We start from the raw sequence: 72,089 nt of genomic DNA, 5'->3' as shown, positions 1-72,089 counted from the left end.
GGAGCGAAGGGATGCCAACTCAGCCTGCATCCGAACACAGCAGTTGCAGTCCCTATCCATGCTAAAAACTGTTGTGCAAAGAACGTCTGAACTAATCTACAGAGAGCGCAAACAAATCGATACAAAATTTAAACGGTTGCCTAGTAAATGCAGTAATGCTGCTACTTGCGCACTGCTGACACACTGCTCGGCGGCGGAAGGAGAACTACGCGATTTTACACTATTCAGGTACTAAAACGCGATGCTACAACTCTCAAATACTATAATACGCCCGAAATTATGAATTAACCAATGCAAGTACCAAAAACACGCAAAGAAATTAAGAATTAAACTATGTAACAAATGAGTGAGCTAGGAGTATACGACTTGCTGCTGTAGCTGCTTATCCAACGGCGACAGGGAGCACACTGACTATGACCAACCGACACTGGCCGTTCAAAACAAAAACAGAAGACAAACGACTACGCGATTTTACACTATTCAGGTACTAAAACGCGATGCTACAACTCTCAAATACTATAATACGCCCGAAATTTATGAATTAACCAATGCAAGTACCAAAAACACGCAAAGAAATTAAGAATTAAACTATGTAACAAATGAGTGAGCTAGGAGTATACGACTTGCTGCTGCAGCTGCTTATCCAACGGCGGCAGGGAGATAAGGAAAGGAGATAAGGAAAGGACAAAACACACTTTATTGTCTGTAATAAATCATACAGTCACCGTTGATCTTTAGTTTACAGTTGCCATTACCGACTTTGGCCCATATAAACAGGTACTCATCAGCATTTAATTTCTTCTTCCTTCTCGTAGTCAAAACAAATGGCATGCTTGGAACAAGCGTACCATAAGGCTGTTTAGCCAACAGTCCTGTGGTCTCTGCTATACTCCATGTTTTCCAAGCCAATATGTTAGCATCTGGAAAAGCCTCAAGGCCACCATAATCTGCTTGGTTGCCCCATACAACAGCCAGTGTGAGCCACGTACTACCTCCAAACACAGCCTGGACATCACAAGTGAAGTTCAGATGCAGTCCACGAAAAACATTTGGACCTCCAATCAATTGCAGCTTATTAAACTGCCCAGCCAAGTCAATATCAATCGCCTTCAAACTGCGATATACAGGTACGCTGCACCGCCAGCGACGACGCCATGCACGTCGCAGAGGCATTGCTGTGGCACGTTAACACAAGTGAACGTAGCAATCCAACGCCCAGCGACCCCTGCCAGACCAAAAGTTATTATTAGCTGCACCTTTTCAATAAAATCATGCTTCAATTGTGTTAACAAGTCCTCCTCTATCTGATGTACGCAATCTTTGGTCATTTTGCACACCTGCTCTTCACTAAAAGATTCAGTATCCTTATTCCCTGAGAATATTAAATCAAAGGCCTCTTTAATTCCAGAGTTTCCTACATTCAATCCCCCAGCTTTCTAGCAACTCTACATTTTTCTTCCTTCCATGTCTCTGGTATCAACTGCTGATGCAACATTGCAAAATTAACTCAGTCATCACCATCATTATCACACTCATCTTTCCCCATCCATTTAGCTCCTCAAACATAGCTATCTGTGATTCATCATTATACACTATGGAATTTTGGATTTCATCAACATCCTCACCTTCCTCAAAAATGGTTCAAATGGCTCTGAGCACTATGGGACTCAACTGCTGTGGTTATCAGTCCCCTAGAACTTAGAACTACTTAAACCTAACCAACCTAAGGACATCACACACATCCATGCCCGAGGCAGGATTCGAACCTGCGACCATAGCAGTCCCACGGTTCCGGACTGCGCGCCTAGAACCGCGAGACCACCGCGGCCGGCTCACCTTCCTCACTAATTGTATAATTATCCACCGTATTATAATCAGCTGTACCATTTTTTTCCATGACAAATACACATTCATCATCCAGTGATTTAACATAATTATCCATATTAACTATTTCCTGATAAGCTTGTTTGAACACCTCACTTTCCCTATATAAATCCCTGACTTTGCTGGTATAATCGTCCTTGCTAATCTCCCAATCGTCAGGTACCCACTTCGGAAAGCATTTTTCCCTGGGGCTATTCCATCATCAGAATCAAAATCACTCTTTGCCTTCTTCTCCCATGCTTTCTTGAAAAAATGTGTCTGCCAGCTTCTTCACTCATACCATTAGCAACAGACACAAACTTAGTTGAATCAACAGAATCCCTCACAGTTTCAACCACAATATCAACACCTGCAGCTTCATTCTACAGATTGAAAACGTCACCTACAATTGCTACTCGTTCATCAGTTACAGAAACTACAGCGCTGCTCACTGGTACACATCCTATCATTACTGGAGTGAGTGCCTCCACATAGATTAACAATACATTCTGCAACCTTGTGCCACATATCAACATTGTTACCCATGACAACATCTGATACAGGATCTATTGCCTGCTCACTATTTCATATATTCACATTGCTTGAGCACATATCTTACTGTGTATCTCCATCTACAACAATATTTGATTCATGCACCGTTGCCTCCTCGTAATTTATAAATCTTGCCACTGGTGAAAGTTCCATTGCATTCAATGAATTGCTATTTCTGCTGTCATTCAAATACACACTCTCAACATCGCAGCATACATTTTCTCTCACACGTTGCACAGCTGATACATTTCCATTACTTAACATAATTGCGAAACCAATACTATTTTCATCATTTCCCGCACGTTTTGGTCCCTTTTATTCAACAAACCGCAAACATTTATTTCTCCCTCCTGATTCCTACATTTCCTGTTATTTTTACTTCTAAAGGCCTTCCTTTTATCATACTGATTAAACCAGCCTCCAAACATCTCATCATTAACCATAATTGTCCCTACTCCACAAATCCTTTCTTCCCTCACTTGTTTATTTTCACCATGATCAACAAGCCCGCTGTTAGTTTACCTATAATTTTTATTCCATGCTTTACCTTTACTTGCTCCACTGTCTTTGCTTTCATTAAAATACCTCCCATTATTTTGCCTAAAACTATTAAAAGATCCACCATTATTTCTCCCACAATTATTTTCCTATCTCATGGACCTATTTCCTGCATGGTTTATTGTCCCAAATTGGACCCTCTTTGGAACAAATCTCAGTTTAAAGAATTTTGTCCCTGTGGTCCACCGGCCGTTGTGGCCGTGCTGTTCTAGGCGCTTTAGTCTGGAACTGTGTGACCGCTACGGTCGCAGCTTAAAATCCCGCCTCGGGCCTGGATGTGTGTGATGTCATTAGGTCAGTTAGGTTTAAGTAGTTCTAAGTTCTAGGGGAGTGATGCCCACAGATGTTAAGTCCCATAGTGCTCAGAGCCATTTGAACCATTTGAACCCTGTGGTCCCCTTGCATTATTCTCTCCTCTCCCATCTCTCTGTTCTTGCATTGGCCTTTGATCACTCATGTTTCCATTTCCCCATGCACCTCTCTGGTACCTGACATCATCATTAAATCTTTTCCTGTTATCCCTCCAAGTTCCATTATGAATTCTCTCTCTCTTTTCTCTCCATTTACGATTCTGATTACCTTCTGTGCTTGAATTATGGTTGTTACTCCAACTCACATTATTTCTTCTTTCTCCATTATTCCTCTGATTATTCCCTGAATTATTACCCCCTGAGTTTGGCTTATAGCAGATTGCCTGTTCCATTCTCTCAGTAAAATCCAAGAAATTTTCTATAGATGTGGTTGGACAATGTATCAGTTCCCATTGTACATTTTCGGGTAACCTCCTTAGAATATAAATCTCAGTCAAAATTCCCTATGTCCTACGCAAATGTACCAACTGTCTTAACTCCTCCTGACAAACTTCTCTCATAGTTTGCCTACCTCTTCTGTAAACTGACCCATTCAAAAAATTATTCGGTAATCTGCATTGTTTTGCTTTGCTCCAATGCCTATTTAGAAACATCTGTTCATATATACTATATGATTTAAATTGCTCACTACATTGATTTGCCCTTGTCTCAGCAGAACCCTCCAACAATCTTTTTACCAGCTTAATTTTTCTGTTGTCACTCATACCAACAATAAAACAATCCTTGCATACTGCCAGAAAATCTGCAACAAGTTACCTGCTTTCCCCTGAAAAAGTCTTACCACTTGGTACTTGTACCATACGCCACCCCATACTTCCATTAGCCTCACATAATTCTATATTACTTAACCTACTGTTAACTTTGTCAATTAATACATTACTCTTTACAATAACAGCAGGTACATTTTCAATTTCCTTTCTTAGGTTGCTAGCTGTCCCTGCCAGTTTACCTAATAATTAAGTTCTGGTTTTATCACAACTAGCAACAATCTTCTGATCCACACCAATCAGAGCTTGCCTTGTCTCATCATTCCTTGTGTCACACAACTGCATGCCTGAATCAATTCTACCCCTTAATTCAAAAACACCTGCATCAATCTTAGCATTCAAATTACCTTCTACCTCCTCAAATTTTTCTGATTAATTCACTAATTGATTGTTTAATTCTCTTATTGTTGCCCCGAAGGATCTTTCCATATACCCCATATCAGCTTTTAATTCAGTCTTGAAATCCTCCAATCAGTTTTTAATTCAGTTCTGAATTCCCTCATTTGGCTCATTTATGATCTAAGCATAGCTACTACACTAGCTTCTGCTTCTTCTCCCTGTCTGTGTGGGCTCTGAGGCTCACTCTCACACCATGTAGACTCACCATCACTAGCTGACTTCTTTATCAGCATCTCACTACATTCGTACTCCATGGCTAAACTGTTTGTGTGATAGAGAAACGAACAATTAATGAGCCTGCTACCAACACATAGCTTTGTTGAGACTGCTGCTGCATGACGAATTCTGTCTGATGCTGTCAGTTTCCGTGCGGTGAGATGCGGTTCAGTGTGAAATGGCTTGCAGGTGGGCGGCGGAAACAGCCCCAGCTCTGGAGTGTGGCGGCGAAGTCGGCGTGCCGATGTTTGGCGGCCAGCGGCACTTCAGTTCCCACTTTGGTGGTCGACGTCAGACTCAGCGTACTGCCCGGCGATCGGCAACACATTTCTTCCAATCTTCTACTCTTTCTAACACTATCCTGCTCTGCCTACCGAGCCTGTTGAAGTAAGACAATCCCGGAGTAGAAACCCACATTACGACTGTACTGGGTCTACACAATGAAGTCTGAACAGTTTGGCTTGAGCCTACACGTGCTATGGCACGAAAAAATATATATTTGTTACACTCGGCTTAATTGAGTGGCCCAGATATGTTGCTGGTCTCAATGTTTGGCTACGTTTTTCGCCATAGGGTGCCAGCTTACACCCGTCGTAATCTCAATTTTTAAGCTGAAATAAAATATCACAAAACAATGCAGGCAGGTGTTGGGATGAAATTAAAGAAACAAAAATATTGAGTCACTCACGTTGATTTATATTTTGAACAAGTGAACTAAACACTTAAAATGCAGTGTGACGGACTTTTAAGTAAGGGTGGTCTGTAACAACTGATTCTCCAGCACTTCACTATAAAATTCATATGTCGCGATTACGGCACTCCAGAGTCTGTTCACAATTCACAAAATACACTCTCGTCTGCTGCACTAAACCACTATATTGCGCTCCACTTGATGGCTTTCGAACATGGCTACCAACCCACTACTACCTCCAGATGCGTGGCATGTTCGGCTCTTAGTGTCACTCAGAACCAACTCCCTATCATCGAAGATGGTTGCCCCATCCACCCATGAAACGACTGTCTAACTCAAAACAATATTTGACAAAAATTACAAATATTCTAAAACTATACACAAAAACATATAGGACATATTGAAAAATAAATAAATTTTCTGGCAATAACAACTGAAAGGCTAATATTATTATATCTGCCACCGTTTTTTCACAAAAAATGATCATGTGGTGTGATTTTGTTTTTCCCGGATTTTTTATTCTAAACATAAATAAACAAATAATTACTCATCTACCTCTTTAAGTGAGCAAGATGTATGAGACAGGCGAAACACCCTCAGACTTCAAGAAGAATATAATTCCAATCCCAAAGAAAACAGGTGATGACAGATGTGAAAATTACAGAACTATCAGTTTAATAAGTCACAGATGCAAAATACTAACGCGAATTCTTTACAGACGAATGGAAAAACTGGTAGAAACTGACCGGTTGGTAGGACATGTTCTGAGGCATCAAGGGATCACAAATTTAGCATTGGAGGGCAGCGTGGAGGGTAAAAATCGTAGAGGGAGACCAAGAGATGAATGCACTGAGCAGATTCAGAAGGATGTAGGTTACAGTAAGTACTGGGAGATGAAGAAGCTCATACAGGGTAGAGTAGCATGGAGAGCTGCATCAAACCAGTCTCAGGACTGAAGACCACAGCAACAACAACAACCTCTTAAAACTTTAGATTGCAATCGCTGGTTTCGTCTCTTTAAATTTATTTATTACCAGAAACCCTGTTTCGCTCTATCGAATACCTCTTCTGACCTCATTCAAAAATGGTACACACTGCTATGATTGCTTGATGCAGCTCTACTAGCCGCATCCGTAAACAGTTTGTTTTTATTAATTGGTCAAAGCATTGTCGAGATATTAACTTTCGAACTTTCGTAAATTTACAATTTAATAACTTTTGAACTATTATTTATTTTTGTTGCGCGTCTAGTTAATTTAGCTTTACATATTTTTCTGTCCATGAGTCCCAACTCGCACTTTCGTGTCACTCTTAATTTTGTTTTTACCCACTTTTCTCTGGAATATATGTTTCTTCAAGCGCGCAGACACGGCCATACGCGCCCCAGCCAAGCGCTCGGGTTTTTCCAAGGCCGCGTACACGCTAAGCACTCGCCACGGCCCCGTACCAACCGCCTGCCACGTGCTCTGCGGCTGGAAACTGCCGCTCTAATCTCACCCTCACACCTTGTACGGTCACAATCTCAAGTTGCTGGAATATGTCTGAGACTGCCAGGTTGTCATCATCATTAGATTTTCCGATGTCTGCACACTTTCACTGACAGAACCTCCAAGCATGTCATATTTTACGAAGTCAAGACTAATTTACATGTGGAGTAATGACAGTCACCTTGTCAACTCACCAACATTGCCCCATCGATTGGTGTCGGGGGAGGGGATAGTGCCAGTTACCTTGTAAATGACCAACATTGTCCTCACCTAATAGCATCAAGGGATAACGGCAGTCTCCATAATTTTGCTGTAGCATGATGACGTGTGTTGTAGGAACTGGTCGAAAGTAGTCCGACTTATTTGGTACTTTTCAACACTATTCAGAACTAGCTAAGTGATGTAATGCAGGTAGAGCTAAGACGCGTATGTATACTTATCTGGGCTGTAGGGTGAGATTTCAGTTCAGAGTGCATGCGTGTGTCACCTATGTTGATTACTTTGCATTATCAGCATAAGATGACAAATGTTTTGAATTGTAAATCAGAGTTAATACCCTGGCATATAGTAGCTATACTGTTTGGGCGATGTCGCTGTATTGTTTGGATGATTCTGAAGGCAAAGCAACTACTGTTTCTTACTTGTATGAATGTGTATTACTGCTGTTCAGTATGCTACTTCATTGAAGTATCACGTAGCTTCCAATGTGTAACAGCGGAAGATGACAGACGTTTTGAATAGCAAGATGAAGTTAACGTCGTAGCATAAGATCAATATACTGTTTCAGTGAACGTATTGTTGGCGATGTTTTTACCAATTTGTATGTACGAAAAACATTGTTTAATTTGGTGATTCTCGTTGAAAAGTGCTCTTTAAGTTGTACCTTCGATTACATGTAGGGGTCATGTGTATTTTGGAATGTAACAGAATCAATTTTCACAAATTGTAATGACCTTGATTTCTGCTATTAACACATGGTGCAAAGATGGTGCTATGCATGTTAACACTGGCAATGATCGAGCCATGCATATTGTATTCAGTAATGCAGACAATTTAGATGTGGACACATTTAATTAGAAGGTTCAACAATGAAGCTCAGATCATCTATCAGTAATGCTTACAATACGAGTTTTATGAGTAATACAGATATGGAAGCCATGTGGAATTTTAATTAAAGCTTAAAGCACAATTAAATTACTATAGTAGTGCAATATGCTATTAGTGCTTGAAATATTCCATAATTTGAGAAACAATTTCATCTGGCTGAAAAATTCGAATTTTTTTTCGTGATCAGATTTCTGTAATTTTCCCTGTGTATTACTGAAAGCGTGTGTGTGTATGTGTGTGTGTGGGTGTGGGTGTGTAATTTTGTACTCTAAATCGTTACTTATTATGAAATATACTTTTATTTCTTTGTAATATATCTTTTTCGAGATATGATTTCATAGCTCTGTCTTGTTGCACAATCATGCTTGGGTATTTTTCATCTACTGTATGTCACTCTCTATGGTCATGTTGTGATAACGTAAACTACGCATAAATTTTTCTTCTCTATTACAAACATATGAGTTTAAGTGCTACATCGCCGTAAAAAGAAAGCCATCAAAAGACTTCCTTACTTCCTTGCTATAACTTTGTGTTTTAGCAATGTTGCGTCTATATGAATGTTCACATCACGTATTTTGATAAGATTTTGGCGTTATTTAGAAGTTTATTATTGAAAATATAATGTGTACACATTTTTGCAGAGACTTGTCAGCACATTTCTGATTGATATACATTGCAGCATTCCTCTAAAAGTTTTTCTGAACTCTAAATGTTTTTTTGAATGTAAGTCTAAAATCAAGACCAAACGCAAATAAAAAGGTGTATTTGACTGTTAATAATATCGATTATATTTTAGTGTAGAAGATGATGCAGTATCTTTGTCTGTCTTGAAACGGTGCTTCTTAAGGTGAAGAACTGCTGAAAAACTTGTAAAACCATGATGTGATGTCAGTTCATTCTATGAACCACCAAGAAAGTATCCTCAGACTTAAATGACACACGCTATACGTGTTTTAGATGTGGAGATGCCAGTGTAACACTGAAAGGCACATACAATTTAGATGTGAAAATATCTAATTTTAGGCTGCATAGTGTCTTTCACCAAATGTAGTTCTAAATAATGGAATTAATTATATTCTTCTAATAGGTGGCAGTAATCCAGACTTCCTTTTTATGTGCTTACCTGTTTAGCATAACATTTCACCTAGGACACTTCTTCTGCAGCTAAGCTAAGTCCAATTGGTTTTAGTACAGCTTCCAAAATACGCCTAAACGTGATGTTTACCTGTCTGTTTAGCATGTTATTTCTTAGTCACATGTGATCATGCATGATAACAGCTTTGGGGCACTTAATTTAAAAGTTGAAAATGATGATTTAGTAACAAGTTTTGATAGATATGTCTGTGTGTGGGGAGGGGGGAGGGGGGGAGGGGGGCTGGTAGGTGGGTTTGTTATTTTTGCTGATTTATTTTAGGTGTAGAAATACTACCAGATACACACTTCACATAGTTTTTGAAATACGTATTTTTAACAGATATCAAGAAAATTCAGAAATAATTTTGGGCACAGGCGAGAGGGCTGTACTGGGGATACATTGTGATTTCATTTTAATGCCCACTGAAATACTACGGTGTGACCGAGTGTTTCATTTTAATACTGCGCTGTTATTTTCTGGACATGGGTGGGGTAGGAGGAGGCGATGGGAAGGACGCGGCTTGTCATTTGATGACGATGAGATCATTGATAAGGCAATGGGGCTCGTCACCAACTTCAGTCGTTATTCATTACCGCAGTAAGTAGGCAAGACGTACTAACACCAGCACTCGAATTCAGTGGTATCGCTAAGTTCAACACTGCATATACTACTGCTATGCACTTGCTGCCTGTAGTCAATTGGTAACGTGAGAGAGAAATCGCGTGGTGCCCGCTGGTCACCAAAGATCGTGAGAAAAGTACCGACATCTCTCTGCACCGGCATCCAACTGGTTAGAAAGTGTTTTCTACATGACTCGTTCATAGATACACATCTTAACTGCTCAGATTTAAATACCTCATCTCCCCGCCAAGACTGGCTTACTGTCTTACAAATCGATTTCGGCGCGGCCAAATGTAGGCCGGATCAGAAACTCCTTATGGTCCATTTGAAAGTTAATTTTATCTTTGAACGCATCCTAAAGACGCTGACATCTTGTCTATAGTGCGCAAGGAAATTTGCTCCTGCTCAAATTACACTTACAGAAAATAGTACACGAATCGAGGAACTATACCTAATGCTCCACCAATTAATAAAGTCAACTTCGATGTGATGTAAAAAGGAAAAAATAAAAACGAAATAATGAAATCAAATCACTGAATCAATGCTCAACAAACTGAGCAGGAACTTTTGAGTCTTCTCTCGCCAGCACGGCAAAAAGTTTCTGAGAATCATTATACGAACGTTTACTCCAAACGTCCAAAACAGTGCCCTTCGACGACTGAGAGTGATACTGGGGAAGGGCTTCAGCTACGCTTATTGGCTCGTTATAACAGACAATTTAGCGCTTCATTTGACAGAGAACCTTTGCGTTCCTTTGTAGCGGATACACTCCGTGCTCTGACTTCGTGATATTCTTCGTAGAACTTACTACATGTGTGAATCAGTATAACTTTATATAAAAAGACTCCACAATAGGTGTCGTAGTTAATAACTGTAACAACACGGAGTAGATTAATCATTTGCGAGAAGACTTCCTTTATGTTCATGTTTATGAAGTTATAAAGAATACGTTGTATCAGATTAGTTTCTCAGTAGAGACTTCTGTTCCGAAGAAATGCATGGAACGAAAGAAATTGGATAGCTACATTTTGTGCTAGCACGCCTGTATTGGAGAAGCAACGCCTAAACTATAAACATGAGTTCAAGTAGATAATACATTTCTCCTAAGCATGTCAAGATTCAGTTTTACTAGTTTTTTTCGGAGGATTGCACATTTGGATACGTAGACATATTGATCAATTGGTAAAATAATATTGTTAAGGACAGTAACTGAAAAAATACGGAATTTTATAGTACCGAGAGAGTGCTATGGAGGTAGTCCGGCGAGAATTCAGAATTCTTATTCTTTCAGAAGAGAAATTTGTTTCTAACAGTGCCAATACCCGTTTAAAGTGGGAGAATCCTGTGCATTATACGAAACTCTCTTCCTCTCTCAGCGACTTTTTTAATGTTTGTGATCAGGTAATAGTACCGTGGAGATTATCCGGGCGGTTGGGTGGGTAGGTAACTACCTGAGGCCATGACTCCGCGTTTGACACGCCACGTGGTCACTTCTGCTTCTGCTAGCTACGAAAACTGTTCGACTACATGGTGTTGACAAGAAACAGTCATGTTTCTATCCTTGCTTAGCGTGAACATTCCCTGTGACTTTTAGTACCATTTTTTCGCAGAACATAACTATCTTTGCTTTTTTTTCATGCCTTCCACCTCCGCCAAGGTTCTGTGGTGGCAGTAGTCTTGTTCCCGACGCGACCATAGTCTATTAAAATTTCTTCTACAGTCGACGACGCCAAGAAGTCTTTCGATTTACGCTGCAATGACGTGCAACGGGTCATCGAATGTCTGACCTGTAGATTATTTGGTGTCTAAAGAACAAAAGTGGGAACCCAGAACACCAGAAAGATAAGAAATGAGCTTCCTGAATGAGGGCATAGCAAATTCAAATCATCAATAAACCGTAAAGGTATATGAGATGCATACAAACACAGGTTCACTCACAAAAAACACCCTACACTCCCCAACTCAAACAGGTAGGATTCAGGACATCATTAGCAGCTCACACAATTACCTACGGAGTACTACGGGCTGCCGACAACATGCTCTGCACCTGGAAACATCTACCGCAGAATCTATTATTGTATGATTATGTCGTGTGGAATTTGTTAAACCTCGGCGTTGTCCTAACTAGTAAGTCACATTGGCACCAAAATGGAAAAAATCACACCATTTGTAAACTGGGCCAATGTCGTGTTTCACTTGGCACCAAAACATCCAATTCTACTCACAGGTGGTGTGCAAAAATATGGAAGTACCAAAAACATAACACAGTATATCCATAATACCGTGTAGGAACACCGTCGGCATTCACAACAGCTGTCAGTCGTTTCGAAATTGATGAATGCCGGTACTGTACGGTTTTGAAGGGAATCTTATACCATTCTTCATACAATATAATGACAAGCTCGAGATAGGATCATAGGGGTGTACACGTATCACGCACTCTTCTCTCCACGCACTCTTCTCTCCCGGGCGCTAATGACCATAGCAGTTTTGCGCCCTAAAACCAAAACAAACCAAAACTCTTCTCTCCAATGATGCATTATTTCATCCCATTACCTTCCCGATAAATTCAAGGCTTTTAAGACTTCCATCCACCATACCTAACACTCTTTCTCTTTGTTACAGACATTATCTTAAACTGATCCACACTTTAAAAGAAGGGCCATTGATTATAAAAACTGAAAATTTTGTCCAGATATTTTGTAATTCCGTCGGATCGCCCAACTATTACACGTTTCTGTACACAACGGCTTCGTCAATGAACAGTCCTACAGTACTGCCGATGTTGATAAATCGTACATGTATACTGAGAGCATTAGAGGTCCTATTAAGTCTCCTCGGGAGAAAACCGATGTTACACTGATATACTTGTATTTATTGAAGTTTCTCAGACTAACTGAAGATGTGCTAAAGAAATCCACAAATACAATCCAAGAAAAAAAAAGGGAAAAGAAAGACGAGCTACCACGAAGGAATTATCCGAATGGGAATGAAATCGATAGATGTGATGTGCATGTACAGACAAACAGATGATTACTATTACAGAAAAATTGGACGATTTGTTCAAAAGAAAGAGCTTCACACATTCAAGAAGTGAATAACACGTTGGTCCAACTCTGACCATTATGCAAGTAATTATTCGACTTGCCATTGATTGACAGAGTTGTTGGACGTCCTCCAGTGGGACATAGTGCCAGATTCTGTCCAGTTGGTGCGTTAGATCGTCAAAATCCCGAGCTGGTTGTAGGACTCTGCTAATAATGCTACGAACATTATTCTCAGCTGGGGAGGGATTCGGTGGCCTTGCTAGCCAATTTAGGATATGACACGCATGAAGACAAAAAGTAGTAACTCACGACGTGTGTGGGTGGTCATTATCTTGCTGAAATTTGATCGGAGGATGGATTGACGCGATGGGATAACATTTCATACTGTCGACATACTGCTCTGCTGTAAGAGTGCCACAGATGACAACCAAAGGCGCCCTGCTGCGAAATGGAGTAACACCCCAGACCACCACTCATATTTGCTGGGCTTTACGGCCGGCGACAGTTAGGCTGCTACCCCACCACTGTCCGGGGCGTCCCAAGACACGTCTTCTGCCTGGAATCTCGTTGACTGGAGTAGAGTTGTCTTCAGTGATGAGACCCGCTTCGAACTGAGTTCCGATGACGGGCAAAGATGTGTCTGACACTTCCTGGCAGATTAAAACTGTGTGCCCGACCGAGACTCGAACTCGGGACCTTTGCCTTTCGCGGCCAAGTGCTGTACCATCTTTTTTTTTATTTATTTATTGATTTTCAATAAAGATCACTCTGTGAAAAGGAACATGTAGATCATTTTATCGTATTGTATCGTATCGTATCGTATAGTATTGAGTGGTGAGAGAAGCGTGAGGTTCATTATCAGCTGTCAAATGTGCACACCGGCTGCACCCGGCACATCCCAACTGCGTGGGGGGTCAAGGAAGACTGCCTGAAGATAATTGGCAAAGGTTTTCCGATAGTGTGACCATCTATGAACCTCATTGTGGGCTTGCTGCAAGAAATACCAAAAGTCAAGTCGCGACTTGGTAGCATCCCCATAGAGGTACGCTATCGTCCAACCTTTGATCCAGATGATCGACTGTGATTTAGTCGCCGGAAAGTAGTCACTCTCCGGATGTAAGAAGGAAGCAGGGGTAATATGTTGCGGGGTCACACGGAGGTTGCAAGCCACCATCTGTCTTCCTAGGAGCCAGACGTCCTCCACCGCGATACAAGTTAAACGGTGATGGTCGTCATCCACTTGGTGACATTTCGGGCATAGTGGAGTGTCCACTAGTCCAATTGCATGGAGCCGTTGGTTGGTGTTGAACTTGCCACAGGCGACAGAGAACCACAGTGCCCGAACGAAGGTAGGAAGGAATTTTTGGTGCACATGTCTCCAAATCTTCGGCCAATGCAACCTGGGGTGTTTGAGTTCAATGACATTACGAGTTATCCGTCGTAGCAGCCAAACATAAAAATCCTTCGCGCATGGCGGTCTCGTGCGTGGAAGCTTTTCTCTGGTATAACTAAGTTCCACGATAAATGTTGAAACATGCGCAAAATGTGGCGTAATGTTGCCCACCGCCACCGGAGGTGTGAGGGACGCTGGAACCAGGAGATCGAGTAGGCGGGATGTAAGGGAATCACGTCCGCTACGCCATTGCTTGTACATCGTGGCTAGAAGGAGCGCCGTCGCTCGGCAGTGAACATTCGTAAGTCCGAGTCCCCCCTTGTCCGTAGGGAGAGTGAGCGTTTCGTATCGCACCTTGAGGGGCGATCCAATCATCACAAAATAGCCTAGTGCCGATTGAAGTCGACGTCCGAGCGTGAGTGGTAGGGGCAGGATCTGCGAAATATGCACCATTCGAGAAACCACATAAGTGTTCAGATACTCGACTCGCTGCAAAGGATCAAGGCGCCGTAGGAGATGTTGTCGGACCATGGTACGTGTGGTCTGTAAAATTCGTCGGTAGTTAACTGCCGCAGTATGTTTTACAGATGAGGTAAAGTCTAAGCCGAGATAGCGGAATCGTTGCACATAAGGAAACGGACTAACTTCTTCCGGCGTAAGGCCCCTTCCAACCGGCATTGCCGCCGATTTGTTCATGTTCACAGCACTACCCGCCGTCACACTGTGGCCCAACAACAGTTCAAGAACCGTCTTCACCTCTTCCTCAGAACGAACGAGCAGCAGGAGGTCGTCCGCATAGGCACGACATTTGAAGGTGTAGTCCCGTAGTTCCATCCCAGAAAGAGAATTTGTTAGCCTCCCAATTAATGGTTCCAACGCTATCGCGAACAGCAGCATCGAAAGAGGGCAGCCCTGGCGAATGGAGCGTCGAATTTGAATGGGTCCTGCTATACGCCCATTAACCTGTACCAAGGACTGTGCGCCCCCCATAAAACCTTCTAATGAGACCAGTAAAACGGTCTGGAAAACCCATTTGTTCCAGTACAGCATACAGATAGTTGTGGCGCACCTTATCAAAAGCACTGTCAAAATCAACCGCCACCATCGCCGCTTTAAGCCGGCACTCCTCCGCCAGCGCTATCACATCACGGCATTCGCCAGTAGCTGTTTGCACATTCACCGATCCACCCGGTGTCGTCTGTTCTGGAGAGACAACGCTACGAATTAACATACGACATCGGGACGCTAGCAACCGTGCAAAGATCTTATAGTCGGCATTAAGCAGGGTGATGGGGCGATAATGTGTGACCGTAATTCCCGGCTTCGGTTTATGTACTGGTACTAGGAGGCCTTCCATAAAAGCCGGTGGAATAGGCGCATCGGAATTTAACATCTCGTTGTACATTTCCGTCCATCGCGGTGCCATTTCGTTGCGAAATTCTCGATAGAATTCAGCAGGAAGCCCATCAATGCCTGGGGACCGATTCAACGCACCTTGTGCGATCGCATCATGTACTTCCTCACAGCTAATGGCTTCCAGTAAGGTTCCCGCGGCTTCCACCGTCAGTGTACGGTAGACGGACGTGGCTATGCGGTCGAGGTCATCGACAGAGGCTGCTTCTTTCCGATAGATGTGTTGGTAATGGTCGACGAAGGCAGAGACAATGTCCGCTTGACGCGTCACTCTTCGGTCTTCGCGGGTAATTAATTCCCGTACCAAAACTCGTCGTCGGTGCTTTCGTTCATTCACGACGTGGTGCATGGAAGGAATCTCGTGCCTTATCGTATCGTGACATCTGGCGCGCACCATGGTTCCCCGAAGATGTTTCCGAGCTAAAGCCACTAGTTTAGCTTTTATCCTTTTGCGTTCGATCCAGATGTCCTGTCCCGGCGGACCATCATCCAGGTCGCGCAGTGCTGCAAAATAAAAGTCGGTGGTATGGCGGCGCCATTCTGCCATCTCCCTGCTATACGAGATGAACGTACGGCGAAGCGCCGGTTTAGCACAAGTCAGCCACCAATCAAGCATCGTCGTATACCTTCCAACCCTTCGCTCGCACATCGTCCATATCTCAAGGATTCGTTGACGGCATTCAGGATCATGTAGATGTTGAATGTTTAGTTTCCACGGGGCCTTACTGTTCCACACCTCTCTACGGGGAAGAAGCACCGTACAGATGTAAGCGTTGTGATCGGAAAATGCCAATGGCCAGCGTTCCGTGTCCTGGACATCATTTGCATGAGCCCGTGAGATATAAATGCGATCTAATCTGCTCGCCGAATGACTTTTCACATAGGTGTATCCCGGTGCAGCTCCATGTCGTAATTCCCACGTGTCACTAAGTACAAGATCGTTGACAACGATTCGCAACTCCTGGCTGATGTTTGCTTGCGGCCATTGGTCTTTCTGGCTGAGAACACAGTTGAAATCTCCACCAACTATTAAACATTCATAACGTCCATGGAATAGTGGAGCAATGTCTTCTGCATAAAATCGCGCCCTTTCCCGCCGCCGATTGTTTCCCGACGGTGCATAAAGATTGATGATGCGTGTCCCAAACGTCGTGAAAGCCATTCCCCTGGCCGACGGAAGATAACACACGTTTTCCACTGGGAAGCCATCTCGCACGTAAACTGCCACCCCACTCCCATTGTGATCTCCATGTGACGAATAGGCCCGGTAGCCTGCGATGGATGGGAGTGCAGCTATGTGGACTTCCTGCAGCAAAGCAATATCCACATCAGATGCCCAAATCGTTTCCTTCAGTAGGTGTATTTTTGCCGGTGAACGCACGTCATTGATATTTAATGTCGCAATACGGTTCGCATGGCGTTGAATCCCACTCTGTCGAGGCGCAACAACATCTCCCTGCATCGGCGCTGGGGGCTGAGTTAGAAGACGTTCTCTCGCCCCTCTCCCTTCACCGTCAGCAATTATTAGGCCGTCTTCGTGAGTGGCGGCTGCCTCTGTATGACGTCCGGCGCCTCCTCAATATCTTCATACCACATCTTTTCAGGTTGTGATATATTCGTGTCCATAGCCACAGTATCTGCCAACTGGCTGTGATTTCTCTTCATCATCACCACGTCCCGGTACCATCAATGTGACAGACCGCTGTGGGTCTGATCGAACAGTTCCCAGTGCCTCATCCTGTTTCGTAGAGGCTGTTGTGTCGTCTTGGTCCAGAGGCACATCGTCGTCGGAGCAAGGGGAGTCATCCCGAGGAGATGTCGTGCGACGCCGCCGTTTCATCCTTTTCGGGGAACGTTGTTTGCGTGATCTTCCGTCCGTGTCCTCAGATTGTAGGGAATCACGGCTGCCCGACGGAAAAGCATCCGTAGGAACCGGAAGTGTTTCGAGTCCTATCGTTGAACGGCGGGAGTTCGGTCGAAACTAATGGTGTCGTCTCAGAGTGTGTTCCAGATGGAACAGCATCCGTAGTGGCTGGAACTGCTTCTTGTACTATCGGTGTGCTTGTTAGGAGATCGGTCTCATGTGATGTTGTCGCCGTTGATGGTATGCTCGATGGAGCAGCATCCTCTGTCATCCCGACGTCTGCGACAAGGTTTTGGAGAGTGCCATCTTGATCTTCCACCGGGGCTGTGTCCTTTCGGTCATCAGCGGACGCAGTGAGGGCTTTGGCATAGGTGATCGGTAGTACTGTCATCGCCGGCGACGGCTCCCGCACATCTGAAGGCAGTTGCCTAATCCACCGTTGCATACAGTTCGACCTGAGGTGTCCCTCCTGGCCACAGCCAGAACATGTACGTGGTTGACCATCGTAAATCACCACCGCCCGACAACCACAAATTGTCAGATAGGACGGTACATGCTTCTGAAGATCAATGGTGATCTGTCGCACTCCGTTAAGAACGGGGTACGTGGCGAATTGTGTCCAGCGTTCTGCCGTGTGACCATGTACCGTGCCGTATGGCTTAAAAGCCTCGAGAACTTCTTCAGCCGGGAGCTCAAATGGCAGCTCAAAAACACGTATAGTCCGTACACCAAGACCAGCATGGTCTACAGTTACCGTACCGACATTCCCGTCACTATGGCAAAATCGGAGACCTGCTTTTGTCGCCTGTAGAATTCTCTCACACGCCGCGTCATTTACCATCTTAACATACACCGTGGGACTAACGATGGACAGGTGAATTCCGACAATATCGTTTGGCGGTATCTTGACTTCCTCTCGAATGAATCGTTCCACTGCTAAAGCCTTTGGTCGTTCGTAATCTTTGCAGAAATTGAATCGTAGTGTAGTTTTCCTGTACTTGTTCGCCATGATCGTTGTTACTAGCCCGCGCGCAGACTAAGTCCACAAGTAAACAAACACTCGCACACGCCGCACAGGCGGAAGTATCGGACCTCCACTTCGCACGGCCGCTAGCACCAAACTGCACCATCTGAGCTACCGAAGCACGACTCATGCCCGGTCCTCACAGCTTTACTTCTGCCAGTATATCGTCTCCTACCTTCCAAACTTTACAGAAGCTCTCCTGCGAACCTCCTGAAAGAAAGGATACTGCGGAGACATGGCTTAGCCACAGCCTGGGGGAGGTTTCCAGAATGAGATTTTCATTCTGTAGCCGAGTGTGCGCTGATATGAAACTTCCTGGCACATTGTCTCCGCAGTATCCTTTCTTTCAGGAGTGCTAGTTCTGTAAGGTTCGCAGGAGAGCTTCTATAAAGTTTGGATGGTAGGAGACGAGATACTGGCATAAGTAAAGCTGTGAGGACCGGGCGTGAGTCGGGCTTCGGTAGCTCAGAGGGTACAACACTTGCCCGTGAAAGGCAAAGGTCTCTAGTTCGAGTCTCGGTCGGGCACACAGTTTTAATCTGCCAGGAAGTTTCATAACAGCGCACACTCAGCTGCAGAGTGATAATCTCATTCTGGAAAGATGTGTCTGACTGTCGCCTGTCACATGGCACGGCAACCAGAAGCTATGGTCCGAGGTGTCATTTCGTTACATAGCAGGATCCCTAACGTTGTCATCTGTAACACCCCTACAGAACAATGGTGGCCTGTTTTGTTGTCCTTCATGCCAAGCTACCCAGGGCTTACAATTCAGGTACACGGGAACAGTTTCTACTGCTTATATTCATGTTCATCAAACCCTTTCTTGTTAGAACATTATAGGCAGGACCCTTCAATCAGCTCGGAATTTTGACCATCTAACGCACCAATTGAACAGAATTTGGCATGATATCCCTCAAAAGGAAGTCCATTGCCGAATAACTGCTTATATAAGGTCCAGAGGTGAGTTGGTCAGTTTCTTAAGTTCTTTCTTTTGAATAAATCATCCAGTTTTTCGGAAATTGTGATCATTTGTTCGTCTGTGGACACACAGCACATCTACCGATTTCCATATCCCCCCCTTCTTTTTTTGAAATGTGTACTGAGAACACTACGTGTGCTCTTACGTTTCCTTGGAACTAAACCGATAATAGTCTGCTTGTATAGTTACTATGAAACTCACATCTACATCTACGATATAATTCATCAGAGGTTGAAAATACAGAAAATACAGCTACAGTTTTAGGGGTCTTTTGTTTAGAACCGACCGGTTTCGGGCTCTTATACACAGATATACAATAAAATTCACAATTAAGGACCTAACAGAGGGTTCATCGAACCACCAACAGATTTTTTCTCTACCGTACCATTTTCGAAAGGTGCGGAGGAAACGAGTACTTAAACCTTCCCTTGCGATCTCTGGTTTCTCTCTTTTTAATTGCAGTGATCATTACTTACTACGTAGGTGGCTGCCAGTAAAATATTTTTACATTCGGAGAGAAAGTTGTTGATTGAAATTGCGTGAAAAGATCCTTCTGCAACAAAAACTGCCTTTGTTTTAATAACTGGCACTCCATCTTGCGTATCATATACGTTGACAGTCTCCCACCTACTTTGTGATGACATAAAAAGAGCCGGGCTTCTGTGATCTTTTTCGAGGGCCTCCGTCAATTGTACCTGAGTGGATCCCACATCTCACAGCAATACCTCAGAAGAGGACGGACAAGCGTAAACCGGCACTCTCATTAGTTGCACTACTGCGTCTTCTAATTGTAAGTGCTGTGCCAGTAAAACATATTCTCTGGGTAGCCTTTCTCATAGCGTTATGTATGTGATCCTCCTAATTTTAAGTTTTCGTGACTGTGAACGCTAAGTATTTAATTGAATTCAAAGCCTTTAGATATATGATATTTATCGTGTAACCACACTTTTTATTATTTAGAGCAAACTGCCCGCATCTCGTGGTCGTGCGGTAGCGTTCCCGCTTCCCACGCCCGGGTTCCCGGGTTCGATACCCGGCGGGGTCAGGGATTTTCTCTGCCTCGTGATGGCTGGGTGTTGTGTGCTGTCCTTAGGTTAGTTAGGTTTAAGTAGTTCTAAGTTCTTGGGGACTTATGGCCACAGCAGTTGAGTCCCATAGTGCTCAGAGCCATTTGAACCATTTTTTAGAGCAAACTGCTGTTTGTCGCACCACATTCATGTTTTGTGCAAAAAATTTTGCATTTGATCACGTGATGACTTTACAAGACGGCAAATGACAGCATAGACAGTCTACGACAGCTGCTCGTATTGACATATAAATATTTTATATAGATCAGAAATAGCAGAGGGCCTATAAAACTTCCTTTGAGAAAGCCAGATATTACTTTTGCTTGACACGATGACTTTTCCTCAGTTAATAAAATATTCGACCTTTCTGACAAGAATGACGAATTTAGTCGCGCAACTGAAGTGATACTCCGTAGCCACACAAGTTGATGAGATGTCATTAGTGAGCTGTGTCAAAAGCGTTCCAAAAGATTAGAAATAAGGAATCAATTTGAGATCCTCTATCGATAGCACTCACTATTTCATGTGAATAAAGAGCCTCTTGTGTTCCACAACAACGATATTTTCTAAATCTGTAGTGACTATTTGACAATGGATCGTTTCCTTCGAGGTAATTAATTGGAATCGAACACAGTATATGTTCGAAAATCCTACTGAAAACCGACTTTAGTGATCTGGGTCTTTAATCCAACGGGTTTCTCTTGTTTCCTTTACTGAGTACTGGTGTGACCTGTGAAACTTTTCAGTCTACGGGTACGGGCCTTTCACTGGGCGAGAGATTGTGTATGATCGCTAACTACAGAGCTTTTCCATAAGCATAGTGAGAAAGAATGGATGTGAACTTCAAGGCAGTATTATTGAAATGGAAGAGGACGTAGGTGAAAATGAGATGGGATATACTGCGAGAAGAATTTGACAGAGCACCGACAGACGTAATTGAAGACTAGGCCCCAGGTATAGACGACACTCCATAACTACTGATAGCCATGAGGGAGAGAGCTATAACAAAACTCTTCCATCTGCTGAGCAAGATGTGTGAGACAGGTGAAGTACCCTCAGACTTCAACAACAAATGTAATAATTCCAATTGTAAATCATGGTGACAAAATACTAACACGAATTCCTGACAGAAGAATGGAAAAACTGGTAGAAGCAGGCCTCTGGGAAGACCAGTTAGGATTCTGGAGAAGTTTAGCAGCAGCGAGGCGATACTGACCCTTCGATTTTTCTTAAAAGATAGATTGAGGAAAGTTAGAACTACTTTTATAGCATTTGTAGATTTAGAGCAAGCTTCTGAGAATGACGACTGAAATACTGTCTTTCAAATTCTGTACGTATCTGGAGTAAAAAATTGGCAGCGGAAGGCTCTACAATTCGTACGGAAACCAGACGCTAGTCATAAGAGCCGAGGGGCATGACAGTGAACTAGTGATTGGGAAGGAAGTAGACAGTGTTGTAGCATATGTCCGTTGTTACTCTATCTACACATTAAGCAAGCAGTAAAGGAAAAAAATTGGAGTAGGAATTAAAGTTCAGGGAGAAGAAATAAAAAGTTAGAGTTTTGCCTATGACATTGTTATTATGTCAGAGACAGAAAAGGACTTGAAAGAGCAATTGAATGCAAGGGACAGTGTCTTCAAAGGAAGATATAGGATGTACATCAACTATATGGGCAGAAAAACAGCTGACGATGACCGAAGTACAGAGAACATAAAATGCAGAAAATCGAATGTAGATATAAGAGTTTGGAAGACTTTTCTGAAAGTATTTGTATGGAGTGTAGCCACGTTTCGAAGTGAAACGAGGACGACAAATAGTTTAGACGAGAAGAGAATAGACGTTTTTGAAATGAAGTGCTATAGACAAATGTTTAAGACTAGGAGGGGACATCAAGTAACTAATGAGGAGGTACTGAATAGAAATTGGGAGAAAAGAAATTTGTGGCACAATCAAATTAGAAGAAGGGCTCAGCACATTCTGAGACATCAAGGAATCACCAGTTTAGAATTAGAGGGAAATATGGGGGGGAATCGTAGAAGCTGACCAAGAGATGAACACATTTGGTAGGTTGAGAGGGATGTAAGTTGAGTAGTTATTCGGAGATGGAAAGGCTTGTGTAGGATAAAGTAGCATGGAGAGCTGCAGCTAAGCTCTCTTCGGACTGAAGACCATAACAACAGCAACAACAACGACGACGATGGCTCTGAAAGGAACCGAACTTATATACAGTCTGGGCCGAAGGACTTGTCTATATTAGCTGATTTAAGCTGCTTTGGTGCGCTCAGGATGACTATTAAGAAGTACTTCTTAAATACTCATGTTGGCAGTTGTTCTTGACTTCAGATCCGTGATATTTATGTCATTTTCTCTGGTAAAGGTGCAGCTGAAAAACGTGTTTAGTAGCTCCGCTTTAGTGGCATTGTCATTGTTAACATTATCAGATATTTAAACTTACCTTTCTGAGACTGAGGTAGAAGCGTCGTTTTTTGGTCAATGGGGGTTAATATAAGGTGTTAAGAAATCCTCTTATCTTTTGTAATAATTTTACAGAATATTAGCTTCAATTTGCTTTAGATCACACTATTTACGACACCATTCAATTTGTTACGCCTGAGGACGTTGTAATTTCGCCTTGTCTGCCTGCCAGCCGTTGCTGGCGCCGTTTCGCAGGTGAGGGAGTCTGCGTTGCTAACGACTCGGTTCTGGACGGAGCAGAGAGGAGGCAACATCTGAAATGAGAAGGGGCTCGGCAGTGCGCAGGCGGTCTCTGGGCCGGAAACTGATCCGCTTTCATCCAACCAGAGGTCAGGGGCCTTCATTAACGGAACCGCCCCCACAGTTCTCGGACAAAAGGGCCCGTTTCTTCTCGGTCACAGGGGAAGTTTGTGTAGCAAATCATCAGGATGAAAGCATTTTCCGTTGCGAAAAAGTCTGTGCTGAAATAATTTCACCTTTTGTTTCCAGAATCCCACAGACTTTGAAATTCAGTGACGTTTATTGTAATGAGAAGTAGACGTACTTGCGGAAAAAAGACACCATCGCATCTGACAAGGAAATTCAATTCCTCCTTTGACAAAGAACGTTCATACGCGCCTATTTTTAATGTCTTACTGTTCTTCAGTTACGAACAATATATTTCCTCTTGTTAAAATTAGCTAACAAATGGCACACGTCTGCCAAAAGATATAACACAATTCCAGTTCACATGTCTGGTAACATTTTCCAGCTTGTTGGTTAAGTGGATTTTTAAAATCTGATTGGTAATATATTAAAACATAATAGTTATGATTATTAAACGGAAATGATGTTGCAAACATTCTTTTGTTTTCATACAGCAAGCGCAACATAAACTTCTACAAACTCGAAAAGAAATGTTTTATTAATAAACATCAGTCATCAGGTTGCATTTATTTTGTACTCAGCCTTTACGTATACAGTGATAACTCTGTACAAACTGTTCATAAATTTGAGATTTTCAGTGACGGCCTTATTAAGTTATCAGGCTTGAGGGATGATATGCTAATAAATACATGAAAAAACATATGTGTCCGAATGTAAAATGTATTTCAACCCTGTCAAGTACCTCCATTATACGAAAATATAAAAAAAGCGTCATCTTCGTTATGTCCAGTTTTGGTTTAGACACCCTTGCTTGGTCCAGTTTCGAGCAGACTGCAGCTGGTCTCTCCGTCTCTTTTTAGGATTCCCATCATTTCTTTTCCTTTGAGGTCAGGTGGTTGTAGCCTGTCACCGTTAGAAGGCATTTCGACCCACATGTCAATACGACCTTTTCTGCTTATTTTGCTCTCGTCGTACTGACATGAGAGTCGAAATGATATCTGACGATGATATTTGACGGTGTCGGTTTCAGTGACTGTAAGGAGACATGAGAACATTTCATGTAACTGGAGATGTTCTGTTTTGTCTGCACTACATCAACTGAGTGTACCTCCCCTGGAACATACTTCGGCGATACGTACGTATGACGTCTTTTAGTTCTTGTCCTTTCAGGAATCGTTCCCTTTAGTTTGTCCCAATTTAACAAAATTACTCTTTATAAACAGGGCATAAGAATTGCGTTTGCCAACTTTTGCGTGTTTATGCGATATAAGAGAATCACTTTTTCATATGATTCAAATGTCAGAAGTGCTCCGTTTCTACGCTGGGTGTCCGGGTATGTTTTGACGCCAGTGACGTACGGAGATGGTATTCGAACAGACGGATTATTGTTTTTCAGAATTTATCTCATCCCTACTGATTTATTTTTGTGGTGGGAGACGGAATGCTTGGTGTACGAGACAGATAGTCCAAAAGGGTCAGTTGCCTATTTCGCTGAAGCTGAAGCTGTAGCGCGGAAGAAAATCAAAGGTGTCAGGGTGATTATAATTAAAGTTAAACTTTCAAAACGGTGTAGAAATAACACCACTGGTCAGAATGACGTCCCATTTGCAACGGAATATTATCGGAGAAGAGGGGAAAACGTGTGTGGCAGAAGAAAAAACAGTGCGAAAATTGATCAATAGATGGCGCTGTAGGTGTCAGAATACGTAAATGAAAGCACCTGTCATGCCCACGACCGGTTGAAGTTGGTATAAACACACCGGGTACACAGCCTTTCCTCCTATCGCGTCTGCGACGTTCGCCACGACTCAATGCAGCATCCCGCTCTGCTCGTAAAGCTATATTACAGGAATGATAACTGTACACACGTCGCTCTGCAGAAGTTCCGGACACTGAAGGGTCTGACAACAGGCGTTGGTCCGATGACTGCCGTGCGTCTGAAGAAAATAATTCGGAAATTCTATAAGAAGGTTTCTTTTGGTGTGCAACCTAATAGAGGGAGGGAACGAACTGATTCGACAACAGTGGAATCAGTGGCCACAGCAAATCAGGACGAAATTCCAGAATGAGATTTTCACTCTGCAGCGGAGTGTGCGCTGATATGAAATTTCCTGGCGGAATAAAACTGTGTGCCCGACCGAGACTCGAACTCGGGACCTTTGCCTTTCGCGGGCAAGTGCTCTACCAACTGAGCTACCGAAGCACGACTCACGCCCGGTTCTCACAGCTTTACTTCTGCCAGTACCACGTCTCCTACCTTCCAAACTTTACAGAAGCTCTCCTGCGAACCATGCAGAACTAGCTCTCCTGAAAGAAAGGATATTGCGGAGACATGGCTTAGCCACAGCCTGGGGGATGTTTCCAGAACGAGATTTTCACTCTGCAGCGGAGTGTGCGCTGATATGAAACTTCCTGGCAGATTAAAACTGTGTGCCCGACCGAGACTCGAACTCGGGACCTTTGCCTTTCGCGGGCAAGTGCTCTACCAACTGAGCTACCGAAGCACGACTCACGCCCGGTACTCACAGCTTTACTTCCGCCAGTACCTCGTCTCCTACCTTTCAAACTTTACAGAAGCTCTCCTGCGAACCATGCAGAACTAGCACTCCTGAAAGAAAGGATATTGCGGAGACATGGCTTAGCCACAGCCTGGGGGATGTTTCCAGAATGAGATTTTCACTCTGCAGCGGAGTGTGCGCTGATATGAAACTTCCTGGCAGATTAAAACTGTGTGCCCGACCGAGACTCGAACTCGGGACCTTTGGCTTTCGCGGGCAAGTGCTCTACCAACTGAGCTACCGAAGCACGACTCACGCCCGGTACTCACAGCTTTACTTCTGCCAGTACCTCGTCTCCTACCTTCCAAACTTTACAGAAGCTCTCCTGCGAACCATGCAGAACTAGCACTCCTGAAAGAAAGGATATTGCGGAGACATGGCTTAGCCACAGCCTGGGGGATGTTTCCAGAATGAGATTTTCACTCTGCAGCGGAGTGTGCGCTGATATGAAACTTCCTGGCAGATTAAAACTGTGTGCCCGACCGAGACTCGAACTCGGGACCTTTGCCTTTCGCGGGCAAGTGCTCTACCAACTGAGCTACCGAAGCACGACTCACGCCCGGTACTCACAGCTTTACTTCTGCCAGTACCTCGTCTCCTACCTTCCAAACTTTACAGATGCTCTCCTGCGAACCATGCAGAACTAGCACTCCTGAAAGAAAGGATATTGCGGAGACATGGCTTAGCCACAGCCTGGGGGATGTTTCCAGAATGAGATTTTCACTCTGCAGCGGAGTGTGCGCTGATATGAAACTTCCTGGCAGATTAAAACTGTGTGCCCGACCGAGACTCGAACTCGGGACCTTTGCCTTTCGCGGGCAAGTGCTCTACCAACTGACCTACCGAAGCACGACTCACGCCCGGTACTCACAGCTTTACTTCTGCCAGTACCTCGTCTCCTACCTTCCAAACTTTACAGAAGCTCTCCTGCGAACCATGCAGAACTAGCACTCCTGAAAGAAAGGATATTGCGGAGACATGGCTTAGCCACAGCCTGGGGGATGTTTCCAGAATGAGATTTTCACTCTGCAGCGGAGTGTGCGCTGATATGAAACTTCCTGGCAGATTAAAACTGTGTGCCCGACCGAGACTCGAACTCGGGACCTTTGCCTTTCGCGGGCAAGTGCTCTACCAACTGAGCTACCGAAGCACGACTCACGCCCGGTACTCACAGCTTTACTTCTGCCAGTACCTCGTCTCCTACCTTCCAAACTTTACAGAAGCTCTCCTGCGAACCATGCAGAACTAGCACTCCTGAAAGAAAGGATATTGCGGAGACATGGCTTAGCCACAGCCTGGGGGATGTTTCCAGAATGAGATTTTCACTCTGCAGCGGAGTGTGCGCTGATATGAAACTTCCTGGCAGATTAAAACTGTGTGCCCGACCGAGACTCGAACTCGGGACCTTTGCCTTTCGCGGGCAAGTGCTCTACCAACTGAGCTACCGAAGCACGACTCACGCCCGGTACTCACAGCTTTACTTCTGCCAGTACCTCGTCTCCTACCTTCCAAACTTTACAGATGCTCTCCTGCGAACCATGCAGAACTAGCACTCCTGAAAGAAAGGATATTGCGGAGACATGGCTTAGCCACAGCCTGGGGGATGTTTCCAGAATGAGATTTTCACTCTGCAGCGGAGTGTGCGCTGATATGAAACTTCCTGGCAGATTAAAACTGTGTGCCCGACCGAGACTCGAACTCGGGACCTTTGGCTTTCGCGGGCAAGTGCTCTACCAACTGACCTAAAGAAAGCACGACTCACGCCCGGTACTCACAGCTTTACTTCTGCCAGTACCTCGTCTCCTACCTTCCAAACTTTACAGAAGCTCTCCTGCGAACCATGCAGAACTAGCACTCCTGAAGGAAAGGATATTGCGGAGACATGGCTTAGCCACAGCCTGGGGGATGTTTCCAGAATGAGATTTTCACTCTGCAGCGGAGTGTGCGCTGATATGAAACTTCCTGGCAGATTAAAACTGTGTGCCCGACCGAGACTCGAACTCGGGACCTTTGCCTTTCGCGGGCAAGTGCTCTACCAACTGAGCTACCGAAGCACGACTCACGCCCGGTACTCACAGCTTTACTTCTGCCAGTACCTCGTCTCCTACCTTCCAAACTTTACAGAAGCTCTCCTGCGAACCATGCAGAACTAGCACTCCTGAAAGAAAGGATATTGCGGAGACATGGCTTAGCCACAGCCTGGGGGATGTTTCCAGAATGAGATTTTCACACTGCAGCGGAGTGTGCGCTGATATGAAACTTCCTGGCAGATTAAAACTGTGTGCCCGACCGAGACTCGAACTCGGGACCTTTGCCTTTCGCGGGCAAGTGCTCTACCAACTGAGCTACCGAAGCACGACTCACGCCCGGTACTCACAGCTTTACTTCCGCCAGTACCTCGTCTCCTACCTTCCAAACTTTACAGAAGCTCTCCTGCGAACCATGCAGAACTAGCACTCCTGAAAGAAAGGATATTGCGGAGACATGGCTTAGCCACAGCCTGGGGGATGTTTCCAGAATGAGATTTTCACTCTGCAGCGGAGTGTGCGCTGATATGAAACTTCCTGGCAGATTAAAACTGTGTGCCCGACCGAGACTCGAACTCGGGACCTTTGCCTTTCGCGGGCAAGTGCTCTACCAACTGAGCTACCGAAGCACGACTCGCGCCCGGTACTCACAGCTTTACTTCTGCCAGTACCTCGTCTCCTACCTTCCAAACTTTACAGAAGCTCTCCTGCGAACCATGCAGAACTAGCACTCCTGAAAGAGAGGATATTGCGGAGACATGGCTTAGCCACAGCCTGGGGGATGTTTCCAGAATGAGATTTTCACTCTGCAGCGGAGTGTGCGCTGATATGAAACTTCCTGGCAGATTAAAACTGTGTGCCCGACCGAGACTCGAACTCGGGATCTTTGCCTTTCGCGGGCAAGTGCTCTACCAACTGAGCTACCGAAGCACGACTCACGCCCGGTACTCACAGCTTTACTTCTGCCAGTACCTCGTCTCCTACCTTCCAAACTTTACAGAAGCTCTCCTGCGAACCATGCAGAACTAGCACTCCTGAAAGAAAGGATATTGCGGAGACATGGCTTAGCCACAGCCTGGGGGATGTTTCCAGAATGAGATTTTCACTCTGCAGCGGAGTGTGCGCTGATATGAAACTTCCTGGCAGATTAAAACTGTGTGCCCGACCGAGACTCGAACTCGGGACCTTTGCCTTTCGCGGGCAAGTGCTCTACCAACTGAGGTACAGATGCACGACTCACGCCCGGTACTCACAGCTTTACTTCTGCCAGTACCTCGTCTCCTACCTTCCAAACTTTACAGAAGCTCTCCTGCGAACCATGCAGAACTAGCACTCCTGAAAGAAAGGATATTGCGGAGACATGGCTTAGCCACAGCCTGGGGGATGTTTCCAGAATGAGATTTTCACTCTGCAGCGGAGTGTGCGCTGATATGAAACTTCCTGGCAGATTAAAACTGTGTGCCCGACCGAGACTCGAACTCGGGACCTTTGCCTTTCGCGGGCAAGTGCTCTACCAACTGAGCTACCGAAGCACGACTCACGCCCGGTACTCACAGCTTTACTTCTGCCAGTACCTCGTCTCCTACCTTCCAAACTTTACAGAAGCTCTCCTGCGAACCATGCAGAACTAGCACTCCTGAAAGAAAGGATATTGCGGAGACATGGCTTAGCCACAGCCTGGGGGATGTTTCCAGAATGAGATTTTCACTCTGCAGCGGAGTGTGCGCTGATATGAAACTTCCTGGCAGATTAAAACTGTGTGCCCGACCGGGACTCGAACTCGGGACCTTTGCCTTTCGCGGGCAAGTGCTCTACCAACTGACCTACCGAAGCACGACTCACGCCCGGTACTCACAGCTTTACTTCTGCCAGTACCTCGTCTCCTACCTTCCAAACTTTACAGAAGCTCTCCTGCGAACCATGCAGAACTAGCACTCCTGAAAGAAAGGATATTGCGGACACATGGCTTAGCCACAGCCTGGGGGATGTTTCCAGAATGAGATTTTCACTCTGCAGCGGAGTGTGCGCTGATATGAAACTTCCTGGCAGATTAAAACTGTGTGCCCGACCGAGACTCGAACTCGGGACCTTTGCCTTTCGCGGGCAAGTGCTCTACCAACTGAGCTACCGAAGCACGACTCACGCCCGGTACTCACAGCTTTACTTCCGCCAGTACCTCGTCTCCTACCTTCCAAACTTTACAGAAGCTCTCCTGCGAACCATGCAGAACTAGCACTCCTGAAAGAAAGGATATTGCGGAGACATGGCTTAGCCACAGCCTGTGAGATGTTTCCAGAATGAGATTTTCACTCTGCAGCGGAGTGTGCGCTGATATGAAACTTCCTGGCAGATTAAAACTGTGTGCCCGACCGAGACTCGAACTCGGGACCTTTGCCTTTCGCGGGCAAGTGCTCTACCAACTGAGCTACCGAAGCACGACTCACGCCCGGTACTCACAGCTTTACTTCTGCCAGTACCTCGTCTCCTACCTTCCAAACTTTACAGAAGCTCTCCTGCGAACCATGCAGAACTAGCACTCCTGAAAGAAAGGATATTGCGGAGACATGGCTTAGCCACAGCCTGGGGGATGTTTCCAGAATGAGATTTTCACTCTGCAGCGGAGTGTGCGCTGATATGAAACTTCCTGGCAGATTAAAACTGTGTGCCCGACCGAGACTCGAACTCGGGACCTTTGGCTTTCGCGGGCAAGTGCTCTACCAACTGAGCTACCGAAGCACGACTCACGCCCGGTACTCACAGCTTTACTTCTGCCAGTACCTCGTCTCCTACCTTCCAAACTTTACAGAAGCTCTCCTGCGAACCATGCAGAACTAGCACTCCTGAAAGAAAGGATATTGCGGAGACATGGCTTAGCCACAGCCTGGGGGATGTTTCCAGAATGAGATTTTCACTCTGCAGCGGAGTGTGCGCTGATATGAAACTTCCTGGCAGATTAAAACTGTGTGCCCGACCGAGACTCGAACTCGGGACCTTTGCCTTTCGCGGGCAAGTGCTCTACCAACTGAGCTACCGAAGCACGACTCACGCCCGGTCCTCACAGCTTTACTTCTGCCAGTACCTCGTCTCCTACCTTCCAAACTTTACAGAAGCTCTCCTGCGAACCATGCAGAACTAGCACTCCTGAAAGAAAGGATATTGCGGAGACATGGCTTAGCCACAGCCTGGGGGATGTTTCCAGAATGAGATTTTCACTCTGCAGCGGAGTGTGCGCTGATTGAAACTTCCTGGCAGATTAAAACTGTGTGCCCGACCGAGACTCGAACTCGGGACCTTTGCCTTTCGCGGGCAAGTGCTCTACCAACTGAGCTACCGAAGCACGACTCACGCCCGGTACTCGCAGCTTTACTTCTGCCAGTACCTCGTCTCCTACCTTCCAAACTTTACAGAAGCTCTCCTGCGAACCATGCAGAACTAGCACTCCTGAAAGAAAGGATATTGCGGAGACATGGCTTAGCCACAGCCTGGGGGATGTTTCCAGAATGAGATTTTCACTCTGCAGCGGAGTGTGCGCTGATATGAAACTTCCTGGCAGATTAAAACTGTGTGCCCGACCGAGACTCGAACTCGGGACCTTTGCCTTTCGCGGGCAAGTGCTCTACCAACTGAGCTACCGAAGCACGACTCACGCCCGGTACTCACAGCTTTACTTCTGCCAGTACCTCGTCTCCTACCTTCCAAACTTTACAGAAGCTCTCCTGCGAACCATGCAGAACTAGCACTCCTGAAAGAAAGGATATTGCGGAGACATGACTTACCCACAGCCTGGGGGATGTTTCCAGAATGAGATTTTCACTCTAAAAAATGGTTCAAATGGCTCTGAGCACTATGGGACTCAACTGCTGAGGTCACTAGTCCCCTAGAACTTAGAACTAGTTAAACCTAACTAACCTAAGGACATCACAACAACCATGCCCGAGGCAGGATTCGAACCTGCGACCGTAGCGGTCTTGCGGTGCCAGACTGCAGCGCCTATAACCGCACGGCCACTTCGGCCGGCAGATTTTCACTCTGCAGCGGAGTGTGCGCTGATATGAAACTTCCTGGCAGATTAAAACTGTGTGCCCGACCGAGACTCGAACTCGGGACCTTTGCCTTTCGCGGGCAAGTGCTCTACCAACTGAGCTACCGAAGCACGACTCACGCCCGGTACTCATAGCTTTACTTCTGCCAGTACCTCGTCTCCTACCTTCCAAACTTTACAGAAGCTCTCCTGCGAACCATGCAGAACTAGCACTCCTGAAAGAAAGGATATTGCAGAGACATGGCTTAGCCACAGCCTGGGGGATGTTTCCAGAATGAGATTTTCACTCTGCAGCGGAGTGTGCGCTGATATGAAACTTCCTGGCAGATTAAAACTGTGTGCCCGACCGAGACTCGAACTCGGGACCTTTGCCTTTCGCGGGCAAGTGCTCTACCAACTGAGCTACCGAAGCACGACTCACGCCCGGTACTCACAGCTTTACTTCTGCCAGTACCTCGTCTCCTACCTTCCAAACTTTACAGAAGCTCTCCTGCGAACCATGCAGAACTAGCACTCCTGAAAGAAAGGATATTGCGGAGACATGGCTTAGCCACAGCCTGGGGGATGTTTCCAGAATGAGATTTTCACTCTGCAGCGGAGTGTGCGCTGATATGAAACTTCCTGGCAGATTAAAACTGTGTGCCCGACCGAGACTCGAACTCGGGACCTTTGCCTTTCGCGGGCAAGTGCTCTACCAACTGAGCTACCGAAGCACGACTCACGCCCGGTACTCACAGCTTTACTTCTGCCAGTACCTCGTCTCCTACCTTCCAAACTTTACAGAAGCTCTCCTGCGAACCATGCAGAACTAGCACTCCTGAAAGAAAGGATATTGCGGAGACATGGCTTAGCCACAGCCTGGGGGATGTTTCCAGAATGAGATTTTCACTCTGCAGCGGAGTGTGCGCTGATATGAAACTTCCTGGCAGATTAAAACTGTGTGCCCCACCGAGACTCGAACTCGGGACCTTTGCCTTTCGCGGGCAAGTGCTCTACCAACTGAGCTACCGAAGCACGACTCACGCCCGGTCCTCACAGCTTTACTTCTGCCAGTACCTCGTCTCCTACCTTCCAAACTTTACAGAAGCTCTCCTGCGAACCATGCAGAACTAGCACTCCTGAAAGAAAGGATATTGCGGAGACATGGCTTAGCCACAGCCTGGGGGATGTTTCCAGAATGAGATTTTCACTCTGCAGCGGAGTGTGCTCTGATTGAAACTTCCTGGCAGATTAAAACTGTGTGCCCGACCGAGACTCGAACTCGGGACCTTTGCCTTTCGCGGGCAAGTGCTCTACCAACTGAGCTACCGAAGCACGACTCACGCCCGGTACTCGCAGCTTTACTTCTGCCAGTACCTCGTCTCCTACCTTCCAAACTTTACAGAAGCTCTCCTGCGAACCATGCAGAACTAGCACTCCTGAAAGAAAGGATATTGCGGAGACATGGCTTAGCCACAGCCTGGGGGATGTTTCCAGAATGAGATTTTCACTCTGCAGCGGAGTGTGCGCTGATATGAAACTTCCTGGCAGATTAAAACTGTGTGCCCGACCGAGACTCGAACTCGGGACCTTTGCCTTTCGCGGGCAAGTGCTCTACCAACTGAGCTACCGAAGCACGACTCACGCCCGGTACTCACAGCTTTACTTCTGCCAGTACCTCGTCTCCTACCTTCCAAACTTTACAGAAGCTCTCCTGCGAACCATGCAGAACTAGCACTCCTGAAAGAAAGGATATTGCGGAGACATGGCTTAGCCACAGCCTGGGGGATGTTTCCAGAATGAGATTTTCACTCTAAAAAATGGTTCAAATGGCTCTGAGCACTATGGGACTCAACTGCTGAGGTCACTAGTCCCCTAGAACTTAGAACTAGTTAAACCTAACTAACCTAAGGACATCACAACAACCATGCCCGAGGCAGGATTCGAACCTGCGACCGTAGCGGTCTTGCGGTTCCAGACTGCAGCGCCTATAACCGCACGGCCACTTCGGCCGGCAGATTTTCACTCTGCAGCGGAGTGTGCGCTGATATGAAACTTCCTGGCAGATTAAAACTGTGTGCCCGACCGAGACTCGAACTCGGGACCTTTGCCTTTCGCGGGCAAGTGCTCTACCAACTGAGCTACCGAAGCACGACTCACGCCCAGTACTCATAGCTTTACTTCTGCCAGTACCTCGTTCCTACCTTCCAAACTTTACAGAAGCTCTCCTGCGAACCATGCAGAACTAGCACTCCTGAAAGAAAGGATATTGCAGAGACATGGCTTAGCCACAGCCTGGGGGATGTTTCCAGAATGAGATTTTCACTCTGCAGCGGAGTGTGCGCTGATATGAAACTTCCTGGCAGATTAAAACTGTGTGCCCGACCGAGACTCGAACTCGGGACCTTTGCCTTTCGCGGGCAAGTGCTCTACCAACTGAGCTACCGAAGCACGACTCACGCCCGGTACTCACAGCTTTACTTCTGCCAGTACCTCGTCTCCTACCTTCCAAACTTTACAGAAGCTCTCCTGCGAACCATGCAGAACTAGCACTCCTGAAAGAAAGGATATTGCGGAGACATGGCTTAGCCACAGCCTGGGGGATGTTTCCAGAATGAGATTTTCACTCTGCAGCGGAGTGTGCGCTGATATGAAACTTCCTGGCAGATTAAAACTGTGTGCCCGACCGAGACTCGAACTCGGGACCTTTGCCTTTCGCGGGCAAGTGCTCTACCAACTGAGCTACCGAAGCCCGACTCACGCCCGGTACTCACAGCTTTACTTCTGCCAGTACCTCGTCTCCTACCTTCCAAACTTTACAGAAGCTCTCCTGCGAACCATGCAGAACTAGCACTCCTGAAAGAAAGGATATTGCGGAGAGATGGCTTAGCCACAGCCTGGGGGATGTTTCCAGAATGAGATTTTCACTCTGCAGCGGAGTGTGCGCTGATATGAAACTTCCTGGCAGATTAAAACTGTGTGCCCGACCGAGACTCGAACTCGGGACCTTTGCCTTTCGCGGGCAAGTGCTCTACCAACTGAGCTACCGAAGCACGACTCACGCCCGGTACTCACAGCTTTACTTCTGCCAGTACCTCGTCTCCTACCTTCCAAACTTTACAGAAGCTCTCCTGCGAACCATGCAGAACTAGCACTCCGGAAAGAAAGGATATTGCGGAGACATGGCTTAGCCACAGCCTGGGGGATGTTTCCAGAATGAGATTTTCACACTGCAGCGGAGTGTGCGCTGATATGAAACTTCCTGGCAGATTAAAACTGTGTGCCCGACTGAGACTCGAACTCGGGACCTTTGCCTTTCGCGGGCAAGTGCTCTACCAACTGAGCTACCGAAGCACGACTCACGCCCGGAACTCACAGCTTTACTTCCGCCAGTACCTCGTCTCCTACCTTCCAAACATTACAGAAGCTCTCCTGCGAACCATGCAGAACTAGCACTCCTGAAAGAAAGGATATTGCGGAGACATGGCTTAGCCACAGCCTGGGGGATGTTTCCAGAATGAGATTTTCACTCTGCAGCGGAGTGTGCGCTGATATGAAACTTCCTGGCAGATTAAAACTGTGTGCCCGACCGAGACTCGAACTCGGGACCTTTGCCTTTCGCGGGCAAGTGCTCTACCAACTGAGCTACCCAAGCACGACTCACGCCCGGTACTCACAGCTTTACTTCTGCCAGTACCTCGTCTCCTACCTTCCAAACTTTACAGAAGCTCTCCTGCGAACCATGCAGAACTAGCACTCCTGAAAGAAAGGATATTGCGGAGACATGGCTTAGCCACAGCCTGGGGGATGTTTCCAGAATGAGATTTTCACTCTGCAGCGGAGTGTGCGCTGATATGAAACTTCCTGGCAGATTAAAACTGTGTGCCCGACCGAGACTCGAACTCGGGACCTTTGCCTTTCGCGGGCACACAATTTTAATCTGCCAGGAAGTTTCATATCAGCGCACACTCCGCTGCAGAGTGAAAATCTCATTCTGGAAACATCCCCCAGGCTGTGGCTAAGCCATGTCTCCGCAATATCCTTTCTTTCAGGAGTGCTAGTTCTGCATGGTTCGCAGGAGAGCTTCTGTAAAGTTTGGAAGGTAGGAGACGAGGTACTGGCAGAAGTAAAGCTGTGAGTACCGGGCGTGAGTCGTGCTTCGGTAGCTCAGTTGGTAGAGCACTTGCCCGCGAAAGGCAAAGGTCCCGAGTTCGAGTCTCGGTCGGGCACACAGTTTTAATCTGCCAGGAAGTTTCATATCAGCGCACACTCCGCTGCAGAGTGAAAATCTCATTCTGGAAACATCTCACAGGCTGTGGCTAAGCCATGTCTCCGCTATATCCTTTCTTTCAGGAGTGCTAGTTCTGCATGGTTCGCAGGAGAGCTTCTGTAAAGTTTGGAAGGTAGGAGACGAGGTACTGGCGGAAGTAAAGCTGTGAGTACCGGGCGTGAGTCGTGCTTCGGTAGCTCAGTTGGTAGAGCACTTGCCCGCGAAAGGCAAAGGTCCCGAGTTCGAGTCTCGGTCGGGCACACAGTTTTAATCTGCCAGGAAGTTTCGTATCAGCGCACACTCCGCTGCAGAGTGAAAATCTCATTCTGGAAACATCCCCCAGGCTGTGGCTAAGCCATGTCTCCGCAATATCCTTTCTTTCAGGAGTGCTAGTTCTGCATGTTTCGCAGGAGAGCTTCTGTAAAGTTTGGAAGGTAGGAGACGAGGTACTGGCAGAAGTAAAGCTGTGAGTACCGGGCGTGAGTCGTGCTTCGGTAGCTCAGTTGGTAGAGCACTTGCCCGCGAAAGGCAAAGGTCCCGAGTTCGAGTCTCGGTCGGGCACACAGTTTTAATCTGCCAGGAAGTTTCATATCAGCGCACACTCCGCTGCAGAGTGAAAATCTCATTCTGGAAACATCCCCCAGGCTGTGGCTAAGCCATGTCTCCGCAATATCCTTTCTTTCAGGAGTGCTAGTTCTGCATGGTTCGCAGGAGAGCTTCTGTAAAGTTTGGAAGGTAGGAGACGAGGTACTGGCAGAAGTAAAGCTGTGTGTACCGGGCGTGAGTCGTGCTTCGGTAGCTCAGTTGGTAGAGCACTTGCCCGCGAAAGCCAAAGGTCCCGAGTTCGAGTCTCGGTCGGGCACACAGTTTTAATCTGCCAGGATGTTTCATATCAGCGCACACTCCACTGCAGAGTGAAAATCTCATTCTGGAAACATCCCCCAGGCTGTGGCTAAGCCATGTCTCCGCAATATCCTTTCTTTCAGGAGTGCTAGTTCTGCATGGTTCGCAGGAGAGCTTCTGTAAAGTTTGGATGGTAGGAGACGAGGTACTGGCAGAAGTAAAGCTGTGAGTACCGGGCGTGAGTCGTGCTTCGGTAGCTCAGTTGGTAGAGCACTTGCCCGCGAAAGGCAAAGTTCCCGAGTTCGAGTCTCCGTCGGGCACACAGTTTTAATCTGCCAGGAAGTTTCATATCAGCGCACACTCCGCTGCAGAGTGAAAATCTCATTCTGGAAACATCCCCCAGGCTGTGGCTAAGCCATGTCTCCGCAATATCCTTTCTTTCAGGAGTGCTAGTTCTGCATGGTTCGCAGGAGAGCTTCTGTAAAGTTTGGAAGGTAGGAGACGAGGTACTGGCAGAAGTAAAGCTGTGAGTACCGGGCGTGAGTCGTGCTTCGGTAGCTCAGTTGGTAGAGCACTTGCCCGCGAAAGGCAAAGGTCCCGAGTTCGAGTCTCGGTCGGGCACACAGTTTTAATCTGCCAGGATGTTTCATATCAGCGCACACTCCACTGCAGAGTGAAAATCTCATTCTGGAAACATCCCCCAGGCTGTGGCTAAGCCATGTCTCCGCAATATCCTTTCTTTCAGGAGTGCTAGTTCTGCATGGTTCGCAGGAGAGCTTCTGTAAAGTTTGGAAGGTAGGAGACGAGGTACTGGCAGAAGTAAAGCTGTGAGTACCGGGCGTGAGTCGTGCTTCGGTAGCTCAGTTGGTAGAGCACTTGCCCGCGAAAGCCAAAGGTCCCGAGTTCGAGTCTCGGTCGGGCACACAGTTTTAATCTGCCAGGAAGTTTCATATCAGCGCACACTCCGCTGCAGAGTGAAAATCTCATTCTGGAAACATCCCCCAGGCTGTGGCTAAGCCATGTCTCCGCAATATCCTTTCTTTCAGGAGTGCTAGTTCTGCATGGTTCGCAGGAGAGCTTCTGTAAAGTTTGGAAGGTAGGAGACGAGGTACTGGCAGAAGTAAAGCTGTGAGGACCGGGCGTGAGTCGTGCTTCGGTAGCTCAGTTGGTAGAGCACTTGCCCGCGAAAGGCAAAGGTCCCGAGTTCGAGTCTCGGTCGGGCACACAGTTTTAATCTGCCAGGAAGTTTCATATCAGCGCACACTCCGCTGCAGAGTGAAAATCTCATTCTGGAAACATCCCCCAGGCTGTGGCTAAGCCATGTCTCCGCAATATCCTTTCTTTCAGGAGTGCTAGTTCTGCATGGTTCGCAGGAGAGCTTCTGTAAAGTTTGGAAGGTAGGAGACGAGGTACTGGCAGAAGTAAAGCTGTGAGTACCGGGCGTGAGTCGTGCTTCGGTAGCTCAGTTGGTAGAGCACTTACCCGCGAAAGGCAAAGGTCCCGAGTTCGAGTCTCGGTCGGGCACACAGTTTTAATCTGCCAGGAAGTTTCATATCAGCGCACACTCCGCTGCAGAGTGAAAATCTCATTCTGGAAACATCCCCCAGGCTGTGGCTAAGCCATGTCTCCGCAATATCCTTTCTTTCAGGAGTGCTAGTTCTGCATGGTTCGCAGGAGAGCTTCTGTAAAGTTTGGAAGGTAGGAGACGAGGTACTGGCAGAAGTAAAGCTGTGAGTACCGGGCGTGAGTCGTGCTTCGGTAGCTCAGTTGGTAGAGCACTTGCCCGCGAAAGGCAAAGGTCCCGAGTTCGAGTCTCGGTCGGGCACACAGTTTTAATCTGCCAGGAAGTTTCATATCAGCGCACACTCCGCTGCAGAGTGAAAATCTCATTCTGGAAACATCTCCCAGGCTGTGGCTAAGCCATGTCTCCGCAATATCCTTTCTTTCAGGAGTGCTAGTTTTGCATGGTTCGCAGGAGAGCTTCTGTAAAGTTTGGAAGGTAGGAGACGAGGTACTGGCGGAAGTAAAGCTGTGAGTACCGGGCGTGAGTCGTGCTTCGGTAGCTCAGTTGGTAGAGCACTTGCCCGCGAAAGGCAAAGGTCCCGAGTTCGAGTCTCGGTCGGGCACACAGTTTTAATCTGCCAGGAAGTTTCATATCAGCGCACACTCCGCTGCAGAGTGAAAATCTCATTCTGGAAACATCCCCCAGGCTGTGGCTAAGCCATGTCTCCGCAATATCCTTTCTTTCAGGAGTGCTAGTTCTGCATGGTTCGCAGGAGAGCTTCTGTAAAGTTTGGATGGTAGGAGACGAGGTACTGGCAGAAGTAAAGCTGTGAGTACCGGGCGAGAGTCGTGCTTCGGTAGCTCAGTTGGTAGAGCACTTGCCCGCGAAGGGCAAAGGTCCCGAGTTCGAGTCTCGGTCGGGCACACAGTTTTAATCTGCCAGGAAGTTTCGTATCAGCGCACACTCCGCTGCAGAGTGAAAATCTCATTCTGGAAACATCCCCCAGGCTGTGGCTAAGCCATGTCTCCGCAATATCCTTTCTTTCAGGAGTGCTAGTTCTGCATGGTTCGCAGGAGAGCTTCTGTAAAGTTTGGAAGGTAGGAGACGAGGTACTGGCAGAAGTAAAGCTGTGAGTACCGGGCGTGAGTCGTGCTTCGGTAGCTCAGTTGGTAGAGCACTTGCCCGCGAAAGGCAAAGGTCCCGAGTTCGAGTCTCGGTCGGGCACACAGTTTTAATCTGCCAGGAAGTTTCATATCAGCGCACACTCCGCTGCAGAGTGAAAATCTCATTCTGGAAACATCCCCCAGGCTGTGGCTAAGCCATGTCTCCGCAATATCCTTTCTTTCAGGAGTGCTAGTTCTGCATGGTTCGCAGGAGAGCTTCTGTAAAGTTTGGAAGGTAGGAGACGAGGTACTGGCAGAAGTAAAGCTGTGAGTACCGGGCGTGAGTCGTGCTTCGGTAGCTCAGTTGGTAGAGCACTTGCCCGAGAAAGGCAAAGGTCCCGAGTTCGAGTCTCGGTCGGGCACACAGTTTTAATCTGCCAGGAAGTTTCATATCAGCGCACACTCCGCTGCAGAGTGAAAATCTCATTCTGGAAACATCCCCCAGGCTGTGGCTAAGCCATGTCTCCGCAATATCCTTTCTTTCAGGAGTGCTAGTTCTGCATGGTTCGCAGGAGAGCTTCTGTAAAGTTTGGAAGGTAGGAGACGAGGTACTGGCAGAAGTAAAGCTGTGAGGACCGGGCGTGAGTCGTGCTTCGGTAGCTCAGTTGGTAGAGCACTTGCCCGCGAAAGGCAAAGGTCCCGAGTTCGAGTCTCGGTCGGGCACACAGTTTTAATCTGCCAGGAAGTTTCATATCAGCGCACACTCCGCTGCAGAGTGAAAATCTCATTCTGGAAACATCCCCCAGGCTGTGGCTAAGCCATGTCTCCGCAATATCCTTTCTTTCAGGAGTGCTAGTTCTGCATGGTTCGCAGGAGAGCTTCTGTAAAGTTTGGAAGGTAGGAGACGAGGTACTGGCAGAAGTAAAGCTGTGAGTACCGGGCGTGAGTCGTGCTTCGGTAGCTCAGTTGGTAGAGCACTTACCCGCGAAAGGCAAAGGTCCCGAGTTCGAGTCTCGGTCGGGCACACAGTTTTAATCTGCCAGGAAGTTTCATATCAGCGCACACTCCGCTGCAGAGTGAAAATCTCATTCTGGAAACATCCCCCAGGCTGTGGCTAAGCCATGTCTCCGCAATATCCTTTCTTTCAGGAGTGCTAGTTCTGCATGGTTCGCAGGAGAGCTTCTGTAAAGTTTGGAAGGTAGGAGACGAGGTACTGGCAGAAGTAAAGCTGTGAGTACCGGGCGTGAGTCGTGCTTCGGTAGCTCAGTTGGTAGAGCACTTGCCCGCGAAAGGCAAAGGTCCCGAGTTCGAGTCTCGGTCGGGCACACAGTTTTAATCTGCCAGGAAGTTTCATATCAGCGCACACTCCGCTGCAGAGTGAAAATCTCATTCTGGAAACATCTCCCAGGCTGTGGCTAAGCCATGTCTCCGCAATATCCTTTCTTTCAGGAGTGCTAGTTTTGCATGGTTCGCAGGAGAGCTTCTGTAAAGTTTGGAAGGTAGGAGACGAGGTACTGGCGGAAGTAAAGCTGTGAGTACCGGGCGTGAGTCGTGCTTCGGTAGCTCAGTTGGTAGAGCACTTGCCCGCGAAAGGCAAAGGTCCCGAGTTCGAGTCTCGGTCGGGCACACAGTTTTAATCTGCCAGGAAGTTTCATATCAGCGCACACTCCGCTGCAGAGTGAAAATCTCATTCTGGAAACATCCCCCAGGCTGTGGCTAAGCCATGTCTCCGCAATATCCTTTCTTTCAGGAGTGCTAGTTCTGCATGGTTCGCAGGAGAGCTTCTGTAAAGTTTGGATGGTAGGAGACGAGGTACTGGCAGAAGTAAAGCTGTGAGTACCGGGCGAGAGTCGTGCTTCGGTAGCTCAGTTGGTAGAGCACTTGCCCGCGAAGGGCAAAGGTCCCGAGTTCGAGTCTCGGTCGGGCACACAGTTTTAATCTGCCAGGAAGTTTCGTATCAGCGCACACTCCGCTGCAGAGTGAAAATCTCATTCTGGAAACATCCCCCAGGCTGTGGCTAAGCCATGTCTCCGCAATATCCTTTCTTTCAGGAGTGCTAGTTCTGCATGGTTCGCAGGAGAGCTTCTGTAAAGTTTGGAAGGTAGGAGACGAGGTACTGGCAGAAGTAAAGCTGTGAGTACCGGGCGTGAGTCGTGCTTCGGTAGCTCAGTTGGTAGAGCACTTGCCCGCGAAAGGCAAAGGTCCCGAGTTCGAGTCTCGGTCGGGCACACAGTTTTAATCTGCCAGGAAGTTTCATATCAGGGCACACTCCGCTGCAGAGTGAAAATCTCATTCTGGAAACATCCCCCAGGCTGTGGCTAAGCCATGTCTCCGCAATATCCTTTCTTTCAGGAGTGCTAGTTCTGCATGGTTCGCAGGAGAGCTTCTGTAAAGTTTGGAAGGTAGGAGACGAGGTACTGGCAGAAGTAAAGCTGTGAGTACCGGGCGTGAGTCGTGCTTCGGTAGCTCAGTTGGTAGAGCACTTGCCCGCGAAAGGCAAATGTCCCGAGTTCGAGTCTCGGTCGGGCACACAGTTTTAATCTGCCAGGAAGTTTCATATCAGCGCACACTCCGCTGCAGAGTGAAAATCTCATTCTGGAAACATCCCCCAGGCTGTGGCTAAGCCATGTCTCCGCAATATCCTTTCCTTCAGGAGTGCTAGTTCTGCATGGTTCGCAGGAGAGCTTCTGTAAAGTTTGGAAGGTAGGAGACGAGGTACTGGCAGAAGTAAAGCTGTGAGTACCGGGCGTGAGTCGTGCTTCGGTAGCTCAGTTGGTAGAGCACTTGCCCGCGAAAGGCAAAGGTCCCGAGTTCGAGTCTCGGTCGGGCACACAGTTTTAATCTGCCAGGAAGTTTCATATCAGCGCACACTCCGCTGCAGAGTGAAAATCTCATTCTGGAAACATCCCCCAGGCTGTGGCTAAGCCATGTCTCCGCAATATCCTTTCTTTCAGGAGTGCTAGTTCTGCATGGTTCGCAGGAGAGCTTCTGTAAAGTTTGGAAGGTAGGAGACGAGGTACTGGCAGAAGTAAAGCTGTGAGTACCGGCCGTGAGTCGTGCTTCGGTAGCTCAGTTGGTAGAGCACTTGCCCGCGAAAGGCAAAGGTCCCGAGTTCGAGTCTCGGTCGGGCACACAGTTTTAATCTGCCAGGAAGTTCCAGGACGAAATTATTGGTGGTCTGCATACGTGTAGTGCACGGAGAATTGCCCGAACATTGGTCATACCCGTGAGCACGGTGCGTAAAATCGTACGAAACATCCTTCTTTGCTATCCACTCAAAATTACCCATGTGCAAGAGTTGCTTCCTTTTGACCTTTCAGCTAGAGAGGCCTCTGCTTTAGAATTTCTTGCACGCATGGAAGTGGACAGTGATTGGCCGTGGAAGATTTTGTGGACAGACGAAGCCCACGGAAAATCCACACGCAAATCAACCATTACCTCTTCATCCTGGAAAGGTCCTTGCGTGCTGCGGGTTTACGGCATCATTTATCATAGGGCCATATTATTTCGAAGTGACAGGTGCTCCCGGTTCTGTTACCTGTACAATCGCTGGTAAGTGCTATGAGTGTTTTCCGCAACCACGTCGTTCCAGCTCTCCAACAACGTGGATGTGTGGATGGGTTAATTTTTATGCAAGATGGAGCACCTCCGCACATTGTGAATCCCGTTAAGCAATTGCTCAAGGACCATTTCGGAAATTCTAGAATTATCAGTCGCTATTTCCCTACAGTCTGGCCGTCCCGATCACCTGATCTTAATCCTCATAACTTCTGGCTGTGGGACTATACGAAAGATGTGTTTAATATTCCGATTGCAAACTTAGCTGCATTGAAGGCTCGCATTACGCAACACATTCTGAACGTGACCCCGGAAACACTTCGATTAGTTGTGGAACACGTTGTTTCTCGTTTTCAACTTGTTGAAGAAAGCGGTGGACAGCATACTGAACATGTTTTGTGACAGTCACACGGAAATTCATAATTCGATTTGATTTTGATTGATGATTCTTATGCAGTTTTTGGCCTCAGGATGATTAAAAATGGATGTGATTGATGCTTCCTATGCGGTTTTTGGCCTTAGGACAGTTAAAAACCGAATTTTCCCATTCCATGTGATACGACCTTGCCGTGGTGGATGAGCTTACGTAACTAACAGTATCACACCTGTACAGGGATGCACACTGAGTGGTACAGTTTGTGTAACGCCAAATGTACACATTAGGCATTGTTGTATGGTTCATTTGTCATTTGTACTCGACCACTATTAAATTATGATGCTTACAGCGTCATTTATTTTCCACATTTTTTAACTATTTATTTTTCTTGTGCCATACATCTTCCCCCGTCTCCAATAATATTCCACTGCAATTTCACGTCATTCTGACCAGTGGTGTTATTTCTACAGCGGTTTGAAAGTTTAACTTTAATTATAATCATCCTGTATATGTGTACGAAATTAATTCAACCGATGTCTTCTATAAAATGTTTAGTACATTGTAGCCTTTGTCAGTCCTTACTTAGACCATTACTGCTGCTCGTTCGAGTACATGTGAAGTGACCTTTCAGTGTTTGTGAAAGCATCGCAGACAATTTGCAGGCGAAGGTTCCTTTACCGTTTGCTTGTTTGGCCACCAGTTTAATTAACAATTAACGACAAAAGTTTTTGGTTTATACGAATAACTTTCGGAAACAGGCAGCCACTCGTGGTCGTCAGAACAAGCAGCCGTGCAAGAGACACCGTAGATCGTATTGGCAACTTATCGATACACAGCTGCCAGAGATGGATACGCGGCTGGGGCTGTATCTCACCAGGGGCACCACACCGCCACACAAGAAGGAGCCGATACTGACGTCGTCATAGGCCGCACACTGTCACCTGCTCGTGACCTAAGATACAGCGGTGGGGCGGAGGGAGGGGGGGGGGGGAGTGTCACCACATCAACAGTAATTCAGCGGAATAGGTATATTCCACCTGTCGAGCGAGTCAAATACATCTAAACGTAGATCAGGCATTCAGATTTTTAGTCTGGGACACATTTTCCCAGAATTAAAAATATTCCTCATTCTCCCCCTCCCCCAACCTCACACCCCCTCCCCACAGTTGTGGCCAAGATTATTTGGAGGTTTCGCTTGAATATACGAAAAACGTTGGACCTGCTGTCTTATGTGCTCCGAATTGGGGCTCCCTATGTCCCACTGCAAGTTCACCTGGCATTTCACCGAAAAGTAACTGACACTTCAGTGTGCCTTTAGCGAAAAGCGCGTTATACGTTTACGGGTAGGGAATGAAAAGCAGATTAAAAAAAAGTGTCATCAGCGCACTGATTCGAAGATGACCAGCGCTGCTGCGACACTCAGTTTTCTCTCACATACCTTACTTGGTTTACTCGAGTTTGTGCTATCAACGCCTCTTGTGTGCAAACAGGTTTCCGAAGTGTGCAGACTAACATTAGAGTTTCTAGCGAATTCAGTGTCCATTCCCTCATTTATTTTATCTCCTGTTCCCATTGTAAAGTGCACCTTTGGGATGAAATAAAAATAACCTATTTTGCTTCGTTTTGGACTGAAGCTATTCGTGTATTTTGCAAATAGCCTGGTTTTAGACGAAGCAGTTGCATAATGTCTTTATAATGTGGTAATTTTACGTAAGAATTATTTTTAACTTCTTCATTTTTTGCGGGGAGCTGAAAAGTAAATGTAGCTCCGTAACTACTAATTTGCACGAATATATATATATATATATATATATATATATATATATATATATATATATATATATATATTCCTACCAGCATTTTCTTTATATCATTTGATTTTCCGTGAAGATCGAAAAGTTTCCCTGAATATACGGTTTCAGATTGATCATATTCAATCCCTTATTAATAGAGCCTTCAGCAGCTGTTGTACCACGATGAAAACTTGATGACATGCTTCTTTGAAGTATAACATGAACTTGATTTATCTTAATTTGCTTTGTCGTTATCACAAATAACATATAGAATAAAATAATTGTCAGTATCCACCTAGAAATTTTCTTCATTATTATTCGTCGTTCCTCTCTCCCTTCTTGAGTTTTGATATATTTTCATTTCTACGTAATTCTATACTCTACGTTACCTATTATCTGTTGTGCGCATTACTTATCTGCTACCACGATATTTTCCTGATACTGATCTTTCTTGTGCCACGTTAAATATATTTGTATTTCTTTGGTGTTAATACTCAGTAAATGTCTAATGATGGCCTTGTAAGCCGAAAACCGGTTTACAATAAAAGTAACATTGTATAACAAAAGCAAACTGATGCTTTTCATTTATATTTGTACGACTCACTAATTTGTTCCTGCTCTAGTGTACGTGTGCCCTAGACTTCTATCCAAGCCCATAGGTGACGTTTCTTTTCGTTTCGTTCCTAACAATGCAGCTAGTTTTCGATGCGCTCCAGAATCACATTTCAAATGTTTCCAATATATTCGATTTTGAGTTTCCAATGCCCCACGTTGCATTTCCATATGATACTGAACTAGAGACGAATACATATAGGAAATACTTCCTCAATTCGATGTCATTAGTCTATATTACAAGGTTCTTTTACTGAAGAACAGCTTTCTTCGTTCATGGTGGTTTACCTCTGATAGATTCCTGCTTTGACTGTCATGTGTAAACATACTTCATAAATCTTAAAATTTCATCTTCTTATTTTGGTATCTGTTTCTCTTGTACTGTTACTATATATTTAAAATCTTCTTCCTTCACTATATTTGCCCTGTCAATGCTAAAGTAATGGTTTTAAGCTGCAGTATAGTTCACACATGTTTTAACACAGCATGACTGGCTTGATCTTTCAGAACCGTTTCTCCGCTTGTGTTTTGTAAATGTGTCTACTTATTCTAGATTAATCATTTCTGAAATGTGAACATAATTTTCCGTCGTAACACTGTCGAAGTCTTTCTGTTGCCTCAAATAAGAATTTATTACTCTTTCCATTGCTATTAACGAAGCTCTAACTTCTATTCTGCTCATTCCTGAAAGCAGATTATTGTGGGTCTACCCCTCTTTAACTGTTCTTTCGCTTAGTAACGGTGCTGCTGACAGCACAGAATGTGCGTGATTATTCCAAATGAGCACAGCGAATATGAATTTTCTTCAGAATGTTCTAGGTTCAATTCCTCGTCCACTCATTTTCCTGTATAAGCCCTGTAATTTTGCTATATAGCTTAAATGATGTTTGTTGGTATTTAGTCCCATCAGTGGACACCGTATAATATAGAACGACTCTTGGATCATTGATTTTAACCTATCATGTTTATGTTATCGTTAGCGCCTAAAGTGTTGCGCTTGGTTACTGACTGCATTGACACGTTGACCTAGTATGCGCTAAATTTCCTGTATCGGCGTGTGTAGATACACAAATTTTATTCACATCTTGCAATACTGGAACAAGACTCGGTAAAACGACTTTCTTCTCCACGTTTTTAAGCAAGACGTAACATGGTAGCCACTGTAGCAGAATTACATGACTTTGTGCCATCTTTTATGCTAAACAGGTATTCGTTAAATACTTTCATCTTCCGATGGAAGTGTAGCTAAAGCTATGCTTATGCAGCATGAAAATTAAACTCCTGGCAGCTGTAACAATGCCTTATACAGTACTTTGTATTAAACCATAGATGATCATTGGAACGAGTGGCTCAGTCGACAGAGGATAGTTAAGAGTACATCCCTGCTGGCTGAGGGTTTGGCCGGTGTACGACCACAAGTGTTTGATCAAAAGTATACGGACACATTAGTGGACATTAGTATATACTGATACTTCCTGGCAGATTAAAACTGTGTGCCGGGCCGAGATTCGAACTCGGGACCTTTGCCTTTCGCGGGCAAGTGCTCTACCAACTGAGCTACCCAAGCACGACTCACGCCCTGTATTCACAGCTTTACTTCTGCCAGTACCTCGCCCCCTACCTTCCAAACTTTACAGAAACTCTTCTCCGAACCTTGCAGAGCTAGCACTCCTGAAAGAAATGATATTGTGGAGACATGGCTTAGCCACAGGCTTGGGGGGATGTTTCCAGAATGAGATTTTCACTCTGCAGCGGAGTGTGCGCTGATATGAAACTTCCTGGCAAATTAAAACTGTGTGCCGGGCCGAGACCCGAAATCGGGACCTTTGCCTTTTGTGGGCAAGTGCTCTACCAACGGAGATACCCAAGCACGACTCACGCCACGTCCTCACAGCTTTACTTCTGCCAGTACCTCGTCTCCTACCTTCCAAACTTTACAGAAGCTCTTCTGCGAACCTTGCACAACTAGGACTCCTGAAACAAAGGATATTGCGGAGACATGGCTTACCCACAGCCTGGGGGATGTTTCCAGAATGAGATTGTCACTCTGCAGAGCACTTGCCCGTGAAAGGCAAAAGTCCCGAGTTCGAATATCGGCCCGGCACAGAGTTTTAATCTGCCAGGAAGTTTCATATCAGCGCACACTCCGGTGCAGAGTGAAAATCTCATTCTGGAAACTTCCCCCAAGCTGTCGCTAAGCCATGTCTCCGCAGTATCCTTTCTTTCAGGAGTGCTAGTTCTGCAAGGTTCGCAGATGAACTTCTGTATAGTTTGGAAGGTAGGAGGCAAGGTACAGGCAGAAGTAAAGCTGTGAGGACGGGGCGTGAGTCGTGCTTGGGTAGCTCAGTTTGTAGAGCACTTGCCCGCGGAAGGCAAAGGTCCCGAGTTCGAATCTCGGCCCGGCACACAGTTTTAATCTGCCAGGAAGTTTCATATCAGCGCACTCTCCGCTGCAGAGTGAAAATCTCATTCTGATTAGTATGGACTGTTTCCAACCTTCGCCTTTATGTCGACTGGAATTCTCCTGGGGATACTGTCAAAGAGGTGTATGTATTTCTTTCCTCCTCAAGAATCGAAACTGGCGACGAAAGTGATGATGGATGTTGGGGTGTGAAACAAAGATGACGTTCTAAATCATCAAGTGGTTCAAATGGCTCTAAGCACTATGGGACTTAACATCTGAGCTCATCAGTCCTGTAGACTTAGAACTACTTAAACCTAACTAACCTAAGGACATCACACACATCCATGCCCAAGGCAGGATTGGAACCTGCGGCCGTAGCAGCAGCGGAGTTCCGGACTAGAACCGCTCGACCATAGCGGCCGGTTTCTAAATCATCCCAGGGTGTTTTACTGGGTTCAGGGCTAGACCCTGGGGAGGTCAGTCCACTTCAGGAACGTTATTGTGCACAAAACACTGCCTCATAAATGCTGCTTTATGATAGGGTACATTGTCATGTTGACATAAACCATCATTATCTCTACTGTACGCAGTCCTTCCACATTTAACGTTTCTTTCAGCACAATATGGGAAACATATGCTAATCATGAAAAATAGTCCCAAACCGTAACACTGTCTTTTATGTAATTCACTGTTGGCAGTACATATGGCGGCATGTGAAGTTCTCCAGGTAATCGCCAAACGCAAGCTCTTCCATTTTCACTCACATCTTGAAAAAGTAATGTATTGTAGAGTAGCTTCACACCTTTGTGAAAATAAGGTTTTAACAAAATGTCAGTTTGGTTTCCAGATGCGTTTTCAACGGAAACTGCTATATAACTTTCACTAATGAAATATTAAATGCTCTGAGTAACCGGAAGTCATCCGTTGGGATTTTTTGTGATCTATCAAAGGCTTTTGATTGTGTAAATCATGGAATACTTCTAGATAAGCTCAAGTACTGTGGTATTAATGGGACAGTGCTCAAATGGTTTAAATCATACCTAACTGGAAGAGTGCAGAAAGTTGAAATAAACAGTTCACATAATATGCAAAAAACTGGTGATTTCTCAAACTGGGGAACAATCAAGAATGGGGTGCCGGAAGGTTCGGTCTTGGGTCTTCTGCTTTTCTTAATATATATTAATGACTTGCCATTCTATATTCACGAAGATGCAAAGCTGGTACTTTTTGCCGATGACACACTGAGGATCTGCTGAATCGTTTGAGTTCACCTACTTATGCTATCAGGGTCGTGGCAATTTTTGGCAATATACATCTGAGTAAATTAGCTTACCACGATTATTTTCATTCTCTGCTTTCGTATGGCATCATATTCTGGGGTAACGCATCATTGAGTAAAAGCGTGTTCATTGCACAAAAGCGTGTAATCAGAATAATTGCTGGAGCTCATCCAGGATCATCCTGCAGACACTTATTTAAAGAGCTAGAAATCTTCACTGTAGCCTCACAAAATATATATATATATATATATATATATATATATATATATATATATATATATATATATATATATTCACTTATGAAATTTGTTATGAACAATCCGAACGAATTCAAAAGTAATGGCAGTGTACATGGCTACAAGACTAGGAGAAAGGATGATCTTCACTACTCAAAGTTAAATCTAACTTTGGCTCAGAAGGGGGTAAATTATGCTGCCACAAAAGTCTTTGCTCACTTACCTAATAGCATCAAAAGTCTGACAGATAGCCATATAGCATTTAAAAGGAAATTAAAAGAATTTCTTAATGGCAACTCTTTCTACTCATTAGATGAATTTTTTGATATAGTAAGTGGGTAATTTCCCAACCCCCCAAAAAAAAATAAAAATAAATAAATATTGAGTATCATGTACTATTTTGTCTAATGTAATATTTTGTATAGGCACCTTTTATAACCTGACACATTCCACATCATTACGAAGTGTCGTATTCATGATCTATGGAACAAGTACTAATCTAATCTAATCTAATCTAATCCAGAGGCGTGGCTCTTTACACCTCTCAAGCGTCGCTTAGCAGTGACTACAGAAATTTGAGTTTTATGAAGAGTTGCTCGACCATTCGACCCCATTCCTCTTAACACCCTACACACAGTCGTTGTGTTAGCTGGACTGCTGAGAGCACCTTGGAACGTAAGAGTGATTCCTTCCGCTGACATCACGCGATTTTTTATAACCACCCTTCATAGTGGCAGGCGGTCCCTCTTCGTCAGCACATGAGGTTGAGCTGTGTTTGTTCCTTTGTGTTTCTATTTCTCGGTGACATCGCAGGCAGTCGGATTGGGCAGCTTCGGAATGGTTTAAAGGTCCCTGATGTATGTGTCGCTCTGGTGACATTCAGTGACCAGTCGAAGCAGGGAAGTCACTGAGCTTCCCTGACCGGCCTACTCCGCTGCTACTACTTCTCGACTGACGATATAATAGTGATGGGTGCACCTCTCGTGGCATGCATTGGCTGATCTCACATTAGATAGGGGTTCCAAATACATTTGATCAGATATTGTACGTCTGCTGGATAAATTGCACGCTGTGTGGGCCCGCATCTCGTGGTCGTGCGGTAGCGTTCTCGCTTCCCACGCTCGGGTTCGATTCCCGGCGGGGTCAGGGATTTTCTCTGCCTCGTGATGGCTGGGTGTTGTGTGATGTCCTTAGGTTAGTTAGGTTTAAGTAGTTCTAAGTTCTAGGGGACTGATGACCATAGATGTTAAGTCCCATAGTGCTCAGAGCCATTTGAACCATTTTGAACCACGCTGTGTGGAATAAACAGCTGTTTCGATCCAGGAACTGTAAATTCGTCTATGTGATTTGGTAGTTGAATCTGCTGTAAATGTTTACGAATCTAGTCTTAAAGACTGTTGAAGAAGTCGGTACGTGCTCATCCTATAACTCTCCAAATCGTTGTTCAGATTACGACAGCTGCCTGAAGACATTATTGACAGTCTGTGTGGAAATAACTCTCGTATCTGGTTGACAAAGAGCGTAGCTCGATGTCTTTTTTTTTTTTTTGAGTAGACAGAGGGTAGCATCTGTCCACATTCTATGACGACGTAGCGCTGGACTGCGGTGGCGGAACAATGTTGGTAAAATTTTTCCGAAAATCTGATGGAACGTCTCCAGTCTCATAGGTTCTACACTACAACTGGAACAGTCATTTGATTTCCACATTTCTCAATGATTTTAAACATTCCGTTATCTACCTATGCATTTTGCCTTATTTGGTGTCAAGGCTCCCAAAGTTTTTTTTAAATCTAATACGGTATCCATATGTCTTCCATATCAACTTTCTGCTTCTTTTACATCATATAAATTCTCTCTCTCATAGATGCCCTCTTCCTCCTGATATATGCCCTCCATGTACTATTTCCACACATCCGCTCTCTTATCTGCCTTTAACAGTGGAATTCCCATTACACGTTTGATCTTTCTGACCTTGATTTTAATTTCACAGAAGGCTGTTTTAATTTTTCTATATGATGAATAAGTATTTGGCCGATCATTTCTTTCTTCACATTTCCGTGCATCATATTGCTTGACTTCACCGCAGTTTCCTTTAGATCATCCCTAAGTAATTTATATTGCTGTATTCCTGTCTTACCTTCAACATTTTTGTACTTCCTTCTTTGGTCGATCAATTGAAGTGTTTCTTCTATTACCCAAGGCTTCTTCGGATTTACTGTCTTTATACGTATGTGTCTCTAAAATCTGTGATTGCACTTTTTAGGATGTCCATTTATCTTAAACTGAACTGCCTACTCTGGCATTTCTTACCGTGGTGTCCAGAGCTTCAGCAAACTTCAAGAGCGTCTCATTCTTCAGAACTTCAGTATTCCACTTCCTTTCACAGTCATCCTTCTGTATGATTTTCTTAAACTTCATTCTACTCTTCATCATTACTAAGTTGTAATCTGAGTCTATATCTGCTCCTGGGTACACCTTACAATCCAGTACTGAAAATCTCCTCATCATGCGATTCCTGTTACTAGTTGACAGTGACTGCCCGTATTCCAAGCCAATATTCCCCCTGTAACTCTACCTTCTAGCCCTTCCCTTACAACCGCATTCCAATCACCCACGATTATTAATTTTTCATCTCCCTTTACATTCTGAATTATCCGTTCAGTATTCTCACATACTTTTTTAAGCTCGTCATCCTCACCTTGAGGCATCGACATGTGTACCTGACTGATTCTTGACGGCGCTGGTTTGATATCTTGAGAACTATCCTGTTATTGAGCTGGTCGAAGTAATTCACTTTCTGTCCTATTATCCTATTCGTAACGAATTCTGTTTCCACTATATCATTTTCCTCTGACCAGAAATCCTGTTCTTTATTTCAATTCACTGACCCGTAGTAAAACTACATTGAGCATTTTCATTTCTTCTTTCAGATTTTCTAGCTTCCTTGCCACATTCAAAATTCTGACATTCCACACTCCGTCTCACAGCATGATACCCTTTCGTTGGTTGTATCTTTCTCTCGTGATGCCCCCCCCTCCTTCCCCAATCCCAACGATTACTTTGGCAGCCCTCTCCCGGAGTTCCGAATGGGGACCAACTAGGAATCTTGTGCCAATGAAGAGATCATCATGACTCTTCTCAATTACAGGCCATACGTCCCTTGTGCCTTTCATTAAGTGGTTTCCATCGCCTTACACGTCCTCGTGCCGTTGATCGCTATTCATTCTTCCGCCTTTTAAGGGCAGTTTCCCACCGCAAAGGAAAGAGAGTGCCCTCCAATCTCCGTTCGCTCCTCCACCCTGTTTGACAGGGCCGTTAACAGAACGAGGGTGACTTCTTATGTCGGAAGTCTTTGGCCGCCACTGCCGATCATTTTTATTCAGAATATAATCAGTGGTTATCTTTCAAGCCGGACTCACGACGTTTTGATTACTAGTCAAAGACTGTGCCCCTAGACCATATCTGCTGCATAATATCCACAGAAGCAGTTTAATAAAGTGATTACAAAAAGGGGCGGGGGACGGGACCTTAAGGATGAGTGTTTCCAATAGGAGAAAATTACACACAAACAAAAAAAAAAAAGTTTTGCATCACTCTGGTTCCGAGAACTCCTGAAGATAGACGTTGAGTGTGGGTATTGTATCACAGACACAGTCCGTTTGACTATTCAGAGATGTCACTAAACCCGCTCAAAGATGTAAACAACCATGTATCAGCAGCGCTTACTAGACGGAGGGGTTCCGACAGCCAATCAGTTCCAGTCATTCCTCCAGGACAGACTTACACGGCTCGTGTTTTCTGGAGTCCAACCATGTTTAGACGGTCAATACCGCGGTTCGATCGCGTCCGCGTTGTTACTTTGTGCCAGGAAGGGCTCTCAACAAGGGAAGTGTCCTGGCGCCTCGGAGTGAACCAAAGAGATGTTTTTCGGACGTGGAGGAGAAATTGAGAGACAGGAACTGTAGATGACATGCCTCGCTCAGGCCATCCAAGGGTTGATGCTTCAGCGGATGACCGCAACCTATGGATTATGGCTCGGAGGAACCCTGACAGCAACACCAGCATGTTGAATAATGCTTTTCGTGCAGCCACAGGACGTGGTGTTACGACTGAAACTGTGCGCAGTGTGCTGCATGATGCGCACCATCACTCTCGACGTCCATGGCGAGGTCCATCTTTGAAACCACGACACCATTCAGCGGGGTACAGATGGGCCCAACAGCATGCCGAATGGACCGCTCAGGTTTGGCATCATGTTCTCTTCACTGATGAGTGTCGTATATGCCTTCAACCAGACAATCGTTGGAGACGTGTTTGGAGGCAACCGGATCAGGCTGAACGCCTTAGACACACTGTCCAGCGAGCGCAGTAAGGTGGAGGTTCCCTGCTGTTTTGTGGCGACTTACGCCGCTGGTGGTCATGGAAGGCGCCGTAACGGTTGTACGATACGTGACGACAATTCGCACCCCCATCTTGCACATCTTGTGAATGACTTCCTTCAGGATAACGACATCGCTCGAATAGAGTGGCCAGCATGTTCACCAGATATGAACTTTATCGAACATGCCTTGGATAAATTGAAAAGGGCTGTTTATGGACGACGTGACCCACCAAACACTCTGAGGGATCTACCCCGAATCGCAGTTGAGGAGTGGGACAACATGGGCCAGTAGTGCCTTGATGAACTTGTGGATAATATGCCACGACAAATACGGGAATGCATCAGTGCAAAAGGACGTGCTACTGGGCATTAGAGGTACCGGTGCGCACAGCAGTCTGGGCCACAACCTCTTAAGGTCTCGCTGTATGGTGGTACAACAAGCAATGTGTGGTTTTCATGAGTAATAAGAAGGGCGGAAATGATGTTTGTGTTGATCGCTATTCCAATTTTCTGTACAGGTTCCCGAACTCTCGGAAACGAGGTGATGCAAAACTTTTTTTGATGTGTGTATTTCAGAATTGATTCATGAACTGGTCCTGCCCACTTTCATATGGAGTAGCTCACTGGATTATAGGTCACAGGCAACACACAAGGCGTACGGACGCCGCAGAAGCAGAATACCACCTCTAAGTGGTACTAAGTACCGGTAATGTGAAGTGGCAGAAATGAGAACAGCGAGATACTTAAAATGGTCATGCGATAGATGTAATTAAGGAATTCTACTACCCAGGTAGCAAAATACGCCATGGCGAACATAACAAGAAAGACATAAAAGGGAAACTAGTACTACCAAAAAGGGTAATTCCGGCCAAGAGATGTCTACTAGTATCAAACATAGGTCTAAATTTGAGGAAGAAATCTATGTTAGGCAACTAGTTCCATATTGTACATGTTTATTTTCAAGCCGGGCGTACTAAGGCTGCACTGACGGGGCCTGATCTTAATCATAAAACATTAAAGTGGTAACACGTGCTTTACAATCTTTGCAGAGTGAGTGCTACAATCCACACGTATCTCTTACCAAGTGAAAATCAACCTTAGTAATAGGCACGTGTGGATTGTGGCATTCATGAAGCAAGTGTTGGCACTTGAAACTGTATTATTAAGATCAGGCACTGTCAGTGCAGCCTCAGCATACCAGGCTTGCAAATGAACCTGTAAGGTTTGAAAGTAGTTGCCTAATACAAATATTGCAACTGTTGAAAGCATCGTTAACAAAACCTTTAAGAGCAGTACGTAGGTATTAGTACCTCAGGAATACCCGGATGTTGTATCGTAATCCTCTCATGAGGTGCCCACCATGTTTATACCAAGGAATTTCAGTCATGTTTCCTCTTGTGTGTACCTGTAAGGGACTGTATGGATTTAATATTTATCCCTGCATGCACCCACTGCGTTTTCTGTATAGAATAGTTTTATTGTAATAAAATAGTGCCCAACTGATAGTATACTACCTATTGTTGGCCATAATCCCCTCTCTCGTACTGCATTTTCTTGCAACGTCCGTAAATTTAGTGATTAGAACCATCAAGCGACGAAAAGATGTTGTTGCCATAGTCCATACCGTGTAGTCGTTCTGAAGTTACAGCGATTCTTATTGCGCAGTTTGAATGCTGGGTTACTAATTGCCAGGGCTTAGTCGCTGATTTCACTACTGCTTTGCCCGACATTGCACAAACAGTGGGTGACGAATAGATGAAGGGATATGAAAAAAATTCTTTCCCCGTTTGTGCGAGATCACAGTGTCGAAACAAGTCCACGGCATACGCTGAAAGGAGTAATTTAATGAATGACAATAGTCCGTGTAAAGCAAGAAACGAGCCCAACAAGCCTATCGAACTGTAGCCACTAAAATAAAGTTAGGGACTTCTTTCACTCGTGAGTGTTTCATTCGGCTGTACATTTGAAATGATCGGTGTGAAAAAGCAACTTATATCAGGAATACTAAGTGTAAAGTAATGTTTATAGTAACTGAAAATAAATAAATAGACTGCAGATAAAAGATTTTAACCTATAATAGCCAAACTGTGACGGGACTTACTAAACAAACATTGTTCTACCATAAATTTAATGAAATTCAGAGTGGCTACAAAATAATCTGTGGCCCATAACTTGCGTTTGGGGACTAATAGCCTCGCAATGGTTTTTCGTGAGAGCAGACAACGATTAACTTTCAAATTTGATTGATTTCAACAGTAAGATATATTGTCTTCCTGTTTTGATCAAAAATAAAAACTAACATGTTAAATCATTTACAGTTATCAGGTTATTTCAGTAGATTAACCACGTTAGTTTTAATAAATACTATGAGAAAATTGGGCTTTCAGCATGAAACTCATGATGGAGTCAGCCTTGCTCTAGGTTTTTACGCTTAAGGGCCATACATTTTTCCGAGGGACGAATGACTTAGCGATGACCTTTGTTTTAGAAGTCTGCCTTTCAACTGATCAGAAAAAGTTCCATATCGAAACCAAGCTCTGGGGGTCACTCTGTAAATACCTGTCACGAAGTGGTTTCTTCATCAAATGAAGAAAAACAAAATCACGTGGCCATTTCAGGAAAATAAGGTGGAGAGACAAAATTTGATAGCCCAAAGATTTTGCGTGCATTTCGTGTCTTGTGCAGATGTGGGGTGTTGTCGTGAAGCGACACTTCGCCGTGACAGGATTTCAGTGGTACGTTTCTGTGACGGTTTGCTCCTGACGAGCAAGATATGTAAGCACTAAACTATGGCAGTCCCAAAAAGAACTCTGCAGCACTTTGCCAGATAGTAGGTTTCCACTCCTCTCCTTGCTTTACTATTTCTTGTCTCGGGAACGTAGTCGTTCATCTGGAACTCGTCGATGGTAAAAAAGTAAATAATGAAATAATCTAGATTGGGCTGATACAGCTTGTAACGTTTCATCTCGACCTTCTCTCTGAAGATGAACACGCTACTCCTCCAGATTGGCTAACACAAAATAAGAACTAACATCGGCGTTCCAACAGGAGAACCGATGAATGACAATCCCTGGGTAACATGATACCTGGTATAGCTTGGCTGACTTGTATTATAAGCGATAGCATTACATGTGTGCATGGCGGGTCCTTTCTGTGATTTACCCATGTATTTGCAGCGTAGTCACCTTGCGCACTTTATCGACCTGTAATCTTCCTGACTTACCTACAGTGCAGATACTCCTGCATTGCTCGCCACCCTATGTGAGGAAGTGTAAATTTTCCACTGATAACGAAAGTAGCGAGGTTATGGTAAAAATCATGTGTATTCATGAGGCGCTTTGGCCTCTAGGAAACCTTCTTATTATGTTTTAAGAAACACTACCACTTCCGTACTGTGCGACCCATAATCCACTACAATGACGGCCGCACGGTTATGCCCCTCCTTGTACCGCTGACACCAGTGGTGCAGCTGCTCGTCCTGTTCAAAGTTGTAATAAATCTTGTCACAATTAGGTTAATCCTAATTGCGCATCCACGAGTATAGTGCTCTTTCTGCCACACAGGTCTTCCCTAAACAACGACAGGATATTTTCCAAAGAACGATACGGAACTGTATCATACTGGCCCTCTAAATATCTACAGTTCAAATTAGTAACGATCGAAACGAACAGGTTATCAATCATTGGTCGATCACAAAAGGGCAGTATAGAGGCAGGACAGGCAAAGCAGCTGACTTACCATGTTTGGTGCCATCGGTGTTGTTGTAAAGAAAAAGCTTTGCTAAACGAATTGCGATCGTCTATGCCTCTTGTTATCAACACAGTCCAAATCAAAGTGTAATTCAGTATTATAAAATTGCTCAACCTACGTGAAAGTGAATGCACACATTCTGGCTCTTGCCGCGCGGGTTAGCCGCGCGGTCTTAGGCGTCTTGCCACGGTCAGCGTGGCTCCTCCCCGTCGGAGGTTCGAGTCCTCCATCGGGCATGGGCGTGTATGTGCGTGTGTGTGTCTGTGTGTTGTCCTTAGCGTAATTTAGTTTAAGTTAGACTGAGTAGTGCGTAAGCTTAGGGACCGATGACCTCCGCAGTTTGGTCCCATAAGACCTTATCATAAATTCCCAAAACTACACCCTGGCTCAGTTTGAACAAAATACAAAGTTTGCTTACGAAATCTACACCTATCCGTCCCATTTTTCGCCAGCACTCCAAGTCCTAACAGTGACGTTCCTGCAATCCTTCCCACTCTCCGCTCCACTGTGACGTCAGCCGCCAACTTGTCATAAAACTGAACATGCTTAGGCTTGTCTTGCTCTTGTCGACCTTCTATCATTGCTTTTATCTAATTTTTGCCACTGATCCCTGCTTTGTCTTAGTTGTGTGTTGAAAGAACTATTATTTCCTTGCTGGAGGATGCTGGTAGGACCACCCCACCTTCCCCAATGTAGTGTTGTGTCCTCCAATGGATACTGTATTTTAGTTTTTGTTCACCTCTACCGTGGATGTGTTCCTCCACTTCCACTCGCATGAAAGTCACTGCGACCACACGGCGACATTGAACTCGGCTCACTCAGGAAGCATTCGGCACAGCCACACCTCCATCTGCGCTGGCTTGCTTGTATCAGGCAGAATTCTGATTCACCCCTCTCAATGAAACTCTCTATAACTTTTGTTTAGTTGGTTTTACAGCAACTACTTTTGCTTCTGCCATAATCGATTATACTGCTATTTACAGATGTTACAGATCAGAAACAGTCCTAAGGGACAGTGTCAACAATGATGGTGATCCCGATGCCACGTTCGAAGCTTAAATACTTCCGCTGATGCCTCTGCTTGGCGCGCTTTTCGAACGGATGTAAGCAGTCATGTCAAGGAGATTAAAATTGTTCCATAGCTGATTTTCACTTTTTTCAATATAGCCTTCACTGTGATACGACTGTTTACGAACACCAAGGTCTCCACGCATTTTTCGATTCCCGATTCTCTACAAAGAGATGTCTCCCATTTAGTTTCTTGTCAGTCAGAATTGGTTGACGGTACTAGAAGTATATGCGCCATCTAACTGCATAGTTGGCGTACATTTCAAGCAACTCAGTATGTTCAGACAACTTATGGGAATGCAGTCTGGTGACGTTTCCGACAACCGCTGATACTTCTACAGGAACGGCAAAACTGCAGCACGTAAGCGCTGTGCTAGGGAATTTAGAGCCTCGGGTTTCAGACCAACTGCAGCAAGATAACACCCACATAGACTGTAAACACTAGTGCCATCACACAGCAATACCAGACGTCAGACGTTATCGATAATGACATTTATAATCAACGGGTGAGGTAGTGTAACTCTGTCCCTCCGATTTTTGAAGGAGGAGAGCAGGAAAAGCCCCGTATATATGACGGGAAAGGAAAATGGCACATGAAAGGGTTGGTGCACGTTAAAAACATCATTTTTCCTTTGACAGTTCACATTGATTTACAGGACACATTACATTAATAAACGGAATACAATATCAAACACATTAAAGAATTAGCAACAGCACTACATTATTCTTTTCTTTTTTTAACGAATAATCGGTTTAAAGCACTGATCAAAGGCCCCAGGCCACAAGTAAGAAATCTGAAATAATACAAAATTGCAGGATAAGAAGGTTACACATTTCTTAATTAAAGCAATTTGGTTTTAGAATTATTATATGACTTACTTTTCCAAAGCTTTAAGAATAAATTGTCACTTATGGCTCTTAAAACGGTTTTAAACAAGAAATTTAAATTAATTTTAATATTAATCAGACCAGCCTTCGAAATGAATATCCACATCACGACCACGAATCATAAGTGCCAGCAGTTACGAAGAAGCAAGATTTTCTTTTACATGCATGGAATGAATACAATACGGATGTGATGCCAAAATCATTAGAAAAACATCTGGAAACTGACCACCAGAGGAAGTAAACTCAAAGTTTCCAAATATAGTAATGTACAGTAAGTACAGGCTGAAATAATCTGATTGAGATAATCTGAAGTTTAATCATAAATCGGATAATATTGCCAATATCAGGACAGAGGTAAAATATTTGGCTGAAAATATTAACATAAGAGTTTGTGTATAAGAGCGTAGGCGACTTAACTTCAGCTGCTAGTGTCGAAAGCTCTACTAAGGTAATGTCTGGCACCCACAAACACACCCGTAAAACACCATGCCGGTGTGTACAAGCAACAGGTTCCTGTCGCTAAGCGTCGCCCCAAACAGCCGACCAGAAACGCATAAAACTAAGAACAGTTAACGAACAGCATTTAGGTGAAATAAAAGCTATAATGTACGAGTTAAGAAAATGTAATTCGCGACGCCTAAATAACTTAATGGCATAAAGAGCTCCTTAGCAGCTGGGGGTATTTTGGTTTGGTGCGGGAGGTTGAACCATGGCGAGCTCCCTCTTTGAATTCCCGCCCCGCACTCCTCGCGTGTGTCACTTTTCGCGGTTCGGAGCTTCTGGCGCCAGGAGGCGTGGTGCAGCCAAACTAGGCAGAGAGCCTGTATAGAGAGAGATTGGCCATAGGTGAAGTTGCCCGTGATTGGTTGATTAGCTTTGGCAGGAAAAATGGCGCCAAACGTCTCTCGCACTTTCTATGTTCGACGTGCTTTTGAGTTGAATTGAAGTTCAGAGGACTTTTGGAAACGATTAAAAGGTATTTGAATTATTGAGAGACTTGTTATGCGTTGTGCATGCGTGTTCGATTTAGTTGTATATCGTTTTTAGTACGTAATTAGCGTTTGCGATCTTAAATACGAATTGAAATATTGAAGCGTTTTGTTATGAAGTCGGTAGGCCTACATGTTTGACGTAAACACGTCAGTAACTGTACAGTATTGTTTTTGACATCTGTAATTCGTTCTGCAGACGTTCGTAAACGATGCCAGATTGCGCTGCATTTGGTTGTTCCAATAGAGGCGAAGGTGGATTTCGCATGTTAGAATTTCCACGCAGTGAAGAAAGACGAAAGCAGTGGGCAGTCGCAGTCAACAGGGCTGACGTAAATCAAACAGGAGCCTTGTGGAAACCAACCCAGTACTCTATGCGAAGTAAGTCGTTTTTGCTTTGTACTACGTATAAAACTACTTGCAATATACATAGTTAAATTGGAAAACAGACCTGTAAATTGGGTGTGTGAAAATTATTATAACACAATATTCTTATAAACAAAGGCATTTAACGAATGATTTCGCTATATTGTCTCGTGCTTTTGATTCGGTGAGTGTGTACTCCACTACTCCACTTTGGCCATTCAGAAGTCCCGCCCGCAGTTTGGCAGAAAAATGGCTCCCGCCGTATCGTCCGGTTGGCCACTCTCTCCTCTCCGAGGAGCGGCTGCGAAGCGGACGGGCAGTTATTTTGATGCTCAGCCTGAGGGTGAGCTGCGCAGGTCCCATGGGTAGTGTGTACCTTGCGGCGTTGCCTTGGAAGCGGTTAAGGTAGCGTGTAGCAACCGGAGACATTTGTTATTCAATTCAATTTCTCTCGTTCATCAATGGATTCGTTGATTTGGTAATGCTGTATATTGTTTTAAGTGCGACCGGCTTCAGCCTTAGACCAACTTTTTGAAGATCATCTGAAGTGTCCGTTGATCTGCTCAAGTACTGTGGTCACTGGGTTGCATTAAATGGAATTTAGATGTTTCCTTAGTCTGTTACAGTTTTCTACTGTTGTGGCACTCTTTGACTGTCTTTGACCCAATGCATGCTCATAGCATAATGGCTGTTAACGTCTCCTCTGTACATCGGTTTCGTGGAATGCATCGCCGCCGGCTATCTTTGGATTGCCTTCATTCAAGTTACGGAAATTTCTTTTTGAATTTCTTTATTAAAATTGTGCACATTTTTGATGTTTGTGGCTTTGTTGAGTCAAGTGCTCTTCATGGACATTGTGTCGAACCCTGTTAGGTTGGCAACATGTTGATCTGCTGTACATGAATCACACCTGAAATACTGAAATGTCATCTGGACTTGTGAAAATACAGACTGTTGATAGTAACTAATTGGCGCATTTAATCTTTATGGCGTGTAAAAAGAGAAAGAGTATATAACTATTAAGTGCTACTATACTCTGAAGGTTATTTATTTGTTCGTTCGCCAGCCATTTGTGAGCTGAAGAGTAAAAGAAATTTGTTCCCTGTCTCAGGGCTACTTACAGCTTACTAGACGCAATTCTTCAACTATTTCTTATCTAAATATTTTCATGGGCTGAGCTTTTCTCAAATTTCGTTTATTTATTTATTTACCCTTTGTCGCAAGTTGGTTGTGAGTACTAATTACTGGTTCTCTTGCTTTTTTAAATGGTGTTCTTGAGTCGCTATGCATATACCTTCACTTACTAAATCACTTAAGGGTTGTTTAATGTATACCTTATGAGAGCTTTCACTTCCTTCATGAAGGCAGTTACGTCAATCTGTGCACACTCGTTCTCTTCTTAATTACTTAACTGCTCATTGAGGTGAGATTTAAGGAAACTTTCTCTGTCTGCCTGAAGGTAGCTCGATAAACTTATGTACCTGTTTACTTTATTAAATTATCTAGGTGCTCTTGTAGGTGTATTTGAAGAATTCTTTTTTCCTAGCTGTCTCGGGGCAGCATTAAGTTACTCGCTCTTTCTGCACAGCTATTAGGGATGAGTTATGCTTCTATGTTGTCTTAAAGAGGTATCTGTTTCCAAATATTAACTATTTACTCATTTGTTGAAGCATTTTCCGTTTCTGGTTCGTAAAGGTAGAAATTTTGAGTCTGACATCTAAGAACCGCTGACAGACGAAGCTTTGTCTTTAAGTATTGGATTATTGAAATTGTCACTAAACTAAGGCGTCTAATTTCTTAAATCTGAAAAGTTCACATTATTGTTTGTAATCCTGTTAAATGGCCCTATCTGACTAGTTATTTTTATTAAATAAATATGTTTTAATAAACGATGGTGAATGATGTGCACCCTAATCCGTTCAGTCCTTCCATTTAATTTCCTGTTTGCCTGCTTCAGGTTTGAGCTGAGAGGGGTGCTTTACGTTCCGTTAGTGTTGATCTGTGCGCTGTTGTTTCCCCTGCAGTCAAGGGACATTATACCGTTGTTTGGGACAAGCTGGACTACTTGTAAAAGTTGCAGTATTTACTGTCTGATTCAGCGTATCGCAGGATCGGTGCTAACCCGACATAAAGTGCTGAGAGAAACACCAAAAGCCTCCTGAAGAAAATTTCCTTATCGCAAGAGACTATCAAGAAATTTAATTTCTACTTCACTGTTTCTCTGGATTATATTACCTCCCTAATGTCCACAAGGAAAGGATCTGTCTTCGTCCGATTGTAACATTAGTGCTCCTATATATCGGGTAGCAAACCACCTTGCTCTCTCTGGGGCCCTATAGTAAGGCGTTGTGAACACCGTAAAATCGGTGGATTTCTTACACAAATTAGAGGGAATGTATCTGAATGACTCTGACAGTCTTGTAAGCCCTGATGTGATCTCTCTCTTAACTCGTTTTCCTCTGCCTGACTGGTTACGGTTGCTTGAGGTTATACGTGTGATGACTACCACTTACTTTTTATTAAAAGGCCAGTACTACAAGCAGACACGTGGAGTTGGGATGGGAAGTCCATGGTTAGTATCACTGCCAATTTGTTTACGGAAGATTTCAAGGGACGTCTTTTGGAATAAGCGGCCTTGAAACCTGCATTTTTTTTTCAGATATGATGACGGTATTTTTGTTGTTTGACCTCGTGGCAGTCAGAATTTGAACGAGGAAGGCGGACAATACGGTGGGACATGCCGTTTATAGGAAGCTTACTCGCACTGATTTGTGTCTAGAGCGGATAGTTGTCACCATTCTGCTCGACGTGAAAGGATACTTCGTACGTTCGTTCACAGGGCCCAATGTCATCTCGGGCCCTGAGAATTTGTCAGCTGAGTTAGTCCATGTCAGACACTAGTCGTCAGATTTGTTACAGTGGAAGACACATCAGTCGTGCGTTGCGCTATCGACCAAGTGTGCACTGAGTGAGTGATGATAATACCGAGGTGGTACCGAAGTCTGAAGTGTTTTGGCAATACAGAGGATTTCGAATAAGACTGTTGTATCCACCAGTACCAAAAATCAGTGTTCTTTTAGGTACCGTAAAGGATGATATTGGTTTGCATAAGGTGAGTATCTATCGTGTTCCTTGCATTATGGCATGTCATATATTGGTCAGACTATAAGGAGGCACATACTCTTACAACAGCCGAGCAAATCCGTCATTGTAGAACACTGTCGTGGTACCGTTCAGCCTATGGAATATAACAACACGAAGATTCGGGCATGCACTTCTAGCGATTGGGATAGTGTTATTAAGGAAGCTATTGGAATTGAATTAGAATGTAATGTTAATAGAGGTTATGATTTTTGTTTAAATGCTGCCTGGAATCCTGCTATCTCCCTTCAAAAATCAAAGGGACAGTGCTGATCATTAATTTCACTGTCAAAAACTCCTAACGTCGGCCATATTTGGTTTCTGATGGCGCTAGTGTTTACAGTGCCTGTGAGTGTTATCTTGCACGAGTTTCTCTGAAAATTGAGATTTTAAATTCCCTTGAACGGCTCTTACTTCCTGCTGAAAATAACGGCCATAAACTGCAATAAACTAGATATAAAGAGTCCGAAAAGTCTCTCCCTAGTTTTAAGCAGATATAATTTCTTTATATGAAACAAGAAAAACTACGCTTTTTGGAAACAACGGCTACTGAGGTTGTGTTAAACATTATTTTTTTCATTTTAGTTTGGAATGTTACATCTGTTGATACGGAAAAGGCGCCAAAATAGCGGCACTTTATGAGGTCTGGGGGTGTATGGTGCGTGTACAAAGGTGGTGGAGGGCTGAACGAGAGATCCATGCAACACTCGATGCGGAAGCAATTAAAAATAGCCACGCCAAATTACTAGCAACAGGGAGTGTGGCCAATGTAAGAAGACCAGGAAAACAATCAGCTTCGAGGACACCGACAATGCTGACAGTGTTTGTAAAACGTTCACGAAGAACACTAAGAAATCACTGCGTCAAAGATCTCGTGAAAGTGGGCTTTTATGTTACACAGTTACAACGATTCTTAAGAAAGATCTCACGTTTACACCCTGTAAGCCACGTTATGTGCAGCAATTATTTCCTTATGACTGTGACAGAACAATGGAGTTTGGAGGATGGTGATTGGCCTGAACTTTTTGACAACATTCTGTGGACTGATGAGGCAGTATTACGAATTGAAGCATTTGTAAACAGGCATAACTACGACACGAGTGTGTTAAAGAATACGTCCGAAGATGGCAGTATGGTATCCCGTCATCCATAGTTGTTGGTTCTTTGTTTCTGCGGAAAACAATGGATGGCGAAAGATACCAGGAAATGCTGCAAGATTGTGTATGGTCAGTAATTTCACAATGAAACAACCCACAGCGTCACTTCAAGCAGGAGAGAACACCTGTACTTTTTGCAGATGATATCCACAAATGGCTCCGTGATCATTTCCCATGACGTTGTATTGGCAGATGTGGTGCACATGAATGGCCTGCCCGCAGGCCTGATTGAACGACTTGTAATTTAATTTCTCTGGCCGTGGGGTAAGGAGAAGGTGTACAAGAGAAAACCACGGAACTTGGGTGAATTGGTAGCAATTATATCTGATTCCTTAGCCAATATTACACGTAACGTGTTGCAGGCAGTAGTATAGCACGTACCAGTTAGTTTACAAAAATGCATAGAGAATGCTGGAGCATATGTGGAAGTTTAACATGATTTTAAACACAACATCAAGGAATGTCGTTTCTAACAAAAGTAGTTCTAAGAAAATTGCTTCACAAGTAAATATATTATAACTGTTTAAAATAGGAAGTGACTTATGAGATAACCTGTAGTAAATATTACGAAAAGTGGAGAAGCGTCCAGAGAAGTAAAGTCGAATTGTCCGCCTGACATTGTTCCCTCAAGCTCAGGCGTTATTAATGTACATTAAGCTAAAGTACAGGGTGAGGCAAATAAAAGTGGTCCGGAGAACAGAATTCCGGGATACAAAGAAACACAGTAGTGAAAAGGAAATACGGTACTAACCTGACTATAGCATATGTTGAAAGTGACCACTAATTATCTTTGGCACTTTCGGGCCCTTGTCAGCAAGCTGCTGAAAGCGGATCGAATCTGGACTGCTGGAATTGCTGCAGTCTCATCTGAAAAATACTGTTTCAGTTCTTCAAGACTATGAGCATTGTTATGATATACATTAGACTTGAGGGCTCCCCACATAAAGTTCTGTCTCACTGACAGATCAGATGACCTGGGTGGCCAGCTAGGGGCGCGACCAGACGGGCCTCTGCTAAGAACGCTGTCAGGCGTCAAGATTGTGCCACAAGGTTCGACCTGCTGTATGGGCAGTCCTGTTGGAAGTAACTATAGGTTTTTTCCTCTTCCGTTAATGCTTCGTCTAATTGTATGCACTGATCCGAGCCACTTTTATTTGCCCCACCCTGTAGGGACACTTTTAACGATACACAGGAACAGTAAAAGAATTTGCGTTCTACTTATAAATTTAGTTATACACCACTGGTTTCAACCTGATCGAAAATGCGCAATTAGATTTTGCATGTCTCAGCACCATGTCTAGACATGTAAACCAAGAACCATCCTACAGCGAACACACAGACACTCGGATATACGTATCCCACTTGCTCTGCTTCCTCAGCATAATTCTAGATCTCTAAGTTACCATTCCAAGTAATTTCAACATTATACTTTTCTTTATTTAAGGGTCCATGTGTCGTTGCGTTAACGTAAGCCTGTTCGCTGCATGGCGATTCACGTAGCTTAACTGGTGTTAGTTTCCAGTCAAAGGTGTCTCATGACACTGGGTATTCTATAAGTCCGTTATTTATGTCTGGATGGCAGCTGCTACTGTCAATATGTTATGAAGTGCGTGGCGCACAGTATCATTGTCCTCCTTCGGAACTTGTCGACCAGCACCTTGACAGCGCTTATGATTTCCATGACGCACACATTCAGTCCAACATTAAGGCACCATCACGTTTAAACTCCCACATGCCTTATATTGCACAATTCTACCAGCTAGGGACACGCAAGGTCACAATATTGCCCCTTAGCAGCTACGGTAATGTTCTCATGCGAGCACGTAGCATTTTCCGTAGCTACTTACCAATCCTCATGTTGCACTGCATCCCCATTATATATCGATGATAACATGGGCCATTCTAGCCATCACACATGATCTCCGTTCATGGTTAAATGTATCTATGAATTGTGTCTTCAGTGGGGTGCTTATTGACAGCTGAGCTGTTGAGACTCACACATGAGCATACCACTCCGTTGATAAGCTCAAGGCAGGAATTAATTATGTTTTTATAGTGGGAGAACGTTTCCAGTTTTCCTCATTTCCAATGATTACGAACGAATTTGTAACTTTTTAACAGATCTTCTGATTATTTTTGATTACCCTCTTTTTCTGTAACCATTTCAGAATGTAGTGTAGGAAATGTTCTTTCACTTTCGTATTCTGAAAAGTCTTCTTGATCTGGAAGAATGTAAATAGAAAAAGAAACTGTACATTTCATCGAAAATGACCCGATACGGTGCTCAGAAAGTAATATTCTTTACAATATGTTTCACTCCTTGACTCAACTGTATTGAGTACAAACGTGACACAGAGAAGTTAACGCATTTGCTGCATTCAGAATAGAAACAGATTCTGCTTAGTTTATCTGGCACCGGGGAGCAGCACATATTCAGCAGTTGCTATTTGATTAACAACGGACTAAATTTCAGCATGCGAGTTAGGGTGCTTCTTTTGGCATTACTGAACACGGCACAATTTATAGAGGGATGGCTCTCAACATGTCCAGTGGACAGTTATACACTCTATTGCAACACTATCATTGGCGCGAGCTGTAACGTAACGCGTGTGGAGTTATGTTAGTATGGCTGCCATCGTATTGTTGAATTGCAGAGGCACATATATAAACAAAAGTAATTTAATGTGCACTGTTTTTCTCGCGTGATACTTATGTGTCAGACTGTGCTTGACTGTTGTAGCATTACGTATGAGAATATTCAGTGGATGTCAGTCTATAACGGAGTAGACATTCAGATATTTACCAAGTTCGAAAGAACCATACATTACTTTCAAATCAGTAAAAATGAAAAAAATACTGGTGACAGTTCTATGCGATGGGCAGAGACACAGCATTTCCTGGCGTGACACAGGACCGTAGGTAGTGGCTTATTTTTGTGATTATATGATTGGTTGAGTCTCAATATGCAGTAATGTGCTAAAGAACTTCCGGAATTTAATACAGCAGCTATTCTACGCGTCGTGGATTCGAAACGCCCTTGGCAGGTTTCCGAGACGTGTGGCAGCAGATGCCTATGCGCAGTCTAACAATTCCCATAAGTTATGGGACGATGGTTTCTGGGTGGGGAGCTGGTTTGTTTTGGCGTTTTAAACATGTTGCACTGCGTTCAGGTCAGGCGAATTTTGTGACCAAGACAGCAACGTGAGTTCTCTATCTCGCTGCTCAAACTACTGCAAATTGAGTCTCTCCATGAGACACGTACATCTTGCTGGAAAATGCCATCGTCATCTTGGAAGATTTTAAGCTTTGTAGGGTGCAGCCGGTCCGCAATAATGTTCACGTAGTCCAAGCTGTCACGGGGGCTTCGGTTACTACCGCAGGCCCAAAGGAAGCCCAGGTGAGTATCCACCGTAGCATAGTACTGACCACACAAACTTGCGTCCGTGAGGCGGTGAATGTTAAAATCAGCGGTTCGCCTGAATGACAGCGCCTGGACGATCGTCGACCTGGTGTAACAAGAAACGTGACTCATCCTACAAACTGACGCATTTCCATTTATCTACAGTCCAGTATTTATGAACAGTGGGCTCTGAACCACTTTTACCTGCACCAGCATTGTACTATGTCGTCAGATCTAGCTCAGATCGACACTGACACCTTTCTTTACGTAGCGGGAAAACCTCTAACCTGCAGCTGTATAATGAGGCGTCGTCATCACATAGCTGATGAAATCCTCGTACCATCCATGCATATCGGCAGCGAACATGACTTCCATTTGTACGCCTTGCCTCCTTCTCTTGGATTCACCGTTCTTCAACCGCTTTTCACAGATCCTAATGATAATACAGCAGCGAACGAACGTCCGACGACCTTCGTCACTTCGGACAAACTTGTAAGTTCCTTGAATCTATGTTTAGTTCTGTCTGTGGCTGATTTGCTAGTCAGTCTGTTGTGCAGCGCTGGGGATATTCTTATTTGGGCCATGGTAGCGAGCTGTTGAGTTTTTCAGAAAATGAAATCTGTTTCCTGTGAATCTGGGGAAAGCTATCTGGAATAGTTTATTACTGAGATGAAAACTCAGTTATAATACTTTCTCTTTCTGTATATTGGAGAGGATTTTAGAGGAATGTTAAAAGTGACCAAGGCATGTTCAAAAATGAAATGTTTGTCAGACCTGTTAACTGTAGGACTAAGTGATAACTTTCATGATTTATATCAATTTTTTTCATTATGTCACAAATGACTCAGCTGGTTGATATCGTCAGAGAAGTTTTTAATCGTTAGATGCTGCTTATATTGTGCAGTCTTTTTGTCAATAACCGATGTTAGATTTTTCAAAACGATTTTTTTAAGGTGACACTTACGAAAGTTTTAAATGTTCTATTGTATTTGCATTGCTCCATAAACCACATCCAGCAACAGTTTGTTTATAATAAGCAAAAAATTTAGAGTAACTGTTTATTTTTAGCTGCTACATCTCCTGATTTGTGTTTTCTTTCGAGAATGTCACTATTCCAGACACAACGTATGCTGAGCGAGAGGTGAGTCACTTTTGTTTCAGGGCTGATCTCACCTTGCAGTGTGAGCACCCTGATTAATTTTCAGTGATCGGTGTTGGTAATTTCAAACTGTTATTTTCTCCCGAGTAGAGCAGTAATTTATTTATCCGGATTTTCCAAGTAAACATTGCTCTTCATATCACACAACATTTATAATGTACTTCGATACTGTTTTTTAGTTATATAGTTTTCACTGAGCACACAATTAGTTTCTCTTAGCATTTAATTAGATTCACTTTCTTTATTTCAAGTTTTGAATTAAACGAAGTTTAAAGATTAATTTCACAACACTGTTCAAATGCACAACACAAGGCCAACTAACAGTCAGTATTTCTCAGAAATTGAGTACGATACGTAAAGTACACGTTACATGAGGAGAAAGTTTATTGGAATCAATATATTCAGTTTCCTCAGATAAAGGCAATTTATTAAGAATGCTTACACGTGTCGACTCTTTCGCCTTAGGATAGTCCTCTGGATTTCTGTTAGTGTGTAGTTACGTTGCAACGTACGTTCTTTGAAAGTAAATGAGCGCTACACTCTTATGTACTAACATTTGTATTTTATATTTCAGCAATTGTAATTTCACTGTCATTTTTGTGTGTGTTTTTTCTTATGAGACCTCTATGATTCATGATAAGCCATTGTGCGTAATGGCAACATTGTCGCACAGATTTTACGTGCAGTTAATTTGATATACAGGTTGCGAGTTCATTCCTCTTCCACTTACAGAAATATTTAATCTAATCTTTTATGTGACTGGTGTGTAAAAAGATTTTATTTTGTGAACGATAGGAATTTTGCAATGTTCATTTTTGTTACAACTTATTATAACTTTCAATATAATTTTTCTGCGTTTGTGGTCGCATTGTCAAAATACTTAAAACTACGGACGTTTAGTTAGTTAGTTAGTTAGCTAGTCAGATGATTTGTTTGATGATTAAAAGTTGTGTGGCCTCTGTTATACCGGAGCAAAGGTAGCCCCTGAGGGCCGGCAACCCATATAACACCACAGAGGACGAGATTGTCTAAACCCAAAGGCGTACCCAAAAGCATCATGGTAAACACCAGCTACGAGGCCTGTTCAGAAAGTAAGCTCCGATTGATTGCCAAATTGAAACCACAGAACATCAGAAATGTTTTACTTGTAACAATTAGCTACACCTTTCAGCTACTTGTCTACGTAGTCGCCGTTCTGACTTAGACTTTTGTCATAGCGTTGTACCAACTTTTCAATAGCCTCATCATAGAAGGCAGCCGCCAGTGCTTTCCGCCAATTCTCCACGCTGGCCTACACCTCGTTGTCTGTGTCAAAATATTGTCTTCAAAGACAGCGGTTCATGTGACCAGAGATGAAACTCAGGGGGAGACAATTGCGGACTGTATTGTGGGTAATCTCACATTTCCATTTGAAAACGATGCAGGAGCATCTTCATTGCCCCTGCAGAATGCGGCTGAGAATTGTCTTGAAGAAGAAACAGCACGACAGTTATGTAATGTTAGCTGCATAGCTTCAGGCGAAATTTCTCACCAGGCCCTCGTACTTGGCGGCAGACACTATTTTCTAGACATCTTTACGCACTCACTGCGAGCTCAGAAATGAGAAGAGCGACGTGATGCTAACTGGGGTTATACTAGAGACACTACCCAACACATCTGTGCAAAGCTTTATCGGATTTTCATAGTCGTTTCCATTTCGCGACCGATCGGAGCTTACTTTCTGAACGCCCCTCGTATTTACACACAAGATAATGGAAACACATTCCCAGCACTACTTTCTGCAGGGGGAGCTCGAGCCACGTCCAGCATG

General features: G+C 44.7%; 2 non-coding genes across 2 annotated transcripts; one reads left to right on the top strand and one right to left on the bottom strand.

Moving 5' to 3' along the window:
* The first annotated feature begins 40,069 nt into the window (after positions 1-40,069).
* Positions 40,070-40,144, top strand: Trnas-aga (transfer RNA serine (anticodon AGA)). The gene has a single exon. It is a non-coding gene; the product is annotated as a tRNA-Ser (tRNA).
* Positions 40,145-47,553: 7,409 nt separating this feature from the next.
* On the bottom strand, positions 47,554-47,628 carry Trnas-cga (transfer RNA serine (anticodon CGA)). The gene has a single exon. It is a non-coding gene; the product is annotated as a tRNA-Ser (tRNA).
* Positions 47,629-72,089: the final 24,461 nt, after the last annotated feature.

This window comes from Schistocerca nitens, chromosome 1, assembly GCF_023898315.1.
Source record: "Schistocerca nitens isolate TAMUIC-IGC-003100 chromosome 1, iqSchNite1.1, whole genome shotgun sequence".
Lineage (NCBI taxonomy): Eukaryota > Metazoa > Arthropoda > Insecta > Orthoptera > Acrididae > Schistocerca > Schistocerca nitens.
The sequence above is the reverse complement of the archived record's forward strand: the minus strand, read 5'-3'. Positions and strand labels throughout refer to the sequence as shown.